Source organism: Coffea eugenioides, chromosome 9, assembly GCF_003713205.1.
Source record: "Coffea eugenioides isolate CCC68of chromosome 9, Ceug_1.0, whole genome shotgun sequence".
Lineage (NCBI taxonomy): Eukaryota > Viridiplantae > Streptophyta > Magnoliopsida > Gentianales > Rubiaceae > Coffea > Coffea eugenioides.
Genome location: NC_040043.1, coordinates 12,254,505 through 12,326,593, shown reverse-complemented (window position 1 = coordinate 12,326,593; position 72,089 = coordinate 12,254,505). Strand labels below are relative to the sequence as shown.

Sequence of the window (72,089 nt, the reverse complement as noted above, 5' to 3'; positions counted from 1 at the left end):
GTGGAGCACCTGTTCTAGTAAAAATGGATAGACAAGTTTTCCCTCAACCAATCAATTCAGATATGTGTAAGAAATTGTTCATCTGACAAATGGAAGTTTCCTTTCAGGGTTAATGCGAGGAATGGAATGAAAGTCAGGCCTTCTTCCTTTCCAATTAAACATTCTATTCCTAGTTATCCCTTTTGAACGTTCAGAATAAATTATTTTGTTTGGCAACCCCTGAGGATCGCAAACCCCACACTGGGGCAAGTTTGAGTTGAAAAAAAGAGGAAAGAAAAGTGTCAAGAGGTGAAAAGTGATAGAGGAACAAAAGGAAAGAAAATTAAAGGAAAAAATCTCGATTAAAAAATAAATTGAGGCAAATTTTAAAAATTTCAAAAGATGAATGGAATGACAGAAGACCAAAAAACCAAAAAAAAAAAAAGGAAAATGAAAGAAAAGAGAACTTCAGTTGAGAACAAACTAGGGCAAGTTTTGATTTAACCCTAAAATAGGGTTGGTGCAACAATGCGATCTCAGATGATTTAAACACTTATAGAACCTGTTTTCAAGTTTTAACCTTTTTTTAGCACCTCACTTGACCACATTACAAAAAAACTGAAAGTCCTGACTTCCATTCTTTGTATCACCTCTTACAGGAGATTTTCTAATCAAATGGCAAACGATGTCAATACACCCTCACCAATTTTGCAAGGAAAGGATTGTCGCATTGATGCCACCATTTCTTAAAATATATTCTGAGTTGATAAAGGTTATCGGCAGGATTGGTTCATTAGTAAAAACCTGAAAAGGGTACCTTTGAAAAGAAAAAAAAAGAAAGAAAAGAAAAGAAGAATAAAAAGAAAAGGGAAAAAAGATAAATGAAAAATGAAAATAAAAGAAAAAGAAAATAAAAAAGTGGGGATGGCCTTAGCAAAAACTCGAAAAGGCGCTAAGGTAGGGTTTTATGAGAAAAAGTGAGCTTGGATTTGAAGGGCTGGTGATTCGGTTCATTTGGATTCCTTTTCACATTGTGATTTTTCTACCGGCATTGAATTCCCTACGGACGATATCCAAAGGGTCAAACGAGACAATTTGTTAGAGGCCAAAGTATTTTGGTCATCAAACATAAATTGTTGAGTTTGTGATTCATTTCTCTAAGATCATTTTTCCTTCAATATAAGTTGATGGTTATTTTTGATATTACATTGACTTTTATCAGTTTGTATCAAAGAAAATTTTTAGGTGTTGCATGGTTTCATTTGTTTCATTGGATTTTATCAAATAACAATTTTCACGATTTATCAAAAGTGCATATGTATAAATTTTCATGTTGAGCTAGCATTGGAAGCTAAGGCAGCTTGGATGGGGTTTGCGGTACAAGGTTGGGTTTTGCAGCATCGATGGCAAAACATCAAAATACTCATGTTTATACTTTTTTTGAAAGTTAGACGGGTCGAATGGTGGTGGCATTATTTGTTCTTTCTCTTGCAGGTCCCTACCTGTTTCAAATAACAAAACTCGGGCAAATTTTTTATATAATTGTGGAATGTCGCCCAAGAATTGAATATTCATGGTTCAGACCGAGAAAGAGATGTGAATCAAAGTCTTAAGGAGGAGCAACGATGCCATAATGCAAAGCGAATGATCGGTTGCACAATGATTGGTTGAAACAGGGACAAATTTTTTGAAAAGATTCTCCCGGTGAGTATTCAAAAACTTTTTCATGCACTAACGCTTCCTTCTTGGCAATTTAATTTCCTGTTGGTGAGTCTCAGCGTCCGCCGCACACCCTTTCTATCCCCCTTCTTGACAAATCAAATTTAATTTCTTGTTGGTGAGTCTACGTGTCTTCCGCGCACCCTTCTGCCTCCCTTCTTGGCAATTTAATTTCCTGTTAGTGAGTCTTAGCGTCCGCCGCGTACCCTTCTACCTCCCTTCTTGGCAATTTAATTTCCTGTTGGTGTGTTATGGCAGGCTCGGATTTTATTCCACTGACCAACCTCGGTATGATTAGGTTTTATCCTATTGACCGTTTATATCTTGTTGGGTTTAGATTTTATTCCACCAATCTCGGCAGGATTGGATTTTATCTCACTGACCGTTTATGTCTTGTTGGGCTTTATATCTTGTTGGGTTTGGATTTTATCCTGCCAATCTCGGCAAGATTGGGTTTTATCCCACTGACTGTTTATATCTCGTTGGGTTTGGGTTTTATCCCACTAACCTCGGCAGGATTGGATTTTATCCTACTGCATGATTGGGTTTTATCCCACTGACCGTTTATATCTCGTTGGCCTTGAGTTTTATCTCACTAACCTTGGCAGGATTGGGTTTTATCCCACTGACCGTTTATATCTTGTTGTATTTGGGATTTATCCCACCAACCTTGGCAGGATCGAGTTTTATCCCGCTGACCAATTTTACGGCAAGCTCAAATTTTTATCCCACTGATCGACGTTATGGCAGGCTCGGATTTTATCCTACTGACCTTTATATGTTTACTTATTTCAGTTCGCAGCAGAATAAATACAAGTAAGTATTTGGTTTCTACGTCTTTGTCATGAATTTTTGTGAAACTCAGACAAAGAGGGGCAAGGTGTAGATACCAAAATTTTAATTTTATTTACTTTAATTTTAGTTTTTTTTATTTATTCTTTTTTTATTTTATTTATTTTTTTTAGTTGATTAAGTTTGCAAAATGATAGTTAGTGTTCATTTTTGCTTATTTTAATAAATTAGGTTCATCATTTTCCTTTTTAAAACATTTTTGCATTAAATTTCTGGAAAAAGAAAATTCTCACAAAAAATTTGTTTTAATCTTTTTAAATTTAAATGCTTCAAAATAAATGAAAATTAGTAATGCATTAACATTTTTTGGTTATTTTAAACTTGTTTTGAAAAACAAAAAATAACAAAATAAAAGAAAATAAATGGAGGTAATGCAAACTAGCTAAGTGTATGAGATAAGCAATAGACAAGTGTCTCTATTTTTATTTTTATTTTTTTTGACACCACAACACTTAGGAGTTAGGTGGCAAGGACACTTGTTAGACTACGAAAAATCTGGAAAAAACAAAGAGGAAAATGAAAAAGGAAATGGCGACTGGGTAGAGAGATGAAAAAGGAGAAAAGCAAGAAAGAAAAGAAAAAAAGAGAAGCTACGGGAAGGAAAAAAAGAGGAGGAAACCGAGAGCTGGGGGGGAACAAGACTGAACAAAAGAGGGGGAGCAAGAAAGAAAGGGAGCTGAGAGCAAGAGAGGAGGTTCTTGTTGGAATGTATGCCCTAAAACAATGTATTTGGTTTTATTTTATACATTCCTAAATTATATTTTTTGTATTTTAATAACTTCTTATTTATCTGTTAAATATTAGATATAACTGATAAAGTCCTTAGAATGTTTACTAATGTGATGGTAGTCACAAGAGTTGATGACTATGAGATATCAATCGCTTTTATAGTAATATTCTTAAAATTCCCTAGTTATAGTACTAATGAAATAGGACATCTTTAATACGGTAAAACTAGTACACAGTTAGCCTCTAATTAATGTAATTAGTGGTTGTTCTCATCAACTATGGTATGATGATACCTAGGCTAATGTGTAGATGATTTGGAAAGTACAAATGCATTGGATTGATCCATTTAGAGATCCCGTTAGGATACCTATCTAGTGCCAATGGTGTATCTCTAGTGAAAAATTGTGTAAGTGATCCTACGACTTGAGATCACCATAGTATCTTGAGTGTGAATCGCTACATTTTGACTCTAATTACTTGTTACTCTTCGTGAGTGCCTTAAAGTGTAGAAGTTGGATGTAGTGTGAAGCATGTAAAGAAAATGGGTGATTGAGATAGGATTTACCACTCCGATAGAAGGAGTTGATATCCGGATGGCCACTAGTGAGAAATTAACCCTAAAGTCGACTATTAGGTAAATTGAAGAATGTCTTCAATTTAACCTAATTAAGGGTAAATTTCGGGAACTAGAAAATTTAATTAGTCATCAGGGAATTGGCACTTATTCCTTATTCCTGACTAATTGGATATATTTGGTGAAAGGATAATAATTACACGGTAATTTTTCACGGAAAGGTTAGGTCAAATTCCCTTGACTAATTCCGAATAATTGGGCAATCGCGATGTGTTGCTAGACACCGCTCGTGATTTATAATTATGGATTAATTATTTATTATAAGTTATGATAAAATAAAGTTGTTTCTTTTATCTAATTATTAAACCATAATTATTACCAATACATTCGGGACCTATTGGGTCACACGCAATAGAGATTTAATCCTGAATTAAAACTATGTAAATTATCGGGGTTTAATTTTAAAGGAAAATTAATCCCAGGCCTTTTTGAGCAGATAAGAGTAAATGGTTATCTCTTATCTATCAGATAATGATAGATAGAGTCTGGGGTGATGAGAAGTCTTATGGTTTTGATTTTGAATCAGACAAGAAGACTCATCATTCTAGCTTATCATATATCTCTCTCTTTCTCCAATGTTTTTTGTGGGTTAGCTGATATACAGATACAGAGGGTGAGCGTCACATACGAGAGAGAGAGAAAAAATATACGTTTGAAAGGAGTAAAAAGGCTAGCACCTTTTTCTCTTCAACACATAGTTCGTGAGACGATCCAGGGTTGCTCTAGCGTGGATATCAGTAGAGGCAGGACGATTGGACTGCTTAAGGGTTGACCATCCTCAAACAACGCTGCTGGGAGACGCCACTTGGATTAAGGTAATCCTAAAACCCTACCTTTAGTACATCATACGTAAAATCTAGGGTGATTCCTGGATGGTTTTAGGGAAAAATTTTTATTTTTCCGCTGCGTAGTATCCCTAAATCCCAACAGTTCTGGGGAGAGGGAAAAGAGCTGCGGGCAAGAAACAAAAGAAAGGCAAGAAAAAGAGGGTTTTCTGGGATAGGGACGGGAGAAAGAATAGAAGAGAGAAACCAGAAAAGGGAGGAGAGAGTCTGAAAGAGAGAGGGTGTGGCGGAGAGAGCAAAAAGGGAGAGAAATCAGAGAGGAAAAAGAGAGAAAAGGACAAAAAAATTTCGTCAAAAATTTGAGCCAGGGATGGAGATTCAGGGGTCTTCCCGGCCATTTTCTGAACTGTTCGTAATTTTTTTGGGAAAATTATTTTTTATGGGTAATCTACGTTGCTTAGGAAGGAGACTTCGTGTTGAACATTTCTGGAAAAAACGAGTTCAACATCACCAAAAGTGGGCTTGAACTCGCTGTCTACGTCATCCTTGAAGAACTGGGAAAGAAGTTTTTTTTGCTTCATTTTGGCACTCTGGACTATTGCTTCCAGTTTCTTCGCATCGATTCAGCACGTCGACGGGTTATAGGTAACAATAATCTTCCTTCAATAGTTGGTTTAACACTTTGTATGAGATTTTGGAATCATTTGCATAGATGGGTTTCTTGGATTTTTCTTTTTGCGTGGTTACTGATGCTGTGGAGAAAGGGGCTTTTGATGGTTTGATTTTGTCAAAGCTTTAGACTAGTCTGATGCTTGATAGTTCAATGGGTTGGCTGAGGAGTGTTAGCTTTTGATAGACCCATCTAGGATTCACCAGAAAACTGGTTTTGTTCTCGGTTGATGGCATGTTTTTCCATTTAGTTCTTTGTTGGATCTTCAATGACTTGTCTCCAGCATTTTTTGTTGTGTTAATTAAAGTTTGTTGAAGTTTTAATGGGTTTGGTTCATGAGTTTGCTGGCTTGATTTGAGATTGCGTAAGACGTCTCAATGGGATGAGCTGCAAAGTTTCAGAAGGAAACCAGCGGAGAAGAAGAAGATTTCTATGAATCAGTTGCATGAAAATTTTTCAAAAATTTCACTACAACCCCTCAAGTTCCCCATAATGTTACTATAGCCCATAAAATTGGAAAACTTAATCCATTTTGTCCTTTTTAAATGTTAACTTTCTTTGCCATGCTTCAGTGTGATTTTTGGACAGATTATTCATAAGTTTTAGGAGAGAATTTAAAGTTTTAATAATTTTTGATAGATTTATAGTTTTGATTTGGATTTTTAGTGAAATTTTGGGTAACTTTGTTGTTTAATTATAGCAAATGGGTTTTCATTTATTTTTTGGTGAATTTTAGCATTTGGTTTTGTTAGGTTTCATCTTAAGCCCTTAATCTTTTATTTTAGACCCTTAATATTTGTAATAATAATAAATTGAACCCTCAAACTTCTTTAATTGTTTCAATTAGGTCCTTGCTTGTCTTAAATTTTTGAATATAGGTTGTTTACTTTCATTTAAATGTTTCACTTGTTCAATTTCATGATTATTTCCCTCTCTTATGATTATTTGATAATTAAAGTGGTGCTTTAATTGTTTTTTTTGGGTTGGAGAGTGAATAAGGGAAATTTCATTTCATTAGGTCATCAATTCAAGGGAGGTACACTCTACTCATTTATTTTGATTTTACTGGATCCTATGTACTCTTATATGATTTTATGTGTGTAATTGCATGTTTTTTGAATGTTTGTTATTTTATTTTATTTCATTTATTTATTTATTCACCTTATTGGTTTTAATTTTGTATACTTATTTTAATTTAATTTTTTATTATTTGAGAGGCAATTAAATGCCAAATTGTAATAGTTAGGTTATTATTTTATTATTTTCCTTTTTTTAGATTGTAATTAGGGTCCCCAAATGTAATAGTTAAGTATCTATTTGCTCTTATTTATTTTATGTGCTTGCATGCTTGTGTGTTTACATGTTTATTCGCTTTCTTTGGGTCATTGCATCTAGATATCATGCTTATGTGCTATGTGCTCTATGTGATATTATGTGTTTACTTGCTTTTAATATGTTTTAAATGATTTGTTTAGTTATAATAAATGTATGATGTTACCACACTAGTCCAACGTTAGTTGTGGCTCTTTGTTCCAATTTCTCGCTAGTCTAATGCTAGTGAGAATTTGTAGACATGGGCTCGTCCAACGCTTGGCCCTTAGGGACCGTCTACGCGCTAGATCATGTTGTGTAACAAATCATTATATTTCATGCATATTTTCTATTTTTTTAGGATTCTTACCATTTTTGCATGATATTTCCCTTGTGTATATATCGCTTATCCCTATGTGTGAGACATGACATTAGAATTGCATTTTCATTTAAGGAAAGTTAGAAATAGATTAGATCATTTGTTTGATTAGGAAATAACCCTTTAAATATGAGATATGGACGAGTATGGCTTTTTAGCCTTAGTACGCTTGTATTCCCTCTATAAAAAGGAAAATTGAGTCACGAATTTTAGCTCCCCGCACCCGTTATGATGTATTTCTTTAGGTCGTGTATATTTGTATAAATTATTATTTTCTTTTCTTTCTTTCGAGTCTCATATTTTTGCATATTCGTGACCTCTTCAAAGAGTCAACTTGGGCATCACAATTAATGTGATTTGCACCAATTAAGCTTTGAAGAGATATTCCGACCCCCCGATATCCTCCTAGATTTAGGTTTTTGTATTCATATAGTGACATCCAAATGTGATAAATTTTTAGGTTAAAATAAAAAAAATTTTGACTAAATCACGCAACTAGCATTAGTTAGGTTGAAAGGGTGCCTTGGATTTTATCATTGCCTTCCCTTTCTTCAACCGTGACTCCCGACCCATTTTCTCTTGATTTTTGCAGATTTGGAGTCGTTTAAAAAGGGTTTTCTCTACTTTTTTATTTAAAATTCATTTTAGGTGATTTGGTACACCTTAATTCAATACCAAGTGGTGACTCCTATTTTTTATTAAAAACCCTTTTTAAACTATTATTTTGGGTCAAAATCGTCGCACTTTTAAACCATATTTTAGGCCTTTTTTTATTTATTTTCTATAAATCAAAAACTCATTTTTCAATCAAAAATTCATTTTATATAAACTCATAAATTTTTATTTTTTCATTAAAAATGGAGCGCGATAGTATCAAGTTAGATTATCTATACTGATACCTTTAAATGCCGTTAAAGGTCATTTTTGTTATCGTGTGGAGATTTTTATGCTTCCGTTATGATTTGAAAATGAATACTGAAAATGGTAAAACAAAATTTGAGGTTAAACTATTTGTAGTCCTTCTTGTAATTAAAAAAAAAAAAGAAACAATCTAAATGACACAAGAAGCCACAAGTTCGACTAAATTTTGTTCAAAAACTGTAATAGAAAAATAAAAAAGAAATTAGAAGAGACTTTTGTATTTTTTTATTTTGGATTTCTTTGAGTAAAAAGTGATAATGGTATTTCAATTCCATTGCTTGATGTTACAAGTCCGGTGAAGATTACCACTTCCAATATATGACAAGGGTTTATTTTACGTATTTTTAGTGTGTTTTATTAGTTAATTTTGGTTTGATTATTTAGTTTTATAACTAAAATAACTAAGGTTTTGGTAAAAATCTACATTTTATGTTAAATTGGCTAAATATTGCATTTGTTGGATTTTTATGGGAAAAACTTCATATTTTGTAGGTTTAATGATTCAATCATCAAATGAAGTGCATTGAGAAGATATTTGGATGATTGAAGATGGATTAAAGTGGTGAAAATAAAATATGAAGTGTAAAAAGGAAAAATGCAATTTGAATCAAGAAAAGTCAGGTTTTGACAACTCTGACACGTTTTGGTATTTTGACTATATCTGGAGCTACACAGATCGGATCAAGGTGATCTTGGTACCATTTTGAAGCTAAGAGATATATCTACATTTGGTATGAAGACATCAAAGTCCAGTTCAGCCGTTTTCATAGTCCAAAAGTTGAAATACCGAAATTCAACTCAGCTGTCCAAAGTGGAAAACAGAGCTCTGACCAGTGTTTAGTATTTCGATCATATCTCAGGCTACAAAGCTCAGATTTGGATGATTCTTGAAGCATTGAAAAGCTAACTCAAAGGGCTACAACTTTTGTGTTTTACAAAAAATCCAGTTCAGCCTTTATGATAGAGAAAATCGCAGCTGAAGTAAGGACAAAGTGAATACGCGAGTACACAAAACGTGACTTGTAACCGCGTTTTGTGTAGGCGCGTTTTCCGGCCGCAATTCTGCAATTTTGCTCAGTCAATTCTCTTGTGTTCTGACTACTTTCCAGCTACAATCTGCAAGAAAATTCGGTGCACATGCTTTAGAAGACAAAAGGGCAAGAAAGTTGGCATATTTTCAAGTCAAAAACAATGGCTATTGACTATCTTAACAATTTCAGATTTGGAAATCAAATGCAGCAAATTTGGACCAATGGAAAAGGAGCTTTTGGAGCAGTTTATATAGGGAGCAACCAGGACATGCAGAGCATACGGGAGAAGCTTGGAAGTGCAGAAATGTAGTTTTTCCATTCTCTTAGTATTAGATTAGTGTAGTATAGTTTAGCTAGTTAGTTCATCCACTCTTGTACATTATCTAGATTAGGATGAAAATGGAGATGAAGAAGGCAAGGTGATGAGCTCAAGTGACATGGGTTACATTCCTTTCCAACTCTTTATCTTTTGTATTTGATTCCAAGTTTAGCTAATATACAAGTTCTGGATTTTATATTTAATATGTGTTTTTAAAGTTTATACCTTGGGTTTGGTTGAACTTCCTATAATTGTTAGTATTTATTATTTGGTTATTTGTTTGCTAGTATTTGAGCAAGTTATTTAGCACTTTGGCTCTTGAAATCATGATTAATCTGGTACCATTAATTCTGATTATCTAAGGTGTTATTTCTGCAATGAAAATTGAGACTTAACACTAGTTCAAGAAGTGCTAAACATAGGGAGTACACTCACGAAAGTAGAGGTGCACCTATGTGGTTTTTAGTGATTCATTTCATGTAATTTCACTGAAGAAATGAACTTGTAGCTAATTTCATAACCATGAGAATAGGTATGGATTAGTTATAAGTATAATTGATTCACTACGAAAGTAGGATTCAAATGTATTAGGAAATTACACCATAATTAGCCTAGATGTAGTATTCAATGATCCAAATATAACACTTGCATGAGTAGTTAGGGATACCACAACCTAAGGAGCTTTTATTTGTTAATTTCTTGTATAAGTGCAGTAGGTTAAATTTCTTATCATTAATTGATAGTCTAAATAATAAAGAAACTTTAGTAATACCGGTAATTGTTCACTCTTCCCTGTGGGATCGACCCGATATATACCCTAAACTACTAGTTGATCTGTATACTTGCAGTGAACGGGTGTAATTCGATATTTTTTAGCTTGCACGTATGTAAAATACCCGTCAAGTTTTTGGCGCCGTTGCCGGGGAAGATTTGGCAATATCGGTGTGAAGAGTAACTTTATTAGTTTAGACATTTTATTAGTTATTGTGTGAATGTTATTTTCTGTTATTTTAGTGTTTTTATGTGTATGTGTTTTATAACCTATTCTTCTTACTAATTTTGCTCTTAAGTTGTTTTAAAAGCAATTTTAGGTAATGAGGAGGGTAGGTCAATTTGGAGGACAAAGCTTGAGAAATGAAAGATTGGCAATGGATGGTTACCTAGTGCAAAGCTCCTTCAACAGAGGTAACCAAGAATTTACTGAAGGTATGTCTTTTGAAGATGGTTTAAGGTGCTTAAAGGCAAAATTTGATGTAATTAAGTTACAAGTTCAAATGGACACCATGATGCATGAAATTGAGCAGAGAAGGAATGTTAATGCTTTTAATTCTTATCATGTGATTTGTGACTTGTGTGGAGGTTATCATGCTACTAATACATGTATGCAAGCACAAAATGTGGATTATTATGATGAATTAGAGCATTACAATCCTTGTTTTGATCGATATAGTGCTAATGCTTATGGTTCGGATAATCATGGTACTTATAGTGATTCTTCATATTTTTATAATTACCAACCTGAATGTGTCCAATATGAATCAAAACCATCTTGGGAGTTAGCTATAGAAAAATTAGCTAATGTGACTTCCGACCGTTTTGATAGGATTGAAAAAAGAATAGATGAATTAACTTCTCACTTTGGCAGAATAAATGAGCAATTGAGTGTATTGTGTGAAGTTATTTCCTCTAATAATTTGCAAAATGATCCTAGCATGAATGGTGGGAATGTTGTATGTGAAAATGGATTGCATTTTGATGAAAATGATGAATCTCAATTGTGTTTCAATGAGCAAATGTCCATTTCACATGATAATATCTTTGGAACTAACTTTGAGCCTCAAGAGGTGAGTTTTAATGACTCATTTTTCACCCCTCTTGAGGAGTGCATTGAAAGTATATGTTCTAAGGGTATTGCTGCCCAAGATACTCTCATGACATTTCCATTGGTAAGTTCTCAAGTGGTGCATATTCAAGGTAATATTTATGAAACACTTGGGATAGGTAAGTCAATTCCATTTCTCACATCATTAGATCATGTGACTTTTGCTATAAAGTCACCATGTAATGATCCACCACGACCAAAAATGGTGGATTATTCGTTAACTAAGCCTCCTTGAAAAATGAGGTTCAATAGTCGAGCCAACGACTATAAATAAAAACGCTTATTGGGAGGCAACCCAATGTTTTGGTTATTTATGTTATTTTGGTGTGATTTTATGTTTAAAGTATGTGTTTGAGTTATTTCGTTATTTTTCATTTATAGGTATTGGAAATGAAAGCAAAAGTGACCAAATGAGGTGAAAAAGGCGAAGTTTGATCAAGGAACTCAACCCCTCGATTTGAGTAATTGTTGTTTTTGATTCGTTACAAGGGGTTAAAATGCATGTTTTGATCATTTTACATGTGCATGCATTGAATATTTTAGCAAACAAATGATCTATGATGCATTTTGAGTAATTAGGGTACCTTTTGTAATTTTGCAAAAGTTGAATTTCTGCTAAAATTCGCAGCAGAAAATGCGTTTCTCAAGAAAACGCGCCTCTGAATCGCGTTTTCATTGAATCGCGTTTTCAATTCTGTGCCTATAATGAAGAAAACGCGCCTTCAAAACGCGACAGGAAGTCGCGTTTTCTACAAAGTCGCGTTTTACAGCCTGTTCAGAAACCAAAAACGCGCCTTCAAATACGCGACTTAAAGTCGCGTTTTATCACGTAGTCGCGTTTTCGATTCTGCAAGATATGTGAAGAAACGCGACTTCATAAAACGAGGCTTGATGGCGCGTTTTGATGAGTCGCGTTTTCTGAGCACCTTTTTTTTAAAAAAAAAAAAAATGCAGCTTCCTTGATTCTCTTTTTCTTCTTTTCCTCATATATTTTCTTGTACCTTCAGTTGCTTATTGTGTATTTTCTATAGGTACATCACCACCACAAAGGCTTAGGAATTACGGATCGCCGTTATATGTTTATTAAGCCTTTGTTATCACTTTTGTTTCTCATTTTCCATTTTTAGGTTATATCACTAATGGTTACCAAATGGAACTCATGAAGCGATGAAGACAAGCGAACAACATACCTTGAAGCTTCATATTCAATCACAACAATAGGGGAGTATTATTTTATTTTTATTTTTTCTTGATTTTCCTTCTTACACATTGAGGACAATGTGTATGTTAAGTGTGGGGGGAGAATTGAGATTATATACATTGTATGTGATTGAATTATTAGTTGCAAATATTGGACTTGTGTTAAAATTCAAAATTTTTCTAAAATCTTGTCCAAAATTGCAAACTTGCCCCAAAAAGTTTCATATTTTTTCAATTTTATCCAAGGGGTACCAAGTTCCATACCATTAGTAGTTCAAATTCCTCCTACATTTGAGATAAATATATGTGATTTGGAAACTTCTTTTCTCATTTAACTTGGAAATGACTATTATGTGATTATAATTTTTGCATTTGTAGGAAAGTATATCTTTTAAAGTGGAGAAAATTATACCTATATTTTTTTTGCATATTTGATGAAATTTCTTCTCTTTATTGGATTTTATAAGTTAAGTGATAAATATGGTCAATAAGTGCAATACTCTTCTCATGATTATTCTTTTGAGGAATTTATTATTATCTTTGCTGTAAAAAGAAAAAAAATGAAAAAAAAGAAGAAAAAAAAAAGATCTATTCTACTCCAATGATTCTTGTACTTAGTAACCGGGAGTCTTCATCTACAAATGTCGACTTTCGCGTAAAACGGTACTTGAATTAAGAGTATGCAAAGCAACTTGAGTATGTGAAGTGTTGAGTAACCGGTGATCTTCATCTAAAAATGTCGATCCTCGCGTCAAAAGGCATTCTCACGTCTTAAGTAATATTTAGATATGTAATATTAATAAATATCTTTTTAAACAGAATTAAAAGATGATCATGAGTTTAGGAAGCATTATTATTGACCATATGAGTTGCTTGCTTGTGAAATCAGGTAAGGATGAAAAATCGATTTGAATTTGTTATAATGATGGTATAATTGGCTCTCCTTTACTTGATATTATGAGTACTTGAACTTAATTGAATAATTGCATAATGGTTATTTACTCTGTTTTGAGGAAATGAAGTTGAAATGCTACATATATTTATTTTCAAATTTTGGATCATTGTTGGTTTGTATTTTTATTGCTTGAGGACAAGCAATGGTTCAAGTGTGGGGGTATTTGACAAGGGTTTATTTTACGTATTTTTAGTGTGTTTTATTAGTTAATTTTGGTTTGATTATTTAGTTTTATAACTAAAATAACTAAGGTTTTGGTAAAAATCTACATTTTATGTTAAATTGGCTAAATATTGCATTTGTTGGATTTTTATGGGAAAAACTTCATATTTTGTAGGTTTAATGATTCAATCATCAAATGAAGTGCATTGAGAAGATATTTGGATGATTGAAGATGGATTAAAGTGGGGAAAATAAAATATGAAGTGTAAAAGGAAGAAATGCAATTTGAGGACAAAAAATCAAGAAAAGTCAGCTTTGACAACTCAGACATATTTTCGTATTTTGACTATATCTGGAGCTACACAGATCGGATCAAGGTGATCTTGGTACCATTTTGAAGCTAAGAGATATATCTACATTTGGTATGAAGACATCAAAGTCCAGTTCAGCCGTTTTCATAGTCCAAAAGTTGAAATACCGAAATTCAACTCAGCTGTCCAAAGTGGAAAACAGAGCTCTGACCAGTGTTTAGTATTTCGATCATATCTCAGGCTAAAAAGCTCAGATTTGGATGATTCTTGAAGCATTGGAAAGCTAACTCAAAGGGCTACAACTTTGGTGTTTTACAAAAAATCCAGTTCAGCCTTTATGATAGAGAAAATCGCAGCTGAAGTAAGGACAAAGTGAATACGCGAGTACACAAAACGTGACTTGTAACCGCGTTTTGTGTAGGCGCGTTTTCCGGCCGCAATTCTGCAATTTTGCTCAGTCAATTCTCTTGTGTTCTGACTACTTTCCAGCTACAATCTGCAAGAGAATTCGGTGCACATGCTTTAGAAGACAAAAGGGCAAGAAAGTTGGCATATTTTCAGGTCAAAAACAAAGGCTATTGACTATCTTAACAATTTCAGATTTGGAAATCAAATGCAGCAAATTTGGACCAATGGAAAAGGAGCTTTTGGAGCAGTTTATATAGGGAGCAACCAGGACATGCAGAGCATACGGGAGAAGCTTGGAGTCTGCAAAAATGTAGCTTTTCCATTCTCTTATTGTTAGATTAGTTTAGTATAGAGTAGTAGTTCATCCTTCTTGTTTATTAGCTAGGCAAAGATGAAGAAGGAGATGAAGAAGGCAAGGAAAGAGCTCATGTGACAAGGGTTATTTTTCCTTTCCAACTCTTTATCTTTTGTATTTGATTCCAAGTTTAGCTAATATATAAGTTCTGGATTTTGTGTTTAATATGTTTAGTTAAAGTTTATGCCTAGAGTTATGGTTGAACTTGCTATATTTTGTTAATGATGTTTATTTGGTTATTTGGTCATATTATTTTGAGCAAGCTATTTATCACTTTTGGTTATCTAATCATGATTAACTGGCCATTAATTATGATAATCTTAAGGTGTTAAGTTTGCAATGAAAATTGGAATTTAACACTAGTTCAAAGAAGTGATAAGCCTAGGGAGTACACTCACGAAAGTAGAGGTGCACCTATGCGGCTTAAGTGACTTGTTTCATGTAATTTCATAGAAGAAATGAACTTGTAGTTAATTTCATAACCACGAGAGTAGGTATGATTTAATTACAAGTATAGTTGATTCACTACGAAAGTAGGTTTCACATACATTAGGAAATTACGCCATAACTAATCAAGATAATAGCATTCACTTAACCGATAATCTCATTTGCAAGAGTAGTAAGGAATTCCATATCTCTAGGAGCTTTCTGGTGTTATTTTCTTAAATTTTATATTTGTGGTAGTCTAAATAATAAAGGAGTTTGAAAACATCGGTAATTGCATTCTTCCCTGTGGGATCGACCCGATATATACCCTAAACTACTAGTTGATCTGTATACTTGCAGTGAACGGGTGTAATTCGGTATTTTTTAGCTTGCACGTATGTAAAATACCCGTCAATATACAGAATGATATACTATTTTTGATGCCCTATGTGATTTAATCCTTGATGATAAACAGTAAATTCTAGTGTTTTCTTTAATATTTGGGCGAATATTAGTTTAATTAAACAATTCAATAGATGAGAGCCAATCGTGGAACCATATTATTTTCTTTCTCCTAATATCACTTTTTAATTGTTGGTTAGACCTAGATGTTACAAGATAATAAATCTCAAGAGAGGTTAGTGTAATTTTTAAAAGTTAAATGGAGGCCAATGAAATAGTCAAAAACCACTGAGAAGGTTGAGGTTTCTGAAATTATCCCTTCTTTTAAAGCAGGAAAAGAAATGGAAATTTACTATCATGCTCGTTTCGTTATATGCTTTCGAATACTACCGAAGCAATACCAAGTATGTAGGTAAACTTCATGTATGTCCATCCCTATTCCAACATTTACTTGGACAGTTGGCAAGCAATTTGGTAAAAGTTGAATTTCAATTCATGGGTGACATTGAGCATTGGCAGTTAAGTACACAAAATGCCCATGACCAAGGCAAATAGATGTTTTTGAAGAGAATGGTGTTTTGTGATAAAATCATATACATTTACATATCTTTCAAAAAATGGTTTGCTTCATTCCTCGCTGCATTTGGTCTTATGGATGCTTTATTTGATTTTGATGCTTTCTAAGACTGGCTACTGCAAAAAAAATTTCCTTTTGCTATGATATATTCTTTATACTCTTGAATCATGACACAGTTGCAAGAATGTTTCAAGGTAGTAGTTAAAGAATCAACTTCTAAATTGCATTCATCATCTAGATCTTAAATGATATTTTTCCCTTTTCTCGTTTCTTTCATAGTTTAATGAGATTTTTCATTTGACTTTTCTTAAGCTCTTAGTTATGTTCCCTTTTGATTTACTTTGGGTTTTTCTCTTTCTATATATCTCACCTATGAAATTTAAAAACTGTGTTTGCAACTTTCCTTTTTTTGCTCATTTGAGAAGGGAAAGGTAGAAAGGTAGGACAAAAAAGACATGATATGAAGAAAATTTTGTGCCAGCTTAAAGTGAAGTCTTAAAAATATATTTCTAATAGGGAAGATGTAGGATTTAAGAAGTGAGTAGAGGACATAAGACTTCTAATTCCTGGAATCTCAACCTTAGCCACTAAACTAAGGTCTCCTTGACTGCTTAAAAAAAAGTTTTAAGTTGAGGATACTAATTTCTATTGCTGTTTGTCGTTTTGCAGGACTTCTAATTCCTAGAGTCTCAACCTTAGTCACTAAACTAAAGTCTCCTTGATTGCTTAAAAAAAAGTTTTAAGTTGAGGATACTAATTTCTATTGCTGTTTGTTGTTTTGCAGGACAAAGCGATCTGTCCATTGTGGAATTATGGCAAAGAATGGTGAGGAATCAAATCTGCTGAGACGTTTGTAATGATTTCTTACTTTGCGTTGTTCATTGTATAATATCCTGTAAGGACTTCTAAAAGCAGGAACTGGAACTTTTATTTCCTTTTCTTGATTTTGTAGCTCTTCAAATAAATTGTATATAAAGAAAGATATTTAGCTGGGTCGCTTACGAAAAGGTGTGAATGATTTCAATTTCTTCCCCTTGTCTTCATCATTTAAATCCTTGACGTCTTCCTACTATATAACCTGATGTATTCAAAAGGCATTAAATTGTATCCCACCATTTATATAACAATCAAAGATATTGGAGAAGTGCCACGATCTCAAAGTATTATCCACTTGATGAAAAATCAAAAAAGAAGAATTAGTGTGCCATGAATAGTTATCTTATTTTTTTTAAAAAAAATACTAAGCTTAATATGCAACAGACATGCACCAAGCACCCATGCCTTGTGCGGGTCTTCCATCACAGTTTACATGTCTCCTTTTGGATTCGACTATTTTTTAAAAAATTAATTTTTCAAACACAATACTCCAATAATACATAAAAAAATAATTCAAAAAATATATCATCCATACAATATATCAAAAACAACTTAAAAATATTAAAAAATAAAATAAAATAAATTTTACAACATTTTTCACATATCACCACCGCCACCCCTCCCTCTTCCACCTCCCTCCTCCCTTCCCCTTCCCCCTCTCCCCCCCACCGTCTCCCCCTTGATCTGGTCACGAGAGTGGGAGGGAAAGGGAAGGGGAAGAGGAAAAAGAAAAGAGGAAGAGGGAGGAGAAGGTGGAGGAAGACGGAGGGGGTGGTGGCGGTAGTGGTTGTGAGTGGTAGTATTGATTTTTAAAAAGTAACATAAAAATATTTTATTTAAAATTTGTCCCAAAATATATTTTAAAAACCCCTCCAAAAATATCACAAAAAATATATCTACAGTAAAAGTTTTTCATATACAGTGTTATAATAAAATATTTCAAAAACACCCTAAAAAATAACTAATCCAAACGAAACGATAGATATATGGGTTATTCAAATGTCCTTCCTCAATATCCCCGTTTTACTTACTCCTTAAACGTCCAATTTCGTCCATCTCCTCTTGTGCTATTACGTTTTTCCTAATCAAGCTCAATTTGCATGAAAGCACGCCATGTTTAGACCAAATTACTCCCATAAACTCTCTCATGTGACTTTTGCTTTGGTTTTAAAAACAGAAATCAAAGGGACAATTCCACTGTTAGTCTTTAGATTGAGTCATTGGCTATAAGATTTGCTTGTAGGTCCTATTTGATTGTACTCATTAGTAGCAATTTTACTGGGAAAAGGGAGATTGATGGTATAGCATAATCTAGCATGGTGATATTAGGAATTCTACCTAAAGAGATGAAGGAAACCTTTTCCTTGGAAGGGAAAGGGTGATAATAAAAAAACAGGGAGAGGGAAGGGGGAATTTAACTCAGATTTTTTAATTTCTGATATCTCAACTTTAGTCGCTAAGTTAAGGCCGCAGGCGGAGGTGATAACGAGGTCAACTTCAACTTTTTTTTTCTTTTTCCTTTTTGAACATACATAAATATTTTTAAAGCCCAAAACAATTGAGTTTATTTCAAGTAACTTCATTTATTCACAAAAGTTTGTGCAAGGCACATGGTCAATTTAAACCTAAAATGGGCTTCCTATGTTAATTAGACCTGATTGGTAAAATTACAATATAACAAGGACAAAATTGATGCAATTGAGCATTGGAGAAGGTAAAGTAAGAAGAACGCTTTTTGGTGAGGGGGCTTTTGGAATTAATCTTAGATATATAGATACTTAGATCTATACTAAGAATTTGAAATTGAATTAAAATTACATATAAAATATAAATTAAGATTTACAAGAACTCAAATTCTTAATTATATTTATATAACCTTGAGAGATTTGTCGAAAAATTTGATATTCTCTCAAATCCCTTTAACCTTTTCAAGAGAAGAGGAAAAGCAATTTTCAACTAAAAGGGCAAAATTAACCTTACAAAAACTCTGTTGCATAGAATACCCCTTAGCTCTCTTTTATTCCCTTTTTCATTGCTCCTTCTCTCATTTTTTTTTTCTTTTCTTTCAACTTTTAGCATTGCTATACCATTACTGACACTGCTACACCACCATGACGAGCAAGCACCATTGTAATGGAAGGTACAAGAAAATTATAAAAACAATGAACACGACATACAACAACCGAGCAATATCAATGTAGATCAACAATGAAACCTATCATAACTATACGAGAAAATTGAAAATAAACATTAAAAAGCCATGCCAAATTTCCAGACATCAAAATCCAAGACACAATCTTATCATGTTGTGAGCCAATCTACCTCCAATCTAATTGCTATATTTAGCAACAACAAGATGAAAAAAATAACAAATAAAGCTGACATGAAGAAGTCAAATGTAGATTAAAGGATTGATCCGATTGGAGGCCTCATGAATCAAAGAGCAACATGCTCCGTGAGTGTTGGTTGATATGAAATTTCAAAGACAAATAAGATTTGGTGTGATTTGGGAATATTGGGAGGGATAGGGACTTGAAGACAAGGCACTCTAGGAAGGAGAAATGGGTTTGCAAGATTTAGGGTTGAAGAATCATCAATTTGAGTGGGGTAGCCTTGTAGAGCTTCGTAATTTTTGATAGAGTTATTGTGAATTGATGCTATGTACAAGAAGAGATAGACAATTTGGGTAGTTTATTTATTTCAATGATAGGATGAGATTTTATCATTTATTTTATTATTAATTTTTCCTATTACCTGACCCGATGTGGATTAATTATTATATTCTACTCACTTTTCGTAATTTATATTTATTTTAAGGAGTAGAACGAAAATACCATAATCAATGTCAATTTGACAAAAAAGTTCAAATAGCAGGCATTCAAGAGTATTTTTGGAACAAGGAGATGCAAGCCCTTTTTGATAATTTGGCCGAAGACAAAAGGACGAAAAAGGGGAGTCTTCTGAGGGCATTAGGAGCCGCCGCACAAAAGGAATGCTTAGTTAGTATTAGATAGAAAATGAGATATTGCAGAGGAGGAGCACTACCTTTTGATAGCTTTTCACTTTGACTTTTCCGTTGCCGTCTTTGAGTAGTTGCTCCCTGCAGATGTCAGGGACCATTAGAACCAAGCAATCACTTTTGTAGTTTAGCTTTTCATTTCATGATTCGACCGAATTGGATCCTCTAAATCGGAGACCATGGCCGCAATTACTTCTGAATTATCGCATGGGTTTTCCTCATTAAACATGAACTAATTTCCTCACTCTAATCAAGGAACAACAAAGGTTTTGGTTCGCCTAAAAATTATGAGATCGATTTAATTTTATCTTTTCCTTTTACTTATTGGTATTCGCATATTTCTTGACTTCAGTACTTGTGATTATTTACTTAATTGATTGTCTTGGATCCGGATAATTCGTTAATTGGGTAATCTACTGTCAATTGGGGCAATTAAATCTGTAATTGTTTAATTATCTTGAATTAGTGACAACTGGTATGATTAGATTTGTGTCAGGGGGATACGCGGGTTAATCTGAAATAACCCTGATAGTGCGTTATTTGGTTAGAATGGGACTCCTTTAATACGTAAGGCAATTGGGGAATTGAATCTTACGGATGTACCTAGAATTATTTCTCAATTAGAGTAGTGGTTAACGGGCGTACCTTAATCACCGATACAGTAAGGAGGGGTTGACTGTCATCGCTTGTTTGGCAGTTATAACTTATTTATTAATAGATAATTGGAATTGCTTGTGCATCGATAATCAATTAGGTGAACCATTGCTGAAGTTATTTCTTGGTTAGACCTTTAATTATTATTACTTTGCTTTTAGTGAATTGTCATTTAATTTTTAGTTGGCTATTTTATTCTTAATTGAATTGTTTTAATTGTTATCATTTATACAAACCACCCCCTTGTGTTACTTTGGATTTCTTAAGATAACAAATATCCCCAATCCCTGAGGATACGATCCTACTTGTCCTGTCTACAAATTCATAATTATTTGTGAAAAAGTCATCACACTCGGGTATATAGGATCAAGAAAACTCTTCGAGAACAGGATGAATCAAGTAACCCATTGCACACCTAGAGTCCCTACTCCAATACTTGGAATCGGATTTTGGCTACTTTAACTGGCAATTAGGTTTATTTTATTATTGTACAGGTTTCGACAACCTGTCAATTTTTGGCGTCGTTGCCGGGGACTGGTGTCAGTTAATTGTTTCTTTTTAAATTCATTTTTGTTCTAATTTTCTGGTGCTTTACGAGTGTATGCCCCGTTCTTCTCGTACATGTGAATTAATTTTCGACCCCGAGTTAGAGAAGACTGCGCGTAGAACAAGGAAAGAAACTAGACAAATCAGAGAAGAGCACTCAAGTGCTACATCTCAGAGACCTGAGCTAGAAGTTGACCCAACAGATTCGTCTGGTGACACTTTGAGTGATTCGGATCAAGAGGAAGTCACTATGGCTAATACACGAACATTAAGAGAGTTGGCTGCTCCTGATTTAAATCAGCAGCCTTTGTGCATTACTTTCCTGAGTTTGAGTGATAACACTTCCTTTGAACTAAAATCTGGTATAATTCATTTTCTGCCATCTTTTCATGGTTTACCAGGTGAGGAGCCTTACAAGCACCTGCAAGAGTTTGATGTCGTGTGCAACAGTATGAAACCTCCGGGCATTACAGAAGAGCAAATAAAAATGAAGACATTCTCCTTTTCTTTGAAGGACTCTGCAAAGGACTGGCTGTACTACCTACCACCAGGTAGTATCACCACGTGGGACCAGCTGAAAAAAAAGTTCTTAGACAAGTATTTTCCCGCGTCTCGAGCTGCAAGTTTAAGAAAGGAGATCTGTGGTATCAAGCAGCACCCAGGGGAGTCGCTTTACGACTACTGGGTGCAGTTTAAAAAGTTGTGCATCAAGTGCCCCCAGCACCAAATAAGTGAGCAGTTGCTCATACAATATTTTTACGAGGGGCTACGCTTCAGAGATTGGAGTATCATTGATGCTGCGAATGGAGGAGCACTGGTGAACAAGACCCCTCGAGCAGCGCAGGAGTTAATTGAAGGAATGGCGGAGAATTCGCAGCAATTTGGTACAAGAGAGGATGTCCCGATACGCAAGGTGAATAAGGTAAAGACATCCTCTATCCAGCAGCAGCTGACTGAGTTGACTTCTTTTGTTAGACAACTGGCTGTAGGAAATGCATCTCAGGCCAAGGTGTGCGGAATTTGCACTGGCATAGGTCATTCTACAGAGATGTGTCCAATGATTCAAGAGGAAAGTGCAGAGCAAATGAGCATGGTTGGTCACGCGCCCGTGCCAAGAAAACCCTATGACCCATATTCAAGTACCTACAACTCCGGTTGGAGGAACCACCCCAACCTCAGCTATGGAGAGAACAGACAGTCTAATTTCGTGCCAAATAGACAACAAGGGTACCAGCAGCAGTACCAACCCCGACCACCTCCGCCACCGAGCTCTAGTCCATCTTTGGAGGAGATGATGAAACAACTGATGGCTACCACCGCGCAACATCAACAAAAGACGGACTCCGAACTGCAAAACATAAGAAATCAGATGAATCAGATGGCAGTGGCAATCAATCGCCTGGAATCCCAAGTTTATGAAAAATTGTCGTCTCAACCTAAATTGAACCTGAAGAACGTAATTGTGATGACTTTAAGGAGCGGGAAGGAAATTCAGGGACCCGACCTCACTATTTCAAAGGACAAGGATGAGAAAAAAATCGAAAACGAACTTGAGAAGGAGGGCAGTAATGGTACAAATCCAAAGGTACTTCCATATCCAACCATTATAGTAAAAACTAACTCACCTCCCTTTCCTAGCAGGTTCGAGAAACCGAGGAAGCAGGATAAGGAGAAGGAGATCCTGGAGGTATTCCGCAAGGTGGAGATCAATATTCCCCTATTAGACGCCATCAAACAAGTGCCGAAATATGCAAAGTTTTTGAGGGACCTATGTGTCAATCGAAGGAGGCTGAGGGGAGATGAAAGAGTCATCATGGGGGAGAATGTGTCTGCAGTTTTGCAGAGGAAGCTCCCACCGAAGTGCAGGGATCCAGGTGGGTTTACTGTCCCATGTAGGATAGGTAATATTTTGATTAGAAATACCCTACTGGACTTGGGAGTATCGATCAACGTAATGCCTGAATCTATGTATGCTTCTTTGAATCTCGGTCCATTAAAAGAAACCGAGATATTAATTCAATTAGCTGACCGAACAAATGCATACCCTGATGGGTTGATCGAGGATGTGCTGGTTAAAGTTAATGAATTGGTATTTCCAACTGACTTTTATGTACTTGACATGGATGATGATCATTCCCCTGACCCTCACCTTTGCTACTAGGTAGACCCTTTTTTAGCACAGCACAGAAAAAAATTGACGTTAATAAGGGTACATTGTCCATGGAATTTGATGGAGAATTAGTCCATTTTAATATTTTTGATACAATGAAACATCCTATTAACTCTCACTCTGTGTTTGCTATTCATGCTATTAATCTCTCTGTACAAGAATTTTCTGAGTTTGCTTGTAGGGGTAAATTCAAATTTACTGAGAACAAGTATAAGGGGATGAAAGCAATGTATGAGGTGAAAAGGAGTAGGAAATTAAGAAAGAAGGCTACACTCAAAGGCTATTTAGATCCTGGAGGAGGGCCACCGATTACAAGAAAAATTACATTACACCCGGATTGAAGAGTGGTGTTTAATATCTAGCCAAAAACATTAATGAAAGGCGCTCATTGGGAGGCAACCCAATTTTTTTTAGTCGTTTGTTTAGTTTTTCTTGATAGTTTGAATATGTTTTCCTTGAGTTTGACTGATTTCGGGATTCGATTTTCATTTTTGATGATTTGTAGGTGTCCCTCTAACATGACGCGCCCGCATCAAGTCATATGGACAGCCCATGGTCAGAAGGATTCTTGCCTTTATGACGCGCCCGCGTCAAGTCGTATGGAGAACTCACGGTCAGATGGATTCTTGCTCTCTTGACGTGCCCACATTACGTTCACGGGAAAGGCAAGTATTCAAAACAGGAGGACAGTTTTCAATTCCCCGTTACTCTCTCATTTTGAATTTCGAAAATAAGTTTTGTTCATATTAATAATATTAAAAAAAATTATAACAAAAAAAAAAATTAATTAATTAATTAAATAAAAATTTTTTTAAATTAATTAAAAAAAAAGAGTCTTTCCGTTAATAGAAAAAAAAAGACAGAGAATTCTAAAAGAAAAAAAACAAAAAAAATGGAAAAGAAAAAAATAAATCCTACTTTGTTTTTCTTTTCTTTCTTTCTTTCTTCCTCTTTTCTTTCCTTCTTCTCCCTTGTTTCTTCTTTCCCCTATTGGCCGCGACTCAAACTACCACCGCTGCCGCCTCTTCGCTTCACACCTAACAGCGCCGCCCTCTCCGCAATCAACGAGCAACGTCGTCGCCAGGCCGCACGAACGCCACCTCGTTATCCCCTTCTCTTTCCCATAGCGTGCGGCCATCTCGCCGCTCTTCGCCGCCGTCTTCAGCGCTTAGCCCACAGTCGTGCCGCCCCTCCGATCTTCTCTCTCTCTCTCTCGCGTTGGCCACAGCCCTCTGATCGCTGCCCTCCATCGCCGCGCGTCTCTCTCTGCCTTCGCTCTGTCCGCCGCCATTCTTGCATGCCACCCATGGACTGAAGCTCCACCACCTCTCCGCTGTTGCGCGACGCCGTTGTTCTGCTGTCGGTGGAGGTATTTCGTATTTGGAACCCTCAAGTAGTGTCTTTTCTCTTCATCGCTTGAATTGGGACTTGCTTTTGCTGCCTTATCACCTGAGAGAACTAACGTAAGTAGTTGCTTTGGCTTGTTGATTTGTGGGTCATTTGTTAAGATTTTAGGGGGACACATTTATTGCTCTTGGTTTGTTTGATTGCCACATTTGTTGAAATTGTTTGGCTGAAAATGACTTGGACATCCTCTGCCTATTGATTGAAATTGCTGCATTGTTGGGACATTTGTCTAAACCTTGGGAAACTACCTTGTGCATTTTGTTGACTGGGTTGACCGTTTGAGTTGCTTCATTATCTGTGGGGTGCACCAGTAGTACTGATTGGGGTATTTTGACTAGCATTTATTATTTCTAATTGGTTAGCTGCTTGTTTGTAAAGGGAGAACTTGTAATTGTGTGGTTATTGTCAAATTTCTAAACTACTATTGCTGGAATTGAGTTGAGATATTCACTGTCCAATTGGAGATTTTGTTGAGATTTTGGGTGGACAGAGTTTTGCATTTACTGGGTGAATTGAGTTGAAATGTCTCAGAACTTAGCCACGTACTTCCATCACATCGGTTTCCCTCCACCGTTCCCGCCTACCCCTTAGCTACTCGCGAGGGAAATTTCGTTGTCCTCTTCGCTTTATTTGTTTTATTACCTCCATTGAGGACAATGTCGAATTTAGGTGTGGGGGGGATTGAATCAGTTGTGGTGCTAGTTTTACTAGTTTTTAGTTTCTATTTTTTTTTCTTTCCTTTATTTTTAGTTAGTTATTTGTCGATCTTTCTTTCATTTTCTTTCTTTTTTTTTAGTGCTTAGCTCTCATGTGAATACCAAAGTTTAATGTTGGGTTATTGACTCTAATTCTACTATTGCCAAATTTTAATAATACAAGTGTATCGAGTTAATGTGGTTGAGTCCAAAAAATCTCTTTGGTGAATATCGGTGATTGCTTGACTCTTTTGAGATCTTTGTTAACTTTTCTAAGCATAGGGAATGACTGTTGGCATTTTTTATATGAATTGGTCCAATATTAACTTTAGTTCTCCATGTTTGAAAAAAAAAATGAGGCTAGCTACTTTTTTTTTGTTTTTGAGGTGTTATTTTGAGTTATTGTGTTATCTAGTTGTAAATAAGAGTTTACTGTACTCCGCTAGTTGTTACTACAGAGTAACCGGGGATCTTCACCAAAAGTGTTGATTCTCGCATCAAAAAGTAGTAATTTCTATGAGTACGTGGTCGTATGGCGATAGGAGCTGAGTAACTGGGCTCCTTCATCTGAAAAATATCGGAGTTCGCGTCAAAAGGCTCCAATGGATAAAGACTAAGTCTTTTGTGCTATTTTTTAAAAAAAAAAGGGAAAAAAATAAATAATAGAAAACGTGAAAAAAGTGTAGGTTGTGTTAGTGTATGATAGAGGTCAGCTTGCCGATTTATGGATTTAATGTGGAGATTTTGGTTAATATTTGGACCATTTACTGATAAATGTTGTGCGCCATTCCTTTTTCTTAGATTAGTTAACCTGGAATTGAATGAGTTTGTGGTTTAGAAACTAACCGGGGTGATGTTTCTCGGATTTTGATCACTAATGCTTGATATATGATTTTTCTTGGTATCTTGGCAATATGGTAGATAGAGCAATAGTCATTGTCAAATTTTGGTGTCTGTTTACTGTTCTTATGCTTGATAACAAGTATGGTTTAGGTGTGGGGGGAATTGATAGGTTGCAATTTTATCATTTATTTTATTATTAATTTCCCCTATTACCTTACCCGATGTGGATTAATTATTAGATTCTACTCACTTTTCGTAATTTACATTTATTTTAGGGAGTAGAACGAAAATACCATAACCAATGCCAATTTGACAGTCATCGGGAAAAAGTTCAAATAGCAGGTATTCAAGAGCATTTTTGGAACAAGGAGATGCAAGCCCTTTTTGGTAATTTGGCCGAAGACAAAAGGACGAAAAAGGGGAGTCTTCTGAGGGCATTAGGAGCCGCCGCACAAAAGGAATGCTTAGTTAGTATTAGATAGAAAATGAGATATAGCAGAGGAGGAGCACTACCTTTTGATAGCTTTTCACTTTGACTTTTCCGTTGCCGTCTTTGTGTAGTTGCTCCCTGCAGATGTCAGGTACCATTAGAACCAAGCAATCACTTTTGTAGTTTAGCTTTTCATTTCATGATTCGAACGAATTGGGTCCTCTAAATCGGAGACCATGGCCGCAATTACTTCTGAATTTTCGCGTGGGTTTTCCTCATTAAACATGAACTAATTTCCTCACTCTAGTCAAGGAACAACGGAGGCTTTGGTTCGCTTAAAAATTGTGAGATCGATTTAATTTTATCTTTTCCTTTTACTTATTGGTATTCGCATATTTCTTGACTTCAGTACTTGTGATTATTTACTTAATTGATTGTCTTGGATCCGGATAATTCGTTAATTGGGTAATCTACTGTCCATTGGGGCATTTAAATCTGTAATTGTTTAATTGTCTTGAATTAGTGACAACTGGCATGATTAGATTTGTGTCAGGGAGATACGCAGGCTAATCTGAAATAACCCTGGTAGTGCGTTATTTGGTTAGAATAGGACTCCTCTAATACGTAAGACAATTGGGGAATTGAATCTTACGGGCGTACCTAGGATTATTTCTCAATTAGAGTAGTGGTTAACGGGCGTACCTTAATCACCGACACAGTAAGGAGGGATTGCCTGCCATCGCTTGTTTGGCAGTTATAACTTATTTATTAATAGATAATTGGAATTGCTTGTGCATCGATGATCAATTAGGTGAACCATTGTTGAAGTTATTTCTTGGCTAGACCTTTAATTATTATTACTTTGCTTTTAGTGAATTGTCATTTAATTTTTAGTTGGCTATTTTATTCTTAGTTGAATTGTTTTAAATGTTATCATTTATACAAAACCACCCCCTGTGTTACTTTGAATTTCTTAAGAGAACAAATATCCCCAATCCCTGAGAATACGACCCTACTTGCCCTGTCTACAAATTCATAATTATTTGTGAAAAAATCATCCCACTCGGGTATATCGGATCAAGAAAACTCTTCGGGAACAGAGTGAATCAAGTAACCCATTGTACGCCTAGAGTCCCTGCTCCAGTATTTGGAATCGGGTTTTGGCTACTTTAACTGGCAATTAGGTTTATTTTATTATTGTACAGGCTTCGACAACCTGTCATTCAATTAGGACAAAATTGTTATATAAACTTCTTTTGAGCAATCTACAATAAAATAATAATAGAAGATAGTAAAATACAACAATTGATTAGTTTAAGGAGTAAATAAAAAATCTGATATAGTTTAGAGGTGCATTTTGCGATTGACCCTATCTTTTTTTTTCTAATCATCGAGCAAAATTACAAAAGTGATCTCAGGTTTGTTTGGTTCATGGGCTGACATAATCCCATATCATCCCATGTTTGGTTGCTATTTATGTATGGGATGATACATCCCACCTAATTGAATAAATCCCGTATATGGGGGATAAAATAATCACATTAGGAGTGGGGGGAAGTGGTATGAGTTATCTCGAAATGAGTAAAAGGCGAAATGAGTAAGAGGTGGGATGATAACAATTGGAAATTATTTGCTACTAATAGAACAATGCTTTGTTCTAACAACTAGGCAAAAACTTTGATAGATTTGGCAAAATTTGAAGATATGACAAAATTTGGGCCACATGGTCTACATAGACCGGGTCTACTTGAGTATTTGTCTAACAACTATATAAACCTACTGTTTAGCTATAATATTATCTAAATTTTGGACTAATTTTCTCTATTAATCACACAGTAAAATTTTGAATGAATTTGCCCCAACTAATAAAAGATTAAATTTTGAACTAATTTAATCATATTAATGATATACCATAATTTTGGACTAATTTGCCTACATTATCAACAAAATTAATTTTTACTCATTTGCTCATATTAATGAAATAATTAAAGTTATGGACAATTTTGCCCCTACAAATAAAAAACTTTTTATGTTTTGAAGTAACTTCCCATTTTAACAACTAAGCAAATCTTGGACTAATTTACCCCTATTATTAATAAATTGATTTTTTGACTAATTTGGCCCATTAAAATTTTAGTTCGATTTACCCCTGCTAAAAGAAAAAGTAAATTTTATACTGTTTTGGCTTTACTAGTTAATTATATAGCCATATCTTCTTGGTCAAATTTAATTCATAAAAAGTTAGGCCGGTAGATTGAGACTGTGAACCCATTTAAAATGGTTGAATCAGTCCAAAACAAAAAAAAACTCATATGTTGGTTTGGGCCCAGACCACACAAAGCTCACATGTGTGCTGTTTACTAATATCAATCTCATGTTCAAATCAATCAGTATACATTTATATCAAGCTCATGTTTTGACAATTATGTGTATGTATGCGTATGATGTGTATGATGTGTATAAAATTTTCCCCTCTATTGGAAAGTATTAACATAATATATTACTATTTTTTGGAAAAGAATGAGGAATACCAAAGAGCAAAAAGAAGGAACTATAGTCAATGCGAACTGTATGTGTTTTCTTAGCATAATTTATTTGGATAATTAACTATTATTTGGTTTGTTAAATTGAAAGTCACCAGCAAACACATGAGCTCCATGTATTTCATAATTTGTATGTCAAATACTACAATAGATCCAGAAGTTTCATGTATCTACAATCTGCAAATGTATAATTAGTCAAAACTTGAAAATTTATAAGTTATTTTCAAAATGTTAGATTGAAGTATGAGAATATATCAAAACATTCAACATAACAAAACTCCACAATACAACTAAACTGAAGGGGCAAAGCGTATATATCATTGGAAGCTTAGTGTCTATACACCTAAAAAGGGTGACATACTGAAACATTGAACAAAGTAAAACTACAGAGTACGAACAAATTTAAGGGACAAAATGTATACCATTATTGAAAGCTTACTATCCACACAAATACAAGGATATCGACAACAAACAAGGTCAAGTACAAAATGATATTTTTGTTTCCCATATGCTACCGATTCAAAGACTACCAAGTAGTGTTAGAGATTTGGATAAGCATGCAAAAATTGGAAGTTAAATGAAAAATAATGGTATGAAACTTTCCCTATCACCCACATTTTGGCCTTTCCCATTGATATCTACTCAACAGCTCACTATGTTTGTTTAAAATATAGTCATTCATCATTCACCACTATTCACTGTGTTGGCTAGAGGTGGCAATATAGATAAAATGGTTCGTAATTGGTTGGATGATGGATGAAATTTATCGAATCCATTTATAATCATTTAATTAATAAATCCTGAGGATCTAAGTGAGAACCAATTATCATTTATCATGTGACAAGATTGGGTGAGCAAAACCCGCAACTCATTATCTTATTTAGATTTTTGTTTCATTTTTTCCCTTACTGAATAGTTATCCATGTATAACAAAATCTCTGATAAAATTCAGAAACCTATAACGTACAAGTAGCTGAAATAAAGATAAAATGTTAAAATATTGACAACATCTTGCTCGAATACAGTCAAAAAATTCACAATGACATTATTGTAGTCATCCCAAGTCCCAAATACTATATATAGAGTTCGTCACCTGCTATCCTAGTGCTACACTGGAAGTTCTATTTTCTAATCTGATCCTCCATTCTACCATCAAAAACCTTCCAATTAGCAAGCTTCAAACATATGTGCAAAAACCTCATCATACAACTAAACGGATTCGGATTCTAGTCTGACACAAGCAAATAGAAAACAACAAGATATTACCAAGGAAAACACGTCAATTGTCCAAGAGTCCCCTCAAATCTATGATTGTGACTCCTCTGGCTATCAAGATAAGTCCTTATCAGCAAAATGCAGAAGCTTTTTAACTCTTAGAACCAACCATGTCAGAGTGAAATGGTAATGCAAATTTACTTTCTGTGCAGGAGTTACAATCATCCATGATAAAGGATGAAGTTCTTTCTTCATGATTTACCTTGATGTTGTTGCCTAGTCTTGTTTATAGAGTTGTTCCTAAATAGGATTCTTTCTGCAGTTGGGCCAATATTTGGATTTATCTTGATATTGTTGTGTACTCCTGTTTATAGAGTTTAGTTCTTTATGCAACTAAACCAATAATTTGTGATGTCCTCCCCCTTGATTAAACATGATAATGTTAGACCATTGTTACAACATTGAAGTATGGGATGTGTTAAAATGATTCCTTGCCTTGTTGGATGTTTATACCAATATTAGGACAATGAAATTTTAGCAAATTATACAAAAGAAACAGTGTTTCAAAAGCTAAAGAGTTTTCATTTCCATAATTTTCCAAACAAAAAAAAATTTACCAACACTGCTAATCATGAATTATTGTATGAGCTTATTTAGAAAACTATTCATCCATGCTTCTAGTGAGGTTTTGATGATTCAAAGTAGATGGCGTTGGATTAGGCCTCCTTGTTATCTTAGATTCTTGAACATATGGGAAGCTATTATTAATTACAGAATGTTTTGGTTCCTCGTAAATTTCTCAAGGTTTGTGCCTATGTTGGGTTCAGATAGTTAGACACCTATTGGAGCCAATTGTCACACTTGTGCCAATAACATTGCTATTTGAATTGTGCCAAAAAGATGGAAAGCAAGCCGATATAAGACATTGGAGAAAAGGGGAGAAAAGCATTGCAAGTGTTTATGTCGATGGGCAATTTGTTGTCTCAATTTCTTTTGAGCAAAAAGAAAATGCAGAGCTCCATGCAGCAAAGGCTGCTGTGCAGAAATTATCTTACAAAACCAATGAAAAGTTTGGTAGGGGCATTATAGGTGAAGTCAATAGAGCTACCGAGATTGAAGGTGCAAACTGAAAGCTCCATGAGCTTTGTGGAAGGAAAAGATGGCCAAAGCCAAACTACAGGTACTTCTTACTCAACTACAAGTAAATGTGAGTGATGACAATTTTGGATATTGTAAAACTATCAAAACATTTAAAATTACAAATTTGTGGAAATTTCATTATAGAATAAACTCACGAAGAAAAAATATGTATACATCTATAGTGTATACTTAAACTTAAAGCAGTTGGTTGTACATTATGTTACAAAACCATTATTTGATTAATGCGAATCACTTAAAATTCCGACACATAAATCAAACACACTAGGTTTTAGTTTCTAAATTAACAAACCGAAAGCAACAGCTAATTTATGGTGAATGAGCCAAGGGAATTGGATGGACATTTTTCTACAAATAAATTTTGATTTTCTTAATTTTTTAATTAGTTGAGGGATTGAATTTTGAACATAGAAAAATTTTTACTTATAAGTGGGAGGGTTAAGGTGATAAGTAAAAAATAAAATCTGTATTTGCATTTCCGCATTATTTTTTCTTACAGTTTGATTAAATATGTCTACAGATACAATCGCACACCATAAAGATGCTATAGTCTTAATTTATAATTTTTTGAACAAGCAAAGAAAATTCTACAATCAATTTGGGAATTAAACCTAGCACAACAATAAAATAAAGAACGTGTTATGAAACAACTAAAAGAGATGTATATCCATTAAGTTTGCCTACGTCCATTGAGTTTCCGAAAAATATGAAGGGACAAAAGAGTCAATGAGGATGTCCATTTAGTTCCCTCACATTTATGTACCATTGATTTTGTTTTGCCTATAAATAGAAGCCTTTCTAACATCTCGTGTAACCTTTTGATCATTTGAGTTAATAAAACAATAGTTCTTTACTTTTGTCTACTTTTGTAAACTTTTCTTTACTTTACACGCGGAGCTCAAGGCCATACTCTTTGGGGTGCGGCTTTGTGTTGCTCGAGACTTACAAGAGTTGCATGTTGAATCTGACTCACTTGTCTTGGTGCAAATACTCCAAGGGACACATGGTTGCCCTTGGAGACTGCAACGGGAGGTGGATGAATTGCTTAGTTTCAAGCATCATTTCCGTGAGATAACCCATTGCTATAGAGAGGCGAACAAATTCGGAGCAAGAGGATGTTTTTGACGACTTTCGTTCTTTGCCGGCTATTGTCCGTGGGGAGATTATCATGGACACTTTAGGTTTCCCTAATTTTCGTAGAAAATTACTATAGCTTAGCTAAAAATTTGTATTAAATAACTGTCATATGGATATTTTCATGAGATTGGATTTGTTGGCAGGGAGTTTCGTCCATTTATAAGAGGAAACTCTGCCAAAATTTTTAATAAATAAAAAAAAAGTTTCTAAAAAAAAAAAATCTCTTATGCATTTTGCTGTTTTATTAGTACTCCCTCCGTCCTGAAATAATTGTCGCACTTCGGGTCTTGAACTTTTTTTCAACAGTGCTGCATTTTGGTCTAAGTTCCAGCCGTGCCCCTTCTATGCATTTACTCCATTGAGTGGCAGAAAGAAAATGAAGAGATGACAAGATGTGTGGGACCCATACTTCAAAAATATCTCCAGCCGTTTTTTTGGAAAGTACCTAGCACTCCATTGTTTGCATTTGCTGTGGGACTCACGCATACCAGTGCAACTCTTGTAGTTTTATGGGGCCCATCAAAAGCTTAAAAAGAATCTGGTATATTTAAGGGCATGAGATGGAAATGGGGGAAAGTTTTATTGTCAATTATGGTAAGTGACATTAATTTTGGGACAGACCAAAAAGAAAAGTATGACACTTTCAATGGGACGGAGGGAGTATTACTTTTATAACACATTATCAGTATGAGTCTCAAACTTTGAGTAAAGATGTAGTATAACTCTTTAACTTTGAGCAATCAAGTACAAGTTTCTACTTTTGAGCTATCAAGTACAAGTCTCAAATTTGAATGATTATTGAACAAATGTTTCTATCCTTAAGCTCTCCTTGAGGTAAGATTCTTCCACAAACTTATTTTATTTCTTATGATTAATCTTTGATTAATCACGAAGTACAAGTGTTTACCATTAAACAATCATTGAGTACGAGTCTATACTTTTTGGGCAATCTTTGAGGTAACATTTTTCTTTTGAACTCAATTTATTTCTTTATTGAATAATATTACAAAATTGAAACTTGTGCCTCTTGATATCCTTGGAAGAATTATTTGGCATGAATACTAGATGTTGAAATACATCTCGATTCAATGGATCTTAGAGACATCATTATAAAAAATCAATGATACTTTAGAATTCACTTGTCCTTTAAAATAATTAAAAGAAAAAGATCTGATCACCTGAAGATGGTCATTTTTGCAAAAGTCCGATATGATAAATTTACCTAAGGCTACAAGATTTTCAATCAATTAATGAACATAATTCTACAATGTTCAAAATTATTTCTTAATGAGATTGTACAGAGCAAATATTACTCATGAGATGTGTTAAACATAATATTCTCCACACTTCATTCCTTGATTATGCTCATGTAGTAGCAATAATGGGAGAAAAAGATTGAGAAGTCTTCTATACTGATTACATGCCTTCTTGTAGTTGAACAAATTTTGAAATCTGACCAATTAGCTCTAGTTCATTTCCTGGAGTAAATGCGACTAAATTTTGAAATATTAGTTGTGGTTGTGGTCATGACCATAGTTTTAGTAGATATGTATATTAGTATAGCAATAATAGAAATTATCCCCTGGAGTGGATAATATTGGAAAAAAGGACAAGAATAGAAGAATCCTAAATTACATGCTAATGTTAATCTATTAGTCTTTATGAAGTATCACTGAAAAAAAAGATCCTGAAGATCTATAAATGCGATGTAAAAGATTATTTCCATACCTAGAACATGATTAAATATTTTGTTAATCTTTATGATGTATTAGTGAAAAAGAAGGCAAATGTCTTGAAATACATTTGACCAATCAAAATTATAACTTTGAAGATATTGAAACAATATCTTAATGTGGCCAATTTCTTTAAACACCTTGAAGGTATGTTGTGATTAGTTAGATTTATGATGGTAATAATTGTACTTTCTTCCTAAAGAAGAAATAAAAGCAAAATATTTTGGATCCTTAACATGGTGATGATGATACTTTTATCATTGCTAGTGTAATGAATACACACAAAGATACAACTAAGGAATTCTAATGTCAACATTAGAAATGCTAGTGCACGATTGCTTGAAGGCTTTAGAAGAGTTACTATATTTCTCTCTAAGGGATTAAAGGCTAACATAAATAATGAATTACTATCTTCTAATATTTGAAAAAATAGACTGAATTTTACGGATATCCTATCAAAATAGATATTATATTAAGAGAAAAAGTGAAATAAAGTTTGATTATACCACAAAACATTCGAGGTTTAGTTTATAATTAATTCAAAATCATCACTCACAATAAACCAAAAGTTTACTGATCCCAATGAATTTATAATTTGACAAAAGTGAAATTTTGCATGATTGTAAGAGTCAATAAGTACTCATACATACCCTTTTATATTATATATGACTATGTCATGTATCGATCACTCTCTACAATTAAACATCGTCAAATATTAATGAGTGATCTATTTATTGAATAATTTAAGAACATTGTGATGAACTATAATTCTCAATATTAAGGGAAGGAAATAATCAACCAAAAAAGAAAATCACTTAAAAATAGTATTGAATTTCCTTGATCCTCTTATGAAACAATATGAACTTGAAGTTCAAAAGATTACCTATTTGGAAACAATTACAAATTAATTATAGGATGTATTTATAGATTCCAGAAGAGTTACTAAATAATTCTAACTAGGAATACTCTGATTAAAATTGATATCCCTGAAGGACACATACAAGTGCTATAAATGAGTTTAAACCTAGCCTACCTAAAGATATCTTGATTTCAAATATCTCCAGAGATTAAGTAAATGTCAGGAACAAAATTCAACTTCCTGAATAGGTCGCTCCTGAAGAGGTCGCTCTTGAAGAGAATGAAATTATAGAAAATTCAATAAGGTTTGTCGCTATCAAAATCTTGGAACCTAAACAAATAGAAATAATATTTTTACATATAGTGTAGCACTCGATATCATTGAAATTAATGTATAATAGTTGATGGATGTCGGCGTAGAAATGATTGGCCAAAATGAAAAAATGCAATCCCATTAGAATCAGATTCTCTAACAAAACGAAAAGTCTTTGGACCCATAGTTCATACACCGAAAGGTGTAAAGTCAGTTGAATACTAATGGGTATTCAAACTATATGTATTAATAATTTCAATGTGATTGAAACTCTAGAAGAGTTACCAAAAATTGATGCATGTTTAAAGATAGATTTTGAAATCAAAGATTTTGAAAAAATAAAATTTTGCCTTGATATACAAATTGATCATTTAGAAGATGATATTTTTATTCATCAATTACCTAGAAGGTATTGAAGTAATTTTACATGGATAAAGCACTTCCATTAAATACCCCAGTGGTCGCCTAGTCACTTGATCTTAGTAAAGATCCTTTTAAGGGAAGAGCAAATATGAAGAGATACTTATTTCTATGTGACAGCCCACCTTCCCCTAAGGCGTACCAAAGGGCTTAACGAACTACATGCCCAACTCTCGTCAGAACTACTAAGACGGTTATACACAAACTAAAACGTTCCAAAATATATTAGTGCGCTTAAACGATTCAATAACCACGAAACGGAAAAATGAAAACGAAAACGAAAGATGAATAGTAACTGCCACGTCACAATCCGGCCGGATTCTAGCCGGATTGGAGGCAGTAGGCAACTCAAAAATTTTCAATTTCCCTTGCCTATCCAGCTGGATACTTGGCCGAATTCAGTGAACAGTTTCCGGCCAGAAATTTTCTTCTTTCTTGTTCAAATTTCGCGCGCGTCCAAACTTCAACCAAGTACAAGTAAATTCTAACTAACATTAAAGAGTACACATTCTCAAGTAAAAATACTATATACACATGAGAAAACACTTTTATATATACATGTTAATGGGTTTACATAACAAAAGGGAACATTGGAGCGATACATTTAGGGTTTCCAATTTTCGAGGAGCTATACAAAAGAACAAAAGAATTTCACTAGCTCAACTCGCTTCCAAAATCATGGTTTCCAAAAGTTGATCCTGTACGGAAAACAAAATTAACGAGGGGTGAGCTTTCGCTCAATGAGGTACCAACAGGTTATACAGTCACGAATCACAGAAGTACACTTGAACAATCACACGAGCCTTACTTAAATACCAAGGAACATCACATTTAAAGGATACGGATGGCACTCAAGTGCCAATTTCCCATCTTTGCATTACTTGATCTCAACTTGTTGACACTCCGCCAACATTCGAAGCAACGAACATGACTGTAGACTTCACTTTACACCAATTACCTTCCACCATACATTCCCCTTACCGGGTCCGAACACCTCACAGAATCAGAAAGGGTAATACTCGAGTATACCACAAAGTCGAGGAGATAACTCTCCACTCGACAAACAGTAAAATCCATGGTACGTTATCTAATCGACCAAGCCCATGCCGGCTCGACTCGATTAACGACCCATGCGGTTTGAGCTCAGATATCACAGTAAAGTCGTTGGACACATGCCCCAAACGACATCTAACCATGCACAGGTAACAAATCACAGTTATACAGTAAACAGTTGCACAAATAAGAGATCGGGAGTGATAAAGTACACTCTCGTCTCGAACGGAATTCACAGTCATTCAGTCCAAAGATTCAAGTACAACAACCATGATCTTATTCAAAATTCCAAAGTTATTTGTGTTATTTAGTAACATTATTTTTTCCTCAAATTCAATGATCTTACCTGAACTTCATCCATGGATTCAATGGTGGGACTGGTTCTACGACCTCACTTGTTCCTACTATCCGCATTTCTTCCTCTCCACCTAAACGATCATTCCTTTTATTGGCTCTTTTCCTTCCCATCCGGCCCCTGCATTATCAACATTCTAATGCATTATAATAAAAACAAATCCAACCTGTCATGACCATACATAAGCACTGACCACTTACCTATTCAATAATTTGGGTGGTGTCTCGTGTTCTGTTTCACCAATTGTTTCAGCTAGTTCTTCTCTCTCTGCTTCCTGATGTGAGCTTCTTGATCGCGTTCTTGCCATGTAAACTAATGTTTTTTACAAATAAATTGCACTTCAATTCCAAAATTTCATTTCCAACCACACGCATAATATATGATGAAGTACTGCTAAGCATAATATATGAGTTTCAAATATTAGTTACACTAGTTATAGTACAACTTGTAACATTTTTTTCACATTGAGTAAGTTATTCTTCACAGTTTGTTATTTATTCCAACTAGCACTAATTAACATAATCTGTTGTCCTACCTATCAGGTTTTGCTTGGGATCAACTTTTTCTTTTATTTATCATGCTATTGTACAATATCAATGAAGTACCACACGGGGGCAAGCAATTTTACACTATGTTGATGTAATTTTACAGAGCAGTTCTATTACTGTCACTTCTGACCTACTGTGTGTAACAACTATCAAACTTGGTGTCCAACCACAATAATTACTGTACTAGTAATCTTCTTTTTACAATTTATTTGTCACCGTGCAAAGTTTCTTGTTAATTATGCCTAATTTAGTCATATCATAATCTATTCTCCTACCTACCAAGCTCGATGCAATTAACTTCTCCTTCATTTATCACGGTATTCAACAATACGAATGAACAAATCCGTAGAACAATTTCAACGTATGTTCAGCCAATTTTACACAACACTTCTAATACTGTCACTACTGAATCACTGCGTGTAACAATTATCCAACATGATGTGCACCCACAATAACTAACAGGATGCGTAACCGTTTTCCCACACTGAGTATGCCAAATTTCACAATTTATTATTTCTTCTGCCACACATTGTCAAATTATAACCTACTCTCCTACTTATTCAGTTCCATGCAATAAACTTGTCTATCTAAACACTGTGCTAGTATACAATTCCAGTGGAGTGACAATCACATTCTTGCAATTTCATCATTTGTTGGGGCAATTTTACACACCATTCTGAAGGTGTCACTAGTGACTCATTGCATAAATGATTTGTCCAACATGATGTGCAAACACAATACCTATCAAGACTTGTAAACTTGTTTCCACATTGAGTATGCCAAATTGAGTATGCCAAACTGTGTAATACTTTCTACCTGCCATTGTCAAATTATAACCATCTCTCCTACTTAGCGCATTATAATCTTCTCTTCTACGGCGCCCTTAAATGAAATATCTTGTAACCATTTCACTTCACTTTGTATGTCTCCCTCAACAGTGTGTACCATCTTAGAAACCCATATCATGTTTAATCTCCACTCAGCCACTGTTATGTAACAAAACCTACACCAACTTCATGCACAATAACCATAACAATCCCCAACCCATCCACACAATTTTGCAAGTACTTGGTGTGCAAAATTTTCAATACCTTTCTTTCCCCATGTTAGTAATTATAATACCTATTATGTGCAACCGAAGGCTTCAGTGTATTATCCATTTTCCACTATATTAAACAATTACTTCGACCAAAACTGCAACAAGTATAATCAGCCCATTTGTTCACAACGATGTATACAACAAAAGATAACTACAAGTCAAATCGATCCACAATTTATCTGATACCATTGATATTTTCTTACCTGTGTTTTTTCTGCTTTATCTCTTCTCCGGATCTCCCAACCTTGTACTCCACAATTCCCGTTCACCTCTCTCAAGCCCTTTGATATTTGAGTACCAATCCTAAACTCTCTCCTTCTGCCACTACTTATTGCTTCTCCTTGCCGTGATTTTCCTTCGCAGCCACTCTATTTCTACTACTTCTTGCTATCCCTTGTATACTACCTGGCAATTTCCAATTCTGCAATGTTATTTTCCCTTTGCTTTTCTTTCTTGCTCTGTTTTGTAGAATTTTGCATCAATGAATATGGGCAATTATTTTGGAGGGAGTGCGACTTAGCTTTTCGTTTTGAGGATTCATTTGGGCGGTAACGGACCAACGCTTCATGAAACGGTCCTTCAACTCTTTTTCTTTTTGTTTTTCCCATTTCTTCTCAACACGGCATCGTTCTAGCCCCTACTGAAGCCTTCATGATGTGGTCTATTGCAGTCCTTTCATTTCCTTTTGTGAGAGGATTACTCAGGGACGGTCCGTCTAATGACCGTCCCTGCCCCAAATCCGCAAAAGTGAGGGGTCATATCAGTATATCACACGTTTGTCAGAGTAGATTTAATGCTTGGACATTGGAGTTATATGCAAATTATAAAAATAGCTATAGAGTAGATTTATATCACATTTGATTTGATGTATTTTCTGTCATTATAGATTTATTGAATGAAATGATCTTTTCTATAAAAAAAAAAGTCAAAAGTTAATTTATACCTCAAGAAATCAGCAAATAGGGGAAAAATTTAGAGGAAACAAGTATTTAATGCTTGAAAGGAGAGGATTTAAGAGGCCCATAAGAAAGATGACTGAGCCAACTTGAGATTTGAGTATTATCGCACCAAACAAAGAAGAGGTCAAAGATTCAATCTTCTCTGAAGGTATGAAAGGGAACATAAAAAAGGGAATCCTATCAATTTGTTCCGATCTAGGATAATAAGTTTATGAGTTTGGTCTTACTTCATCTCCTGAGTCTTCCAAAGGTTAATTATTTAACAAAATTGGCCCGTGCTACCAAAATTGCCTGATATGCATTTTGTCTCTTAATTTTACTTGTAATAGTTTCACGCAGAACTTCTAATTTTGAACCCTAATTCAATTCACAGTTGAAAGTTGAAACATTAGATAGAAATTCTGTACTTAGAGATACTGATTCTAGAAGACTGGAACAATAACTTGAACGACAGAAAATGATTTTCCAATAAATATTTCATGGCAAAAAATCGTCAAGAACTCTCATGCTTATTTCTAAGGAAAATAAATAAATAGAAAATTGAAAGGAAAAACATGTTAATGGATGTTGATGCCCTATGGTCCATAAACAATAACTCGACATTACCCAATTTCTATCCAAAGTATGGCGTCGCTTGCAAATGTGTGATCTAAAGACAAGCAAAATTATTCTATCTTAGATAAGCAACATTATTCCATTGTAGTGGATTCTCTTTTGCAAGTAAATAATTCAAGGTATAGAGATTTTGAATTCAAATCTCCCTCTTTTTGCCTGCTCCTTAAATCTCATTTCTTCTTTGTTGGAACTTTTTTTTTTTAAAAAAAATAGGTAAATAAGCTAAGAAGATCTAAACTTTTGTGCTTATAGCTTCTGCCTTCCTCATTTTTAAAAAAAAAAAAAAAAAAATCTCTAAAGGATCACTTCGCACTGGCAAGAATTTGCTTAGAATTTGCATTTTTGCCTCTAAAGGATGTAACAACATCTATGCATTAATGTTTAGCTTTAACAAAAGATAATTTTCATCCGCTAGTCAATATTGCATAGAACATCTATTTTGTCTAGTTGCTAAGATCCAAATTTCTAATTGAAGTAAAAAAATTCAGTTATCCCAATGAATCTAAAATTAAAATCAAGTTACAAATTAATAAAGTGCCGAATGGTCGGATATTTGACCATGACCAATTAAATACGAAACTAATGAACAAACACATTTCAGAGACGCAATGGATCTTCTGTACCTGATGGTGTTTCTATCCCTTTAATTATTTTTACCACCTAGAGGTTTAGCCAAATTACCAAATGCACCTTCAGGTTTGGCCAAATTACAAAAAGAATCCTCAAGTCATAAATTCATAACAAGCAACCCACTACCGTCAGTGAACGTTAGTTGTCACAGTAACTTGCTATGAGTTTTTTTTTTCTTTGTTTAGAAAATAACTTGCTATGAGGTTAGGAAACTTATAAAATGGAAGACTCTTCTTGAACTGAGATAGATCACAAAATTACAAAATATTAATGCAGACTTTTCTTGAACCTTTTTTTCCCTTGAATATGTTTCTTTCTTTATTTTTTTTTATAAAAAATTAATCTACACAGGAGGGATAAACACAAACTTGATTCTCTCATAATTCAACAATATTACATTTAATTACCATAAATCATGAGGTAAGAATTAAAACAATGTTGGACTCAAATGACATATACTCCATAATATGTTACTAGGTAATTATGCAAGTATTATATTCTTTAAAAGATCTAGTGTAAATTATTAAAAATACATTTTTGAATTTTATATTTTACTCATGTGCATCAACCATTTATTTGAGAATAAGAATATGTGAAACCATTTCAGATCATGTGAAAAAGTGCATCAATTTCATGCAACTTTAACTGCAATTGCCCAAGTCCCTTAAGTCACACTTGAATTTAGGTCTCTTGATAGCTTTTCAAATTCATCAAAAACATCATATTTACTTTCTCTTTGTTTTTTATCAAATAATTGAAATCCAATCGGCATTCTTTTCTGTGACCATAATCCAGCATACACCTCAAGCCATCCATAATCTTTAAGACAATACTCATTCTACATGTGTCTTTCATACAATGGTTATAGCAATACTACCTCAAATTCCTTTCCCTCTTTCTCCACTACTTTATATAAATACTACTTCCCACCCCCTATCTTTGCTTCATTCTAGCCTTGACCATCCTCTCACTTCTGGCTAGCTGCACTTTTCTTGAACTCTTAATCACTTCTACTTCTCCCTCTTCATTTTTCCTTTTCTCTCCTTGTATTCTTTCTTTCTAGTTTATACTCTTCTGCTTTACTGAGAAAAGCTAAGTACTAGTTATAATATTCGAAGTACAAACAAGAGTTTGAAATATGGAAGGTGGGATAAATCCAGAAGATGCAACAGGGTTCAAAGACTGCTTGCTTTTAGCGAGAAAAAGCCCCTATGTTCTTCGTTTAGCTTTCTTTGCTAGGATTGGTGGACTGCTATTTGGCTATGATACAGGTACTCTCTCAAATCTCTGTCTCTTTCTTGATGTTTATTGCCTTGCTGCTGTTTAGCATTTCTCTTTGAACCTTGCTATCCCTTTATCAAAAAAGATTAAAGAGAAATAGAAAAAAGAAAGAAAACAAAGTATTCTTGTTCCTATTTTTTGTGCTTATTTTTAGTTTCTACTAAGTTTCTTGGTGTTGAATGTGGAGTGCAGGAGTCATTTCAGGCGCTCTTCTGTATATCCGAGATGACTTCAAGGCTGTGGATAAGCAGACTGTTCTACAGGTATAAGTCCTTGTGCTCAAGTGGTTCTTTAAAAAAAAAAAAATTTTCAAGTGTAATTATGTTAAAAGATGTTGGTTTGCAACTTTACATGGCTTTATTTGTCCTCTCAATTCAATGTTTGAAGAAAGAAATAATAACCAAACAAAATTTTTTGTTTGATATTTTAGAATGCAGTGATTTAACACTTGAAATATACTAAATATGCCATCAAGCAAATTTCCAGTTCTGCTTATCATTTTTGTACTCTTCTGTGCATAAATTTAATAAACTAAGGCTTTTCTTGACAATTCTCTCACCCTAACAAACTTACCTTTTTTGTTCATGGTGAAAAATTATGGCAGAAGTTTACAAGCCCAGTTGCTTTCAAAATATTAGAATTCACCACGTAATTGAGTTCTCACTTTTTTGGCATTTTCCTGTTATATGACTTTTACTTTTCCTTGAAATGGAACTTAGACTTTGATTTACTTAAATCCTAAAAAGAATTTTTTTCCACGTTTTTTTTCACGAGCTAAGATTCACACTTTTTTTTAATATATATAAATGTCCATTTTCCTTGATCAAATTCTTTTAGTTTTCTTCATTACGTCAAACTAGAAAAGTTCCAATGCATAATTGATCAGATGTGTCAACATTATAACCATGTTTCATTGGCTTCATTGTTTTTGCCTATCATTCCTTGGCAAAAGAATAATCAGAAATGTGTTTGCATGATTCGAAAAATGTTGATAATTATTCCATAGGAAAGCATAGTGAGCATGGCAGTTGCTGGAGCAATCATTGGGGCAGCAATTGGAGGCTGGTTAAATGACAGATTTGGAAGAAGAAGTGCTATTCTGACCGCAGATTTCCTCTTCGCCACTGGAGCAGTTCTGATGGCTGCAGCCCCGATCCAGGTGTTCTGATTTTTGGCAGAGTTTTTGTTGTCTTAGGGGTTGGAATGGCATCAATGACTTCCCCTCTGTACATCTCAGAAGCTTTACCAGCTAAGGTCAGAGGTGCCTTGGTTAGCACCAATGGATTCCTTATCACAGGACAGTTCTTGTCTTACCTTATCAATCTTGCCTTTAGCAAGGTATGCCACATTATTGTATGACGAAAAACCAAAATTTCTTATCTTGAAAATCAAAGATTGCTGATTGGCGTATTATGAAAGCAATGGTATAACGCAATTAGGTCATCTCAGCTATACCTGCATCTCATGTTTTTGACTTAAACACTATGACTTATTATAGAGTAGAAATCCCAGTACAGAAATTACAAAATTCAAGAATTTTTTTCTGGCGCATATCCCTGTTCTTTTTTCTTCTTTTTTCAGGATAGTTAAGCCCAATCTACTTAAATAGTTAAGTCCAATCTACTTAAATTATATTGTCATAAATTTTCTGCTACAGTATTACTAAATGAAAAAGGTTGATTATACCTGGCTTCATCAAGAAGATAATTATGCTCGTTGATGATTGAAATAGGCACCTGGGACTTGGCGTTGGATGCTTGGAGTTGCTGGAATACCAGCGTTATCCCAATTCGTTCTGATGCCACTGCTTCCAGAATCCCCCCGATGGCTATATCGCAAGGTCTAGTCACGGTTCTCATCCGAAAATTGAAAATCCCAAATGTGCTTTTCCAATCTTTAGAACTGACATGACCACAAACATCACTTGCCTGAAACAGGGCAGAGTAGAAGAAGCAGAAGTGATCTTGCAAAATATTTACCCACCTGAAGAAGTTGAAACTGAAATTCATGCTCTGAAGGAGTCAGTTGACAAAGAGATTAAAGAAAAAGATTCATCTGAGAAGATCAATGTTTTTCAACTATTACAAACCAAAACAGTAAGAAGAGGACTTGTAGCTGGTGTAGGTCTTCAAGTGTTCCAGCAGTTTGTGGGCATAAATACTGTGATGTATTACAGCCCTACAATTGTTAAGTTGGCTGGTTTTGTAACTAATCAACAGCATTGCTCCTATCTCTTGTTATTGCGGGCCTGAATGCTATTGGCTCCATTGTCAGCATATATTTCATTGACAGAACTGGAAGAAAGAAGCTTCTGATCTTTAGTTTGTGTGGCGTTATCGTCTCACTTGGTGTTTTAGCAGCAGTTTTCCACGCTACCACTGAACATTCACCTCCAGTTAGTGCAGCTGAGACGTCTCATTTTGGAGGGTACACCTGCCCAGACTATCATTCTGCTGGATCTGCTTCCTGGGACTGTACAAAGTGCTTAAATGCTTCTTCCCCAAGCTGTGGATTTTGTGCTTCCACTACAGCTAAGGTAATCGAATGCATGTGTGTGTTATATTGGCTTCCATATAAAAATCACAAGAAGTAATTCAAATTTGTAAAGCACTGCACTTCACTATTTGCTGTTAAGAAAATCAATCTTGACAAGCATGATGCCTAGATCATACCAAAAAGTACAGTAAGATAAAATCTCTAGCAAATCAAACTGGAGAATTGCTGATTGTCCAAATTAAACATAGATGTCTCAATACTTGTAGCAACTTCTGGATATCATTATCATCATAGTTAATGTTCATTATTTTGCAGCTGTTCCCAGGGGCCTGTTTGATAAAACAGTTCAGGATGCTTGTCGTGGAGAAGACAGGTTATGGTACACGAGAGGATGTCCAAGCAGATATGGTTGGCTAGCCCTTATCGGCCTGGCTCTCAACATCATATTCTTCTCTCCTGGAATGGGTACAGTTCCTTGGATTGTCAACTCTGCGATATACCCTTTGAGGTTCCGAGGGATCTGTGGAGGAATAGCTGCAACAGCAAACTGGATTTCTAACCTCATAGTGGCCCAGTCTTTCATCTCCTTAACACAGGCAATTCGGACTTCTTGGACTTTCCTTATATTTGGAGTGGTATCTGTCGCAGCCCTGTTGTTTGTTTTGGTCTCTGTGCCTGAAACAAAGGGTCTTCCAATAGAAGAAATAGAGAAGATACTAGAAAGGAAAGCTCTGCAGCTGAAGTTCTGGGAGAAAAGGCCTGATAATAAGAACCAAGATGTCTGGCAAAAATAAGGCATCAATAGAGGTTGTTTCAAGAACTGAGAATGCAGTTGGATCTACCGATTATTTAATGGCTTAATAATTGTGAATTAAGCTCCCAGCTTCAGATGTATTATCTCTAAACAGATGGGAATAGAAATTTGATTGGTCTTGTTTTGCTGTTTTTCCTTTCTTGCTCTTCTGCGACTATTAATTACTGTGGATGAAAGAGTGACCTGTGAGAGGAACGATGTCTAAAGACGAAAAAATTGGATCAGTGGTCGAGGGAGGTCTTTGAACCAAGTACTACATAAAAAATAAAAAGATTATCAAAAGCCTATACTTCAAAATCCTTGAAACAAAAATAAGATTCTTCCAGATTTCTTTCTTGAGTATCCTGTCGTAATTGAATATTCAAGTCTACAATTAGGTAAAGCAGAAAGAAGAAAGAAGAAAGTCGCAGCAAAGAAGGAATGATAATCGAGGGCAAAAGAAGCAAGGAAAAGCGATTGATTTCTTATATTTGTTTAGGGTTGAAAGATGAATCAAATTATTTAACACTCAAATCAAGCTCGACTTGGTAAGATCCCGTTCGAATTTGGTTCGTTAGTTTATCAAACTAAGTTTGTACAGCAATTTGTGTTTGATAAACTTTCAAACTCAGTTCGAACTCGACTCAATTTGCATATAAGTCAAATATACGTATAAAAAGTTCAAACTATTCGACTTGAACTCTAGTTCGACTCAATAAAATCTCGTTTGAGCTCGATTCAAAAAGGAAACAAGTCATATTTGAATAAAATTTCAAACTCATCAAAATATTCAAACAAACTTGAACACTAGAGTGTTTGACTCATTTGGATTCGTTTATATCCCTGTACTTGGCATTTTGACAAATTTGGATCCTTATGTATCAGATCACCTACGATCTAGTCCCTCATCTTTACAAAATAAAACCAAATTAGAAACCTGTAACGAAAACAATTAGAATACCCTAATGAAATTGGTGACATTGGATGACATATGCACGGTAAGAAACCACTATTTTGATCCCTCATCTTTAAGCTCATGTCTAATTTGGTTTCTTATCCTACCAATTTAATCCTTTATCTTTACAAAAAAAAAACACTGCAGGACGTCTAATGAGAAATTTGAAAATGGTAATGGAGTCAGTCCGTACATGGCATGTGTACCATAAAGCAGAAAAAAGCAAAATAAAAGAAAAAATCTCACAAGCCCCAATCCGAATTTTGTTGATTTCTGTCTCCAACTTCTCCAAATCCCTAATTAAAGCCTGTAATTCATAAATTTTCATCTAATACTGGTAATACAAAGAATATAAATGTTGTAATTTTAGAACTAAAGAAGATAATTTGGTCTATCCATTATTTCTTCAAATGCCATTGATTATATTGGTATTACCCGGATTAGTGGAAATTTTTTTTTTAAAAGAACCAGGGAGGAAAAATGGGAAATTGAACCAAGAAATCGAGATCTAAAACCAATACCTCTAATTCTTGATGTTTCAATTTTAATTACTAGACTAAGGCCTCTCGGCAGCATTGGTGGAAGTAGACATGTCAATGGGTAGGGTCTGGGTTGGATCCCTTTGATCCAGATCCAGACCCATTTAATTTAGTCAGATCCAAACCCAGATCCAGACCCTTTTGGGTCTGAAAAAGTAAATTCATACCCGAACCCTTATGGATCTGGGTATCCAATTGGCATCCATGATTATTTTCTGAACATACTAAAGTAAAAATATATTTAAAATATATAGAGTTCATAAATAATATAAATACAATCCAATTTTTGTTTTCAAATAATAAAAATAACATTCAACAAGTGAATGCAATATTGTGAATTCAAAGAAAGAATTATTATTGACTACTTCTATATATTTTCGAAGATTCAACTGCATCCACATCCAATATTTCATTTGGTTGCCTTTACCTTTTCTCCTTTTCTTGAAAAAGTTTGTATCAATTACAATGATAACTATGACTAGTTTTTAAAAAAAGAAAACAACCATAATATATATAAATATTTAGTCTTATTAAAAAATGTAATTTTGTACCTCTTTTTCTTATTTAAACTTCAATATTTGTAGATGTCTCGCAATTCAGCACTAAAATAGTGAATGAGATAAAAGTCATTTGACTAAGGACCGATGGCAAATAAAGAATAGAATAAGAAAATTTATAAACACTTACTCATTTTTTTTTTATTCAATCCAATCATCAATAATCACTAATGTTTCAAGCATATCTAGAAGCAATTTGGCACGAGTCTCATCAATCATCCAACCACCAATACTAAATACAGATTCTAATGCCATAAAATCTTACTGTATTCGATCCAATAGCCATAAAATATTATATTATTTTATAAATTTACTAATATATATTATTTAATTAAATAAATATGGGTCTGGGTAAGGTCTGATATGGATCTGGATTCTAGAAAACCAGACCCTACCCAGACCCACGTCTCTCTGGGTCTGGGTCTGGGTCTGGGTAGGGTTTGGATTTGAGAAATTAAATCCAAACCCTACCTAAATATATTGGGTCTGGGTTGGATCTGGATAAGATCCGACCCATTGACATGCCTAGGTGGAAGTTATGAAATAAGGGTTGCAATTAGGGATTCAAGGAATTTGAGAGAGAGAAATTGAGGTAATTGTAATTAGTGCTTGTGTAATTTTTTTTTTTTATTATGCTTCTGTTTGTTTCAGGAGTACACATACTATGCACTACACTAGCTCTATCAAGGTTCTCTTATTTCCCATTAAAAGCCATAAATTTTCTTTATATTATGAAATGAGGGCTTAAATTGGTAGGAATGACATATAAGGAATCAAATTGGATATGATCTTGATGATAAGATATCAAAATAGTCATTTTTAATGGTACTCATGCTGTGCACGTGAGCAATATTATCATCGGTCTGCAGGGCTGAATGGACCTCCCAATATTAACTTTATTTTTTTAAAAGTAACGATTAAACTAGTAGGCGGTGATAGGAACTTTAACTTTTTTTTCAGAATTTTGCAGAATAATTCTTTCTCTTTCTTAAGTATGTTACTGCACTTTATTAGTCTCTTGATGACTCTCTATCTTCCTAACAAAACCCCAAAATCCAATTACAAGGAAGAACAAATAAACCAAATTCCAAGAGCCATCAAATGAAGAATGAACAAAGCTGAAAATAAGATGCTTAAACTAGACTAATAAAGTTTCTTAAACTCTATTTGGTTTCTTATCACAATCCGAATCCGAATCCAAGAACTTGGTAATTACCAACAACTCAAGTATCGCCCAATGTTGCCCTGTTTAGGAGCACATAATTTAAGCATCTTCAAGTTCAACTAGCAGCATTAAAACTGGTTAAACAACTATTCAAATGGGGCAGCTATATTTTGAAAGTTTCTTTCTGGCAAAACAGCAAACACATAGCAAATATTATTAGACTTCACGTTTTTGGCCGGAAAAATATAACACTAAATGCTTGAAATCAGTTCAAACTCATGAAAAACAGAATAACCCACTTAATATCAAGGTGTTAGCCTTACAAACCTAAATTTCTAACCTAATTTTGCAAGGAAAACTCAACAGAAAATTGAATCAAGAGATGGAAAAATTAGGCACAAAAAGCAAATAACTTTCAAAAACCAAATGCAGACTAACCGTTTGTCTGCCACCACAATCTTGCCTTCCTCTATCTTCAAATGTCCTAATTATCACTAGGTTCGAATGCCCTAATTCCTCTTCGCACGGATCCAAGAGTTACTTAGAGAGATGAAAAACGGTACGATGAGACAAGGTGCAAAAGCATGAGAATGGATGTTGTGTATGATGATGCATGATTGGTTCTCTAGCTCAATTGGGATGATTGGTTATGTCCGGAGAGAAAAAATTGGGGGAGGAAAGAGTAGATCTTGAGGTCAGGTAAGTTCTGGAGAGGGGCTTACAAATTTTCCTGAAAAAAAAAGGCGCCTTAGTGGAGCGCCATTTTGTTTCAGCATTTTCTGTTTTTTTTTTTCAATATGTTTCTAGCATTTCGATGTTGTTATGGTGTCTTCTTTTCCTTTTTAATGACCATTCCTATTGCATGTCATATTAAGATTGTATTATGACATTTTGCTAAAAGTGTCATAATAGGTGTGTCACTAAAGACTATTTTTGTAGGAGTGACATAAATGACCAAATCATCCAACATACCAAATATAAAGAACTAAAATGGTCGTTTTTCTAAGAAGTATCAGGAATAAAAGCAGGCTGAAATGCGGGTTAGTCCTAGACACCATATAGTCCTCTTATACTGAAGCCTCCACCACATTCATATAGTTCTCATGCTCCATCCATTTACTTAATTTTGAAGCTTAGTCATTTTACTATGGTGTTGCACTCATCCTAGCAATACTAAGAGTATCAGACAAGTGAAACCCATAATTCTTCAATCACGTGCTTGACTAGCCGAAATCTATATTGCACTAAATATACCTTGAGTTGGTTGAATATTAAAGACTCCTGGTGGTTGACCTAGTGTTAGCATGTTTCATGGAACTGAATCTTGTTGCTATTATATGGAGTAACTAATATTGTATGCTTGCATTTTATTTAAAATCATACTAGCACATCATGCACGTTGTAATTACAAAATCAAATGTTAAAACATACTAATACCTCAAATGTTAAAAAATCACATGACTGTTTATTTGGTATAAGAATAATAAGTTGGGAGGTTAATTAGTTAGTCTAATTATATAAGCATAAAATCAATTAGTAAGAGATGTTGTTTGCAACTCTCAAACTTAGAGCATATGTGATCTTGCTTTTTTTTTTTATTTAACGAATACTAGTAATATCACATGTATTAATATTCTGAGAGTTATCGGGAGATATAAATATTTACCTTCTTTGGTTTCTATGAAAGACCCCATAATGATAATCAATTTATCAAGATTTCTTTTTGTGACAACTTATTTTTAGTATTTGTAGTGGAATGGGGATTTTGTGTATTTCATAAACTCAATAGTTAAATTTAATCCTCTTTCCCATTATTAGTTTTGTTTTAGATGTAAATATTTTTGTTGTGCTATTGAAAACTCCTATACCTAATAACCATTACCATCCTAGTTAGCATTCTCGGCAACTTCAACACAATAACAGCCCAACAAGGCAAACAACATTGAGTAAGAGTTTGAATTGTCAAGCGTACCAAAAGTTGAATCATATGAAGAATATAGATGACTAGGTGAAAAAATGCTATGAACTTCTACCTTGTCTATGGAGTATATTGTTTCCCATGCAGTATCCACAATTACTTCATCATCAGATCCCCAACTTTTAAAAAATATAACTTGGTATATCCAAAAAGTATTTTAGAGGGTAGCAAAAAATGCAAATTATGGAAGAACAAAAATGCTAACAGTATTTGAATAGGAGATTATTTGAAATATTATTTGGCATAATTACTGTAGCACTTTTTGTGACGTGATGTATGTGAAATAAAAATATGATTGGGAAGATAAAAAACTATGTTGAAAATTATGTTTGTGATGCAAGCAAATAATTTGGAGCCCAATAATAGCTATCCAAACACACTCAATTGGACACTTAATCATTTGAACCTCCATGGTCAAATATATTGGGCTTTGCTAGAATAATAAAGACTTTCACGGCAAATTTTTTCATATAAAATTTTACTTGCATTATAAATACATTTTTCAACTCAATTTTTTATATTCCCAACTGCGTTTTTATCTTATATGCATCGCATCACAAAAGTATTATAGTAATTATTTCAAATAATACTCTATCAAATACACTCAATAATTCTTGAATGACATACTTGCCAAATTTTCATTTTATATGCAAGAATGGAACCTTACACGTAACCGCTTGCCTTGTGGCTGCAAGTTCTCACGTCAACAATTGCCTAAAACTTCATAGAGAACATATCGCAGTAATAGCTAGTGCTGGTCTATAGAAATAGCACTTCTTACTTCAGTAATACAAAATAATTTGATATATGTTCCTACCATGTGATGTGGTACGTACACAAGTTTAAAATTAGTAGAAAAAGGTTGCAGGCTTCAGTAGCATTCATTAATGTATCTACAAATGAATTCATCTTACTCCATATGCGAAGTGTGTTACCAAGTTGCACATTTGATTATCAAGTCCTCTTGCTTTTTATTTCAAAACCTTATTTCTTTCCTTAACTTTTTAAGGTTTACCCCCAAGAATGGACCTTTTTGTTTTAAATTTTAAAAAATATTATTATCACATTTGATGTCTATAAATATATTTTATTATTAATTGTTCTCTAAGAGTTTTTAAAGTTTATTGTTATTTGCAAACCAAATATATCTTCTTACTATATTTTTCATATATTTAGATTTTGTAAGTCTTAATAATTTAAGTTGTTATGTGAGTTAATTACCATCTTATTTATAAATGCTTTGAAATAATATATTTGTACTCCATGTTATTGGAAATTTTTTGAATTAAAATTTAAGTCAATTGGAATGACATAAAAATTGAACTTTGTATGATTAGTTGAGGTAAAAGGAAGAATACTACACGAGTAAATATCACAAGTTATCACTAAACTATTTAATTAGGATTCTCATTTTCAATCATTAAATTTTTATTCAGCTAAAATTCGAAGATACGTCAACCAGATTTGGCAGTTATTAGATGATCCACCTAGATTCACGCACTGCTATCGGGAGGCTAACACAGTTGCTGATGCTTTATCCAATGTGGGTATATCTCATCCAGATAAACAAATTGAGGTTTACGATACTTTCAGTAAATTCCCAAGGTTGGCTCGTGGGGCAATCCGTTTGGACAGAATAGGGATACCTTCAATTAGAAAAATGAGGATTATGTAAGAGGAATATTTGGTTATATTTTCCATGAATAAATAAAAAGAATTTCTAAAAAAAAAAAAAAAAAGTCATTCAAACAAATTAGAACATACTTTTTGTGACCAAAATGTGAATGTTTTCATTAATTGAGTAACTGAAAGGGGAAGTTCTTATTAGTTGAGTGACCATATTCTTTTATAAATTAAATAACTGTTTTGGCGAAACAAAAAGTTTAGTGACCAAAATAGGGAATTCAAAATAATTTAGTGACTATTTTTGTCATTCGCACTAACGAAAGGTAGCTGTTTTTTATTAATCGATCACTAGGTGTGAAATACAACCAAAAACATATACAAAGATAAATAGCAAAATTCTAACCTAATGTACAAGAATAAATCACTAATTCTGTCATAGCGTACAATGCTAATTCTATTCTAATGATAGAAAAATACAAATCTAAATTTTAGGGATATCATACAATCATGTACACGCTCATATTGCATTTAATCTTGGACTAAATCAAAATTGAGACAAATTTAAAAAATTCAAAACCTATGAAACCTTATGGGTGGCAATTAGGGTGAATGCCCGCAGGGGCCGAATGGGGTGGGGTGGAGGAGATTACCCCCCTCCCGGTTAAAAAATGGGGCGAGAGGCAGGGGTACAGGGGAATACACCCTTGTCCCACTACCTGTTAGAAAAAATTAAATGTAAATATATATGTATGTATGTGTGTGTGTATATTTTTTTAATTAGTTATAAACATATTATTAGTTAAAAGTATTATATAATGTATATTAGTATATATAACATTAATAATTATATGTGTATACTAAATTTACTAAATTAGTTATACAAATTAAAAACAATTCAAAACCTATGAAACCTTAGGGGTGGCAATTAGGGCGAATGCCTGCGTGGGACAAATGGGGTAGGGCGGAGGAGATACCCCACTCACGGTTAAAAAACAAGGTGAAGGGCAGGGGAGTATCCCCCGCCCCACTACCCGTTAGAAAAATTAAATGTATATATATGTATGTGTGTGTGTATATATATTTTTAATTAGTTATAAACATATTATTAATTATAAGTATTATATAATGTATATTAGTATAAGATTAATAATTATATGTGTATACTAATATTGTTAAATAGTTATACTAAATTTACTAATACATTCATATTAAATTCCTAATGGCAATTGAAGAAAGAAATTGAAGACTTGATGACTAATGACATGTTTTGGCGGAATGATTCTTAAAATTCAAAAATGATAATTTGACTACTTTAGTTGTATTTATCTCATCATGTTAAATTGTATTCAAATAATTGTTGTTTGATTATTTTTATGGGTTTCAATTATGAAATCATAATAGATAATGACTTGGTTATGTGTTGGTATTTTAAATACTTGATTTTTTGACAAAAAAATTGGTTATAATACAATCATAGCACAAATTTTTAGCAGCCCCCATTAAGGAAGTGGGGCGGGGGACGGGACAGGGACGAGGGAGACTAGTGGGCAGCGGGGGTAGGGGGACCCTACCACATTGCCATTCCTAGGAAGCCTCCAATTAAACCAACAACATCTATTATCCATCTAATAATACCATTCAAATTCTGTTGATTCTCAACCTATGACTAATTTTAATAAATTATAAATAATACCAACATAAAGTTTGCAGATATGGACAACAAAACCTAAGTCATTCTACATGTTAATATTTCACAACCCACTAAATACATGCCCCATGTGAGGACCCTAAAAATTATCTTTTATTTTATTTTATTTCTCTGAATGCATTCTCTTTACTTTAAATTATCGTCTTAATTTTCTCGATATTTTTATAAGTGAGTTAAGTTTTAAATCATTTTCTTTGCATAAGTTAGTTCATGTTAAGTTTGAATTGCATTATGGATGTGGGACCCGTTAATACGGTGTGTGTGTGGCGACCCCACTTCCCCCTAAGGCGAACCAGAGGGTTGGCGGGCCGTCTGCCTAGCTCTCGTCAGGACTCGCACAAGCAACTATCCAAATCCTTTCGAAGAATAACCTAAACTATTACAACACCGTTTCCTTCCAAATAGGCTGATGACTAACATCACATTAACTTCAGAGATAACAGCATTTTTAAGATAGCCAATCGTTGACTCTTAAATACCTTACGCGTTACAAACCAGGCAACAAAAACATACAATCCAAATACATTAGTACAAGCCAAATAACAATTCCAGGGTTTACACTTTTCCAGCTTCAAGAGGCAATCCAAAATAAAAGATACAATGTTTAACTCAAACTACATGCATAAAAGTGAAATTAGATTTCAAGTCTTGCTCAAGTGCCAGGACCTGTCAAGGAAAACAAATGAACGTGGGGTGAGCTAAAACTCAGTGGTGCCCCAAAACATGCAATCACGTAAATCAAACAGTGAGTAACAATTTCACAAACTAAACAATTAGGAAAGCGTATAACAGCACAAGATAGGATACAGGGCTCTCAGGAGCCATTCTCCACGCTTGATCAAAATTTACCGTAGTTGACCCTCCGTCAACTCTCACTACCTAAGGTCCATGTAGATCTTTTCATTTTTCTTAACTCCGGCCACCAATCATACCCCTTTAACGGGCCCGAACACCAAACACGAGAGTGGTAATACTCGAGTATACCTTTTTATAAACTAGTCGAGGGATTCACCCAACGACGTCACAACACGTAGTTACCAGGTCAGGATAAGAGGTCCTCCCACCCTAAGGTGTGGTACATTCCCCTGCCTGGTGATTTAGTACTTGAGATAGGATAAGAGACCCTCCCACCCGCAGGTGTGGTACATTCCCCTACTCAGTACTTAGCAAGTGCGAGCAAGATATTCACGAAAACATTTCAAGCACGTCACCACTCGAAAGGCTAGTGTGATAAAGTACACACTGCTCACTTCGATGGATCAGAAACCATTTTCCAAACTATCACGTATCGAGTCAAGAAAGCACTTTAACCAAATAAGCATAGAACAAGCAGGGACACTCACCAAGAGTGAAGTCACAGATCAAGCTGGGAATCGAAATCCACGTCCTCGCTAAACCCTAGAAAACCAAGTTTTAAGAACTATAAGTTTTCTATACAAGTTCTAGGTTTATAAATATAAAAGATTCTCTAGTATATAAATAGTTTATTTTCTTGAAATAAATCGACAATCCACTCAAGACTAAAACTAGTAAAAGTAGCAAAATATTCTATATAGTTTCCTTAAAAATACTTTTCTTTCTAGAGGTGCAACTAAATCTAATTTACTTGAAGTAAGTTTTCTTGCCGAGCAAGTTTTCTACGCTTTTTAGTTAAAATTATTAAAACCTCGTATTTTGTCAATTTTCCTCTAGACATCTAGTCAGGGACAAATTTTAAGGAAAGAAAAGGAGGTAAAACAAGACTTAGGGTTTTTAGAAACTAGTGAAATCGTTTTCTAGAAGTAATAAGGTTAGTTTAAGCTAAAGGGAGAAATATCGGGTTGGCAAAGTTTAGAAAATTTCTACACAGGACTTTCTAATGTTAACATACAATACCAAGTTTTATCGTTCGATACTAGGGCGAAGATATATTTAAATAGCTTGCTTAAAACTTTCTCAAGTTCACAGGACCAAAACGGATTTCTTACGATTCCGATTCACAAGCACGTAATATTTCAGATTTGTCAATATAGCAAACTCACATTTCAAATAGAAATCTCACTAGGGCTTCGTCAATCATTAGCCCTAGGTCTCAACAGATTTTATTCCAAACAAAATTCAGCAAAGGAAGTCCAAGGTATCCAAAACAAATTCCAAATCACAAACCATGGACCTTCCAAGTACATTTCAGCCAACCACTTGAACAAATTCACCAAAAATTAAATTCTTGCAAAAACTACTCAAATGGCCAAGAGCTTCATCAATCATTAGCTCTTGGTATCAAACAAACATTCCTTGCCATAAACAACAGAAATCTAACTCAAGTATAAAAGATAAGTCACGGCTAGCTTACATTCAAATAACTCTAGAAGTTCATACTTTCCTTTCTTTGATAATCAAGAAAAATTCTAGCAAATGTCAATTCAAGATGTCTATTAAATCTCCATCTCTTACTTGCTAAGTGCACTAAACTCTTATCATGCAAAAGAAAATTAGCCAACCACGAACTACTCTTAACGTCCAATACGAGAGTCTTAGCTAAAAATTCGAGAGAAACTAGTTAAATGTTCAACCCAAAACAAGAAGAAAAACCACAGCCAACTTGACTCCCAAATAACTCTAAAATTCAGATTTTTCTTCAATTTTTACTTAACAACATACAAAAAGGTGATTAGCAAGCTACAAGTAAATCTTAAACATTCCATATGAAAATCTTAGTTAAAATTCAAAGGAAAACTAATTAAAGGCTCAACCTCTTCTTTCAGCCGCAATTCAGCTTTCTTTTCTTTCTCTGTTTTTTTTTTATTAAACACGACTCATCTCAGCTTCATGCATGATCAAAATAATTAACTATCAATCAGCTTTGATCCAGTCCAAGTGCGGACATCATAAAAAAATCATCCAACCAGAAATTTCATTCCAACCCACTCGATTGACATGCATGCATCCAGATTTTGTTTTCCTTCAAATTTCTGGTTTACACACTACTAATAAATCTCATGCAGGGCTTAATCATCCAGTATTTAGTTAGCTAAACACGCAACCAAGTGAGAATCAAACACTTTCTAGCAAATTTCATACTAGAATACCCATACAATTCCCAAAACAACTCCATCGGCTAAGCTGGAAGATTAGTTTAGCAGTCCAGCAACTTCCAATTAAATTTTCCAGCCATGCAACCGAATTCCTGGCCATAAAGTTCACATGCAACACCAAATAAAGGCTATCTATCAGATTGGGTCCAAAACTAAGCTCAGATCATCACAAATTAACAAATTAAAACTGAAATTTCCAGCTCAAGCTCTCGGCAACTTCAATTCCTTCTCAATCAGATTTTTTTATGACTTAATCTATCATCTAACCACACAACCACCACATGCAAGCCTATAATCAACATCATCTACCCTTAAACAACTAATCTAGTTCCAGAAATTACCTCAGCTTGGAGTTCACACACACGGCTAGCAGTAGAAATTAATTTCCTCCTTCTCGGCAATCCAGAAATGCAGCCGGCTAGCTCTTCCTCTCCCTTGCTTCAACTTGCGACTAGGATGTAGATAATATGGCCCTCAATCTCTTCACCAGCTCACGGATAGAAGGTAAATGAACAGCTAGTCTCTCTCTTCCCTCTCTAGTTTACGGACAGAAAGAAAGAAAAATAAAAGGCTCGGCTCTTTCTCTCTTGCTCTCTACTCTCAGCTCAGCTCACAGCAGCAAGGAGTAATAGAAGTGAGGTGTTGTGGTAATTTGTAAATGATATAGTGGAGTGTGGGGTAGTGGAATGTATATATATATATTGAGGTGTTTTAAATGGAGCTAAGTCGGTACTAGGAATGGAAGGTGCTGGAATGAAGAGTGAAAGAATGGAACCGGCAGAAATTGGAAGTGTTTGGAATTGAGACTTGTTCAAGAGTTGTTCCATGGCTGCATGGTGAATTTGAAAATGAAGGAAGGCTATTACGGTCCTTTAACATCTTGTTCATCCTTTACTTAAGCTCCTCATTCGTAAACTAACTCCAAGATTTTACCCCAAATGAAGTTCGATAGCCTACTAGCATACTAGCCTCGCAAAAATTAAATTATTGATATTCAAAATCCAAAGAATAATTATAAAAAGTTTTGACTTAAAACAATGTCGTCTTAATTCTAGGCTCCTGTTAACACCTAACATTAATAACACTTAAATTAGCTATTGAAATTCAAGGAATTAATATTAAAGCAATAAAACACTCTACGTCATGAAATATTAACTTAACTTGGCAAAAAATTCAAATAATCTAATATTTTGCACAATTAACTTATTTGCGCCTTTAAACTTATTATTATTATTTTTTTTTCATACTTATCTAAGAACCAACAATAATAAAATTTATTCAAAGTCTAAAATGCACATGCAACGCGTACATACATGTATATATGTATATCTATACTTTTCAAGGTTCTCACAGCGTGCGATAAATTTTTGAAGATTAAAAGGAATTTTGTACAAAGGAATATTATTTTATAAGGTGTTAAGAGATAATTAGAGATTGGCTAGATATTTTAGTGATTAGAAGACAACAAGATGAGGATTAATCTTAGCTAAACACTTGTCACAAAATTCTTGGATTTTTGACCTTGACCAAAGACTTTCTTACCTCTTCAATAAAAACAAAATTTGACCAAAAATTCTTTACATTTCCTCCTAGCTTTGCCCGAACCATTGAAAGAAAAAAAAAAAAAAAAGGAAGGAAACTTCATCTTCAACCTCCAAATCAAGGTTGAATCCTTGAGTTTTCACCATAAACTTGCAATCTACTCCATAAAAGTTGACCTTTAGGATTGGTGGAGAGATTTTGGAGAGAAAAGCTCTTGGTTTCCATTTCTTCTTAGAGTATTAAGGTAACTACATCAAGAAACCATATGCTCTTTTATTACTTACATATGAGTAGATTTAAGGCTTGCTTTTGGTAGTTTACTTGGAAAATCTCATGGTTTAAGTGGTGGTTGGCAAATTTCAGTTTTTAGTGAAACATTTCAGCCTTGGTATGATGGTTTGAGTTTGGCTATGATTTGATAGTTTTGCCATGTGAATTTTCTAGCTTTTATAAGTTATTTTGACTTACTTATATAAAATTCCATCTTGTGATTATGAATTTCAGCTTAGGGTTTAATTTTCTAACTTAAGTAGGTGAGGGTTATATGTTATATATATGCTTGACTTAGTGAGTTGTTAGTCTGGTATGTATATGCTTGATTTGAAGCTATTTTGTGGTGAGGATAAAACCTTGAAAATGGCTAGAAAAATTGGTAAACACAAAGAAAGTGCTGCTGAAAATTTTCCGCAGGAAACCTTGAGCAATCTTTGGAAATCTGTTATATCTTGGTGTAGAAAAGTCAAAATCGAGTTCCGTTTATTGCGTTTGAAACTAGATTCAGGATACTTTGTACCGTGAAAAGTTTAGAATTTTTTTTAATTCCTATGAATATATGTGATTTTTCAAATTTGATAGAATTTCCACACCTATTCTGTTTTTCGACTGGATGAAGTAGCAAGTTGAGGTTGGAATTTGACTGACTTGTGAATAGAATCTTACAAATATGTCTTTGGGGAAATTGTAACCCTTTGAGTCTATTTTCTGACAGTATAAATTTTATAAATTTTGGACTTAAGAAACTTGAGATATGATTTTTGAAATAGTATCGCGCAAAACTGGAAAAATTCAGTTTTCCTAGAACTGTTCTTACTTTCATTTTCAACTTTAAGATTGGAGTTGGTAAACTATTTTGAGTTTGGTTTATGGGTGGAATTGAGGTTTAAATGAAAGGAAATGAAATTTTGAATCCTTAATTTGTTCATGTATTTGGTTTTGTATTGCTAGTCTTTTAATATGGTATGTGACCACAGGACTCGAGAGAGTTCAAGAGGGCAAACCAGGCTTAAAATAAAGGGTTGCAATTGATTGGTGAGTGTTCCAACTGCGTGTTACATGCTCATTGTTGCTAGAAATTGCTAGGTACTTGATTTATCATCTCATAGGCAAGTATGTACCTTATTGTACTTTACCTAACTCGACTAAACTTTTGATATTTTGTTAAAATATGTACTGGCCATTTGGTTATAACTGAAATGTGGCCAGAATCCGGCCACTTTCTGGCTGGATTTCGGACCGGATTGTCGGCCAGATTTGAGGTAGTGAACATAAAAAATTTTTAAATTCTCCCTATCAACCTGGCCTTGAATCCAGCCAATATCTGGCCGGATTTGCTGCCAAAATATCTTATTTCTGCAATTTTCCTCCAATTTTCTTGTTTGATCAGATTTTCGCACCAACCCGATTTTCAACTGTTTAGATTTGAAATACTTGAAATGCTTGAAACATGATATGCTGAGTTTATTTGTGACTTGAACCTATTTAGGCGAGTGTGCTCTTATGGACACTTAATTAACCTAATTTGACTAAACACTTGGTATCTCATTCATGCATGAACAAGTAACTTGATGTGCATGTGACCTGTATATTGACTTGAAATATTTGGAATACTTGAGAATGTGAATTACTGGACATTACTTGTGACTTGATCATGACTAGGTAAGTGTGTCCTTATTCGTACTCAACCTCCATGAACTTGAATCAATTGATCCTGCATGTGGATTTGCATATTTATGTGCATGATTGTAGACCGGCTGCATTTCTCTTGTGGCGGTTGAATAGTAGATCAACTATATTTCTCTTGTAACGGTTGAATTGTAGATCAGCTACATTTCTCTTGTAGTGGTTGAACTAAATCTTGGACCTTATCCGAGACGTCGATTAAGTGGAATCTAAGGTTACTCATGCGTATGCGTGAATGTAGGTCGGTAACAGCTGAACTGAGCCCTCGTTGGAGCTCTTGTTTTAGACCAGCCTCAGGGCGGTCGAGTAAGCTAGGCAATCTTGGGGTAAATGACAAGTTCCTAACCTGTTTATTCTTGACTGGAATTCATCACTTGAATATTGATATTATTGAATACGGAGCGTTAAGTCAACTAACGTCTCCAATTATTACTGCGTGAGCGTTGGATAACAGCCAACAACTCCACTCCTGAATACTGAATATTTGGGGCTATAAGCCAGATCCTGAATTCCTGAATATTTGAGACTATAAGTCCAACCCAGGGCTAGTTGGTCGAATCGAGCCGGCAAGGGTTTGGTCAAGGAGATCGACGAACTTTGGGTACTTCTTTGACGTTCGGGGCCGGTAAGAGGTATGTTTGGTGGACGAAAATTGGTGTAAAGTGGTGATCTACGGACATTAAAATTCGTGGTTGACGGAGAGTCAATAGACCTGATCAAACTGCAGTGGAACTTGCTCCTGAGAGTAATCTATATCCTTTGTCATGAATGTGTTCTTTACTGTACACTTTTGCATGATCTATCTGGTTATTTGCTTAACTATATATTGGGTCATGATCTATTTGAGTTTTGACTTGTTTCTTGATATTCGGTGTATGGTTTTACCTGTTATATTACCTATCTGTTTTCATGGAATCTCATTGGATTTCTAGCTCATCCAATGCAAATTTGTTTTCCTTACAGGAATGAGAACATGAGAGGTTGAATTAAGAAAGGCCTAGATTTCATCTAAGTTCGTCAGTCGCTCACGCGAGTACTTCATAGATGCCTAGCCAACTTGTTTGGTTTGATTTTTTTTGCAAGTTTGACTCCTTGGTTGTATTATAGATTGTGTGGATATTGGAGGTCCATGAGTGTATATATTGAAGGTTGTACTTAATATTGGTTTTATTTTGAAGTTATCATTTGTAAATTTCATGAATTGTGACTGAATCCTAGTGGGAGTTGGGCAGGCGGTCTGCCAAACCCTTGGGTACACCTTAGGGAGAGGTGGGGCTGTCACAGATGGTATCAGAACTGTTTCGCGTGGTCTCTGCGCGGAGTGAGTTTGGGGCCAAATGGTGTTATGGTCCCGATTATATGAATAAATGTAAAGGACTAAGTACTCTTCTTGGACGTAAATTATGAATCATAACTGTTATAAGCGTAAATCCTTTATCATGAGACTTGGGAAGGATAGATATGCACGTCAGGTAGAAATCTCTAATATGAGTGATTTACTCTTGGAACCGGCCGGATCGAATTGTGAATTATCTTATTTTGAAATCTTGTACCCGAGTACCAAAAAGTAGAGAGTACTAGATTAAGAGTCGGTATCTTGATTTCACTTGAGGTAAGTTTTGATAGCAAAGATCACGGCGCAGAAGATTCTAACATTTGACCTAGGAATTGAACTGATTGAGGGGATTGAATTTAGGAGTGCTATCATAGACTAATCTAGTAATAGTCTGGCTAGAGTTTCTACAGATGGTGGCTAGATTGTAGTGTACATTGTGAAATTAGCACTGAAGACCTGTTTCCCTTCTCCTATGAACTTGAGGATTTGATAATTGTTTACTTGATTTTGAAGCAGTTTAACTGCAACTAAACAGGTATTCCTACCCTTCTTGTGATATTTGATACCTGTAACTTGGTTCTCAATGAACTACTCTTGCCTATACTTCCTTGAGACCTATCCATTGAAGTCAAAGTATGGACTTGGTTTTAATTATTATCATGCCTAAATTGAGAGTTTTGGAATTAGGTATGGGGATTTGAGAAAAAGAATTTTAGTTCTATACCTATATGCAAAAACTTGAGATAGGGTGTGAAACGTTTGATATACGAATTACGCTTTAGGGTTTCGTTATGAATATAAGTGATAAGGGTACACCTTGTGTTAAAATCTCATAATAAGAATAAGTGGTATCGTATCTTGAGATATTGCCCTACCTATGTTCCACTTTCTCATCTACCTCATTTGAGAATAGTTAAGTTTAATCTTTCGTGGTTGGATTGGAAGTGAATGAATTTAAAAGTTATATGGCTAGAGTTTTCAATTGTAATTAGTTACTTATTCTGATCCTTTGATTTGCGTGGCAAGCTACCATTTGAGTTAAGTGAATAGGCGAGATGACAAATTTGGTTGATATATATAAGAAAATAGAGATTCTTCGAAAGGAAGCAGAGTTCCAAAAGAGATTAGTTAAGCACTGAAAAGGACGATGGGAACAAAAATACCTGGAGAAAATTGAGCTGTTGTACAAGAACATAGAGTTGAAAAGAAATACGAAGGGATCCTGGAAGAAGTGTGGAATAAGTTTGAATCGGTACATTTGCCTAGTTGAATAGCATCTCAAGGCATTCATAGTAATCAAGATAAAAAAAGGTGAAGGAAGTTCTCGTGATACTAAAGGGAAACGTAAAGAGATTTGTGAAAGATGAATTTGCTAGGAAGGATAAAGAGAGGAAGAAAAGAAAGAATGGATACCTTATGAAGAGATGCGTAACTGTTAAGTGTGAAACATGTAACAAAATTCATACGGGATTATGTTATTTGAAAACTGATGCATGTTTTAGATGTGGCCAACTTGGACATCAACTGAGGAACTGTCCAAGACAAATGAATTTCGTGATAGATAAGCAATTGTAATAGTCAAAATTAGTAATTAGTGAGGTTTTGCCTGAAATAGTTGTAATTATTGGACTATATGTAGAGAAATTTTATGTAGTAAGTTGTATCCCTATTAGAAACAGTGGACTTGGTACTTGATGTTTAATGAGTGATATTAAATATTGGTGGTTAGGCAGCATTAGATCCTTATTCATGAATCTATTACTATAATTTAGTTTTGAATTTAAGTGAGAATTCTTCATTTGTGGTTCGAAAGGAAGAAATTTTGATTAAGAAGAATGATTCGGATCTAGTGGTACAATTGTAAAAATGAGAGGTGCCTTATGTTGTGGATAATTTGTCAACGTACAGTGTATAAGTTTAAAAATTAGCAAGAGTAGTAATCAAGTTTCAACCCTTCTTTTCACTGAATTTGAAGTTTATGTCACTTTTCACCTTTTGATACCTTCATTGATCTTAGCATATTAATTTAGCCATTGCATTATTAAGATTTTCTCTCTGACTAAGATTGTAGTAGCAACATGAGGGAGGGGATGCACTTGAAAGGTGGAAGAAAATACTGTAAAATCGAGTTTTGTGAGCAAAGGAGAGAATTTCGAGGATAAAATTTTGTTGAGAGGGAGAGAGTATGAGAACCCGAAAAATTATTTTATATTTTATTTTATTTCTCTAAATGCATTCTCTTTACTTTAAATTATCGCCTTAATTTTCTCGATATTTTTATAAGTGAGTCAAGTTTTAAATCATTTTCTTTGCATAAGTTAGTTCATGTTACGTTTGAATTGCATTATGGATGTGGGACCCGCTAATACGGTGCATGCGATAAATTTTTGAAGATTAAAAGGAGTTTTGTACAAAGGAATATTAGGAGTATTTGGATAGTGAAATTATATCAAATAATATTTCACTTGTATCATAAACACATTTTCCAATTCACCTTTTTATATTTCCAACCACCTTTTTATCTCACATGCATCACATCACAAAAAGTGTTACAGTAACTATTCCAAATAATATTTCAAATAATACCCTATCCAAACAAAAAAACAAGATGTTTTATAAGGTGTTAAAAGATAATTAGAGATTGGCTAGATATTTTAGTGATTAGAAGACAATAAGATGAGGATTAATCTTGGCTAAACACTTGTCACAAAATTCTTGAATTTTTTACCTTAACCAAAGACTTTCTTTCCTCTTCAATAAAAACAAAATTTGACAAAAAATTCTTTACATTTCCTCCTAGCTTTGCCCGAACCATTGAGAGAAAAAAAAAGGAGGGGGAGGAAACTTCATCTTCAACCTCCAAATCAAGATTGAATCCTTGAGTTTTCACCATAAACTTGTAATCTACTCCATAAAAGTTGACCTTTAGGAAGAATTAAGGGCTTTGGTGGAGAGATTTTGGAGACAAAAGCTCTTGATTTCCATTTCTTCTTAGAGTATTAAGGTAACTACATCAAGAAACCATCTATTCTTTTATTACTTGCATATGAGTAGATTTAAGGCTTGCTTTTGGTAGTTTACTGGAAAATTTCATGGTTTTAGTGGTGGTTGGCAAATTTCAGTTTTTGGTGAAACATTTCAGCCTTGGTATGATGGTTTGAGTTTGGCTATGATTTGGTAGTTTTGCCATGTGAATTTTCTAGTTTTTATAAGTTATTTTAACTTACTTATAGAAAATTTCATCTTGTGATTATAAATTTCAGCTTAGGGTTTAATTTTCTAACTTAAGTAGGTGAGGGTTATATGCTATATATATGTTTGACTTAGTGAGTTGTTGGTCTGGTATGTATATGCTTAATTTGAGGCTGTTTTGTGGTGAGGATGAAGTCGTGAAAATGGCTGGAAAAATTGGTAAACACAAAGGAAGTGCTATTGAAAATTTTCCGCAGGAAACCTTAAGCAGTCTTGGGAAATCTATTATATCTTGGTGTAAAAAAGTCAGAATTGAGTTCCATTTATTGTGTTTGAAACTAGATTCAGGGTACTTTGTACCGTGAAAATTTTAGAATTTTTCTCAATTCCTATGAATATATGTGATTTTCCAAAGTTGACTGAATTTCCACACCTATTCTGTCTTTCGACTGGATGAAGCAGCAACTTGAGATTGGAATTTGACTGACTTGTAGATAGAATCTTACAAATGTGTCTTTTGGGAAGTTGTAACCCTTTGAGTCTATTTTCCAATAGTATAAATTTTATAAATTTTGGACTTAAAAAGCTTGAAACATGATTTTTGAAATAGTATCATGCAAAACTAGAAAAATTCAGTTTTCCTAGAACTGTTCTTACTTTCATTTCCAACTTTAAGATTGGAGTTGGTAAACTATTTTGAATTTGGTTTATGGGTGGAATTGAGGTTTAAATGAAAATAAATGAAATTTTGAAACCTTAATTTTTTCATGTATTTTGGTTTTGTATTGCTAGTTTTTTTAATATAGTATGTGATCACAGGACTCGAGAGAATTCAAGAGGACAAACCAGGGTTAAAGTGAAGGGTTGCAATTGATTGGTGAGTGTTCCAACTGCGTGTTACATGTTCACTGTTACTAGAAATTGCTAGGTACTTGATTTATCGTCTCATAAACAAGTATGTACTTTATTGTATTCCACCTAACTCGACTAAACTTTTGATCTTTTGTTAAAATATGTACTGGTCGTTTTGTTATAATTGAAATGTGGCCAGAATCCGGCCACTTTCTTGCTGGATTTCTGACCGGATTGTCGGCCGAATTTGAGGCAATGAGAGTAAAAAATTTTTAAGTTCTCCCTGTCAATCCGGATTTGCTGCCAAAATATCTGATTCTGGCCAAAGTTTTCCTCCAGTTTTCTTGTTTGATCAGGTTTTCGTACCCACCCGATTTTCAACTGTTTGGACTTAAAATACTTGAAATGCTTGAAACATGATATGCTGAGCTTATTTGTGACTTGAACCTGTTTAGACGAGTGTACTCTTATGTACAATCAATTGATCTAACTTGACTAAATACTTGATATCTCATTCATGCATGAACAAGTAACTTGATGTGCATGTGACCTGTATATTGACTTGAAATACTTGGAATACTTGAGAATGTAAATTGTTGAACATTACTTGTGACTTGATCATGGTTAGGCGAGTGTGTTCTTATTCGCACTCGACCTCCATGAACTTGAATCAATTGATCCTACATGTGGACTTGCATATTTATGTGCATGATTGTAGACCAGCTGCATTCCTCTTGCAGCGGTTGAACTGTAGACCGATTGCATTTCTCTTGTGACGGTTGAATAGTAGATCGGCTACATTTCTCTTGTAACGGTTGAATTGTAGACCAGCTACATTTCTCTTGTAGTGGTTGAACTGGACCTTGGATCTTATCCGAGACGTTGGGTAAATGAAATTTAGGGTTACTCATGCGTATGCGTGAATGTAGGTCGGTAACGGCTGAACTGAGCTCTCGTTAGATCTCTTGCTTTAGACCAGCCTCAGGGCGGTCAGGTAAGTTAGGCAATCTTGGGGTAAAGAACAAGTTCCTAACCTGTTTACTTTTGACTGGAATTCATCACTTGAACACTGATATTACTGAATATGGAGCGTTAAGTCAATTAATATCTCCAATTATTAATGCGTGAGCGTTAGATAACAATCAACGACCCCACTCCTGAATACTGAATACTTGGGGCTATAAGTCAAATCCTGAATTTATGAATATCTGAGACTATAAGTCCAACCCAGGGTTAGTTGGTCGAATTGAACTGGCAAGGGTTTGGTCGAGGAGATCGATGAACTTTGGGTACTTCTTTGACGTTCGGGGCCGGTAAGGGGCATGTTTGGTAGACGGAAATTGGTGTAAAGTGGTGATCTACGGACATTAAAATTCATGGTTGACGGAGAGTCAACAAACCTTGATCAAGTTGCAGTGGAACTTGCTCCTGAGAGCAATCTATATCCTTTGCCATGAATGTGTTCTTTACTGTATACTTTTGCATGATCTATTTGGCTATTTGCTTAACTATATATTGGGTCATGATCTATTTGAGTTTTGACTTGTTTCTTGATATCCGATGTATGGTTTTACCTGTTATATTACTTGTCTGTTTTCGTGGAACCTCACTGGGTTTCTAACTCATCCAATGCAAATTTGTTTTCCTTACAGGGACGAAAGTATGAGAGGTTGAATTGAGGAAGGCTTAGATTTAATCTAAGTTCGTCAGTCGCTCACGCGAGCACTTCATAGATGTCTAGCCAGCTTGTTTAGTTTGATTTTTTTGCAAGTTTGACTCCTTGGTTGTATTATAGATTATATGGACATTGGAGGTCTATAAGTGTGTATATTGAAAGTTGTACTTAATATCGCTTTTATTTTGAAATTATCATTTGTAAATTTCATGAATTATGACTGAATCCTAGTAAGAGCTGGGCAGGCAGTCTGCCAAACCCTTGGGTACGCCCTAGGGGGAGGTGGGGCTGTCACATCCCAACTAGAAAGTAGTCGATATTTTCTTGATCACCGTCCAAACAATAACCACTGCCATCTTCTCCCTTCCAATTGAACCAGCTTTTCCTCTAATTGGGAGACCTAAATTCATTGTTTTTGAATCTTGATGTTTTAGAATCTTCCAAATCTATTTATCTAATATTGATTCATGTTAAGTAATTTTCTTGACTTGATCATACATATTAACTTGTTTGTCTTGAATCTTTTCTCTTATATTTTTTAATCACCTACTTCATCATCTCGGTGTCAAATGTATTTCAGATTTAAATAGTTTTTTTTTCGTTATATTGGATGTCGAAAGCTGCAATCTTGACCATTCATATTGTGGGTATCAGAAACTTGAATCACGAATAAAAAAGGGTCCTCCAGAGACCGATCACTAAAATTATTGACTCTCCCTTTACTGCCTAGAGGGTCCAAATTTCTGCCCATACATATATTTCAGGAGAGTAAGACACGGGATGAGAATATCATAATAGTAAGAAGGAGAGTAAGAATATGAGCAAAAAAGGGAGCGAGAATAGGAGTAAGAAGGGGAGTAAGAAGAAAAGCTTCAAAGAAAGTTGTGTCTTTGAGTTTTCGTATTGAAAGCCTAACAGAGGTTAAGGTGATCCAGTATAATAGTTCTACTGCTTGAAATATTGGCTTAATTCCTTACTATGACAGGGGAAGATGAGTTGGGTAATTAGAGGTTCAGGTGATGCAATATAATCAATTCTACTACTTGAATTGGCTTAATTCCTTGCTATGATAGGGGAAGATGAGTTGGATAATTCAAGAGATTCAGAAAACTCAAAAGCAAAAAGAAAAGAAAAAGTGCAAGCATAAGTTTCCAGTTCCCATACGATGGGAAAACTCATAGACACCACAAGAAGAGACTAAGGTCGGTTCAAGACAATAGCCAAAAACTCGCAAAGGACCCTTATCAAGGTTTAAGGAAAAAAAACCTTGAATTTTGTACGTTCAGATTATGAATTTTATTATGACTTTTATGAGTTTTCGCCCAAGGCTCAGTATTAACTCTTGCCCCCCTAGTTTTTAGAGTTGAACCAAAGCCATTCCCTCATAAAAAAGCAAAGATTTCAAATTCAGCCTACGTACAACTTGCATGGCATTTTGGAGCGTCAATGAAAGTCTCCATGTTGGTGCAGGTCTTGGACTTCAAGAAGAGATTAGCTATTTAACTCAAACAGTCAGCAAGGAACTCGAATGGCCTAACATTCACCTTTTAAAATGTACAAGCCGCCGCCGCCGCCACCACCAGGAGGTGAGTTAAAGAATAGTGTTGAAACAATGGATGATCTCTATATTGATTCTACTATCCACCAAGAAGGGGTTTCATCGTTATCAAAAGTTGAAAGATCTACTGATGTAAAGGAAACAGTAGGGGAAAGCTAACATTTGGCTGGGCAGATAAACAAATAAAATAAAGTTGCTTCCAGTAAAATTTTAAAGAAAACTGCCTTTCACATCCAATCTATATTTGTAACAGCTTATAGGCTTGATATACTGGAAATAATATTCTTTTCGTTTATGTAAACTCATATATATATATATATATATATTTATATATAATTGATCATGGCAATGCAAGTTGATCCTTATATTATTTCCTTGTTGAGAATAGGGGTGTTTCGCGAATCGAGCCGATCGCGAGCGGCTCGAATACGAAAGTCGAGCTCGAGCTCGAGCTAATTAAGTCGATCTCGAGCTCGAGCTCGAGCTCAAAAACATTAAACTCGTTGGCTCGCGAGCTCAATTATATATATATATATTTTTTATTTTTTATTTTAATAGTAAAATTACATATATATACCTAATATTTTATTATTTGTTAAAAAAATTATTGTTTTATTCATTTTTTTTTAAAAAAAATTATTTTTTATTTTTTAAAAATAAAATAATAATACTTATTTTTTTTATTTTTTAAGCTCGAGCTCAAGCTCAAGAATGTGAATTACTGGACATTACTTGTGACTTGATCATGACTAGGTAAGTGTGTCCTTATTCGTACTCAACCTCCATGAACTTGAATCAATTGATCCTGCATGTGGATTTGCATATTTATGTGCATGATTGTAGACCGGCTGCATTTCTCTTGTGGCGGTTGAATAGTAGATCAACTATATTTCTCTTGTAACGGTTGAATTGTAGATCAGCTACATTTCTCTTGTAGTGGTTGAACTAAATCTTGGACCTTATCCGAGACGTCGATTAAGTGGAATCTAAGGTTACTCATGCGTATGCGTGAATGTAGGTCGGTAACAGCTGAACTGAGCCCTCGTTGGAGCTCTTGTTTTAGACCAGCCTCAGGGCGGTCGAGTAAGCTAGGCAATCTTGGGGTAAATGACAAGTTCCTAACCTGTTTATTCTTGACTGGAATTCATCACTTGAATATTGATATTATTGAATACGGAGCGTTAAGTCAACTAACGTCTCCAATTATTACTGCGTGAGCGTTGGATAACAGCCAACAACTCCACTCCTGAATACTGAATATTTGGGGCTATAAGCCAGATCCTGAATTCCTGAATATTTGAGACTATAAGTCCAACCCAGGGCTAGTTGGTCGAATCGAGCCGGCAAGGGTTTGGTCAAGGAGATCGACGAACTTTGGGTACTTCTTTGACGTTCGGGGCCGGTAAGAGGTATGTTTGGTGGACGAAAATTGGTGTAAAGTGGTGATCTACGGACATTAAAATTCGTGGTTGACGGAGAGTCAATAGACCTGATCAAACTGCAGTGGAACTTGCTCCTGAGAGTAATCTATATCCTTTGTCATGAATGTGTTCTTTACTGGTACACTTTGCATGATCTATCTGGTTATTTGCTTAACTATATATTGGGTCATGATCTATTTGAGTTTTGACTTGTTTCTTGATATTCGGTGTATGGTTTTACCTGTTATATTACCTATCTGTTTTCATGGAATCTCATTGGATTTCTAGCTCATCCAATGCAAATTTGTTTTCCTTACAGGAATGAGAACATGAGAGGTTGAATTAAGAAAGGCCTAGATTTCATCTAAGTTCGTCAGTCGCTCACGCGAGTACTTCATAGATGCCTAGCCAACTTGTTTGGTTTGATTTTTTTTGCAAGTTTGACTCCTTGGTTGTATTATAGATTGTGTGGATATTGGAGGTCCATGAGTGTATATATTGAAGGTTGTACTTAATATTGGTTTTATTTTGAAGTTATCATTTGTAAATTTCATGAATTGTGACTGAATCCTAGTGGGAGTTGGGCAGGCGGTCTGCCAAACCCTTGGGTACACCTTAGGGAGAGGTGGGGCTGTCACAGATGGTATCAGAACTGTTTCGCGTGGTCTCTGCGCGGAGTGAGTTTGGGGCCAAATGGTGTTATGGTCCCGATTATATGAATAAATGTAAAGGACTAAGTACTCTTCTTGGACGTAAATTATGAATCATAACTGTTATAAGCGTAAATCCTTTATCATGAGACTTGGGAAGGATAGATATGCACGTCAGGTAGAAATCTCTAATATGAGTGATTTACTCTTGGAACCGGCCGGATCGAATTGTGAATTATCTTATTTTGAAATCTTGTACCCGAGTACCAAAAAGTAGAGAGTACTAGATTAAGAGTCGGTATCTTGATTTCACTTGAGGTAAGTTTTGATAGCAAAGATCACGGCGCAGAAGATTCTAACATTTGACCTAGGAATTGAACTGATTGAGGGGATTGAATTTAGGAGTGCTATCATAGACTAATCTAGTAATAGTCTGGCTAGAGTTTCTA

General features: G+C 34.6%; 2 protein-coding genes across 2 annotated transcripts; both read left to right on the top strand.

Annotated features, from left to right (window-relative positions):
- The first annotated feature begins 21,157 nt into the window (after positions 1 to 21,157).
- LOC113782214 lies at positions 21,158 to 23,263 on the top strand. The gene has a single exon (XM_027328120.1). The coding sequence runs from the start codon at positions 21,158 to 21,160 to the stop codon at positions 23,261 to 23,263; it is 2,106 nt and encodes a 701-aa protein (XP_027183921.1).
- Positions 23,264 to 42,421: 19,158 nt separating this feature from the next.
- On the top strand, positions 42,422 to 45,854 carry LOC113782213 (probable inositol transporter 2). Its single transcript, XM_027328119.1, is given in 9 exon segments — positions 42,422 to 42,554; positions 42,757 to 42,827; positions 43,571 to 43,712; positions 43,715 to 43,902; positions 44,297 to 44,404; positions 44,502 to 44,775; positions 44,778 to 45,100; positions 45,376 to 45,397; positions 45,400 to 45,854. Coding segments are annotated over 9 exon segments (1,716 nt in total).
- The last annotated feature ends 26,235 nt before the right edge of the window (positions 45,855 to 72,089 follow it).

Excerpts from the sequence above, each read along its gene's own strand:
- LOC113782214 (XM_027328120.1), top strand. The coding sequence starts at position 21,158 with ATGCCCCGTTCTTCTCGTACATGTGAATTAATTTTCGACCCCGAGTTA.